Source organism: Salmo salar, chromosome ssa01 (genome assembly GCF_905237065.1).
Source record: "Salmo salar chromosome ssa01, Ssal_v3.1, whole genome shotgun sequence".
Classification (NCBI taxonomy): Eukaryota; Metazoa; Chordata; class Actinopteri; order Salmoniformes; family Salmonidae; genus Salmo; species Salmo salar.
In genome coordinates, this window is record NC_059442.1 from 149,461,748 (window position 1) to 149,533,836 (window position 72,089).

General features: G+C 43.6%; 2 protein-coding genes and 1 long non-coding RNA gene across 9 annotated transcripts in view; 2 read left to right on the forward strand and 1 right to left on the reverse strand.

The window, feature by feature from the left end:
* Window positions 1–564: 564 nt before the first annotated feature.
* On the forward strand, window positions 565–1,971 carry LOC106568148 (uncharacterized). Its single transcript, XR_001320236.2, has 2 exons — window positions 565–1,028; window positions 1,253–1,971. It is a non-coding gene; the product is annotated as an uncharacterized lncRNA (long non-coding RNA).
* Window positions 1,972–3,769: 1,798 nt separating this feature from the next.
* On the forward strand, window positions 3,770–27,788 carry LOC106568142 (secretory carrier-associated membrane protein 1). Its single transcript, XM_014138214.2, has 9 exons — window positions 3,770–4,025; window positions 10,940–11,017; window positions 11,514–11,627; window positions 14,318–14,429; window positions 14,562–14,690; window positions 23,998–24,157; window positions 24,381–24,482; window positions 24,632–24,749; window positions 25,006–27,788. Exons 1-9 carry the CDS (start codon window positions 3,969–3,971, stop codon window positions 25,153–25,155), a joined length of 1,020 nt encoding a protein of 339 aa, XP_013993689.1. The 5' UTR covers window positions 3,770–3,968; the 3' UTR covers window positions 25,156–27,788.
* A 36,257-nt stretch (window positions 27,789–64,045) lies between these two features.
* LOC106568131 (LHFPL tetraspan subfamily member 2) overlaps window positions 64,046–72,089 on the reverse strand; it is an 82,384-nt gene continuing 74,340 nt past the window's right edge. For all 7 annotated transcript variants that reach the window (XM_045692146.1, XM_014138166.2, XM_014138192.2 and 4 more), the window contains one exon: window positions 64,046–65,421. In XM_045692146.1, coding sequence (XP_045548102.1) covers window positions 65,165–65,421 — 257 coding nt within the window. In that variant the 3' untranslated portion in view covers window positions 64,046–65,164. The remainder of the gene's footprint in view (window positions 65,422–72,089) is intronic.

Consider the following 72,089-nt stretch of genomic DNA (forward strand, 5'->3'; position numbering starts at 1 on the left):
AATTACATGTATTACGTCAGAATACCCAATGTTTAAATGTTTCCAATCAAATGTATTTACTAAACTTTAGAACGTTTTCCTATCGATCTAATTTGCATTAATATTGTGATTGGATAATAGCTGTGTGGGTTATATTAGGATCAAATCTTCTGATCTCTTCGAGCTCATTAATGATAGAATGTTCATATTTGAAGATTGCTGAAAGGCACGTCTCTTTGGCATTGACAATGAGTGGCAAGAAGTGGGACGTTCGCTAAAGAGACTGGTATCATTGTTAGCCATTTTGTTGCCGAGACTAAACAAGACCGCTGTGAAACAAGCAAGAATAACTAAGTACTTCCAGGTCACAGATTTTTGGAATCATTCAGAATAAAAGTCCCATCCTGTATACTTTGTAAATTAATAGTTAGGGCGTAAATGATGGAAAATGTGCACAATTATCAATATTTTATAGTAGTTATCATACAAAGAATAATTACAAGTATTTCTATAAGATTTGTCATTCTAGCTCCAAATCCACAGAGGTTACACCCAGAGGAGCGTCGCGGCCCTTATTCGCCTTATTATGTAACGTCACAGTGATTGTGGCGATTTAGTTGCTATTGTGCTAGAGGCGGAAGGCGAAAGCGGCACTTTTAGTTGAAAGTATAATAGTTTTACACTGACAGAACCGCACAAAATACTAAACTCGATCAACAGGAGAAGCTTTATATGTTCAGTACGAGGGTGTCACAATAATTGTATCTAGAGCCAGTTTTTACAACAAATATGTTTTTAACACCAACCTCTACGTCTATCTGAATGTACCTGTGGAACTCAATTCGACCTGCATCCGCATCCTAAAGAGACAGTCTTTGCGGCTCTGGCTCAAAGCGTTGTTCCTAAAGAAACCACCAAAACCTCCCTTTGTGTGCTCCTACCACTTATTTGACAAGAAGCCTACAGTGGAGCATCCTTACCCAGAAAAATGGTTTGGCCACGATGCTCCACTCGTGAAGAAGAGTCGGTCAGGCAGTCATCAGTGACAGGTAAGCCAAAGGCTTGAGCAGTATGCCTGCTCTCATTGTGTCTCCCTCTTGCATCTAAGCATAGTCTCATAATAGCACAATTTATTTCCTCTACAAATCAATAAAATTCAATTTTATATATATATATGATTATTAAATATTAAGAGCTTTCATGCAGTATGGTGTCTTATTGTACAGTTTTGTCAATTGACTTGTTTAACAAGCCATACTGATTTCTTAAACAGAAGACAGGCTCAAGTGTTCACCGAATTGAAAATGGGGATTGGCCAACAGAGAAGGAATGGATATGCCTTCAGAGAAGGATGCCCAAACCCAATGGGAAGACCCATCTCTAAGTGATCACAACTACAGCTCAGGTGATCATGTAAAGCGAACAGCACACCGACATGAAACAGATACAGAAACAATAACGCCTGGGGAAGGAACCAAAGGGCTGGTGGCCATTGCTCCTTGTTGTTTAGTGATGTACATCTCCTCAGCATATGGAGGTATATGTAGCGACAAATATATAACATTGGATTCTAGGTCCCTGGAGTACCTCTGTCCAGGTGATGAGGTCATGGCTTCACAATCCGTGATCTGCTACACGAGAGGAAGGTCAAATGAACAATTCCTGCCTTCACAAAAAGAGGTTCACAGCTGTCAGAGGAGGACACCACATGTACAAGACGGATAACTAACGTGAGGGTTCATGTGGAACGCGTAATTCAACGGCTCAAACGGTTTAGAATCATCACAAACAGTACCAATCAACCTCTCATCTAAAATGGACAAAATACTTTGAATCTGTGCTGCTCTGTGTAACATGCGTGGTGATATCCTTCATGAAGACGCTGAGTGAACTGACTAGTCAAATGCCATTTTCAATGTCGATTTCCCAATATGAATTAAAGTTGTCAAAAGTTACGTTAAATAAATGTCAATTCATTCTATAACAACTCAACTTAATTATTTGTTTTACATACTTATTAATAAAAAACAACTATAAAAACTATTTCCACAATACTGAGACTGTTGATGCATTAAGTCGGGCTTTTTAACTGAAAAACAATGTGTTAATAATAACTGCAAACAGGAGAGACACCTGACTACATACTTCTACAGAGCTGCATATATTTGTCACTCAGTGACAATCTGCCTGCCTGATGCTCCTCAACAATAAATGGCAGCATGCGTGTTAAGTAGAATGCCTTCAACCTCAGGACAGCCTGAGGGCTCCCGAGTGGCGCAGCGGTTTATGGGACTGCATCTCAGTGCAAGAGGAGTCACTGCAGTCTCTGGTTTGAATCCATGCAGAATCACATCCGGCCATGATTGGGAGACCCATAGGGCGGCGCACAATTGGCCCAGTGTCATCTGGGTTTGTCCAGGGTAGGCCGTCATTGTAAATAGGAATTTGTTCTTAACTGACTTGCCTAAAAATGTTAAGCCTGACTATTTTATCATTATGTGTCTAGATAAGGCAGTATTACGCACTTTCATCTATACAAGGAACGAAGAAAATAGGCTATAAACATCCATTACAAGACCAAATGTCCGAACTGAATTTGGTTAAAGGGCTTTTATGTACTCTGCGCCATCGGCTTGGAACGCCTTACAAAATACTTTTAAACTGGAAGAACTTGTCCCGATTGGTGTTTTTAAATCACTGATGAAGGATTTTGAGGCTGATTCCCTGACCTGTCAATGTTTTTCATTTGCTTTTTTACGATTTTGTTATACTCTTGTGAATTCTATGGTTTTTACTAGATTACTTGTAGTTTTTCATGTTGTCTGTCTGTAATTGTGTAATGACTTGGTGCTGCCTATCTTGGCCAGGACGCTCTTGAAAAAGTGATTTCAAATCTCAATGAGCGCTTCCTGGTTAAATAAAGGTTAAATAAAAAAGTAATGCGGAGATTGGTCATATCATCTAAGAACTCTATCATAATGTTAGCCTATGGATTATAGTAACTGTCACCACAACACATGTAGGCTGCTTGTATGCGGTAATCGCTTATGTTAAGCAATGTTAGACTTAGAAATGCAAGTGGCTTTGCTTATTAGCCTACCTTCCACAAAATTGAGGCTGCATGACTTTCCAAGGCCAGCGATGCAAGCGCATCCAGTCGTCTCTACTGATCCGTTGTTGGATACAAGAACACAAGCAGGTAAGAGCTGGTAAACTGAGCTGCTTGATTGGCTGAGCTGAACATCGGCCTTCAAAAATACCAATCCCTTTCCCTCCTGGTGAAGTCGTTTGTGTGATCCCAAATGTGAGCCATGTTTTGTTTTTGTTTATTTGTAAGTACTCCTGAGTAGAATGGAACCCCCTTTTACTGCGACACAATGTAAAGGGAATTGTGTACGCTGGTGTAGTATGTTAAATATGAAAAACGTACTGAACATTGTGCGATACCAACAATGGGCTAATTAACAATGGGGATTTAAAAGTGTTTTCTAAAGTTGATTATTATAATATTACTATTGTTATTATTAGTATTAATAGTAGCATTATAACATTTTTTGTATTTTATTTGTATTACTGTTACAGTGATAACTATCTGGTAATCATTACTTTTAATGTTAACATTGTCAATGATATAATGTTATTTGTGCTATAAAGGCGATTCACTTTATAACTTTTTTTATATTGGTAATTAAACAACATTATACGTCTGCTAACATTTCCTCATAAAATGTTAAGATTTTCGGCCATTTGAATTATTTTTCACAATCTTCATTGCGGAACTTTTATTTTGAAGGAAAATCGCCGAGGTCACGGCCTTATTCTGGCTAGGTCTTGCTTAGTCTTGCTAGGTCTTGCTTATTCTTGCTGGTGGAACGGAGGTCAAAGCAATCCGCGACAAGACTAGCTGCAGCCGTTGTTTTGAAGTACAGCTGTTTATTTTTTTTACTACCGCTTCGGTTTTTAATAATTGAAGACATCATCGAAGTACGATGTCAGATTTCGACCACAACCCGTTCGCGGACCCTGAATTCAATAATCCCTTTCAGGTAGGTGTAATACTCACCGGTCTGTCATTTGGCTATGCTAATTGGTTAGTCTGATTATTATAACTAGCAAACTATGTCATCTCTGTTGAATTCATTTTAGTTTACTAAGCTAACGTTAGCTAACTAGCTTTCTAGCGATAGCAGTGTCAGGTCGTTTCTCCTGGCATGACTGACAGCATAGCAGCAGTAACGTCAGCTAGCTAGCTTGCAATACTTTCTAGCAGACGTTTAACATTAGCCTAGGTCGAAAATGTATTGTCATCTTCAACCTAGACTTTAACAGTACAGTAACTAGCAATTCGTTATTTGGAACAAAGATAAAGTTGTACTATATCAGGCAATTATTTACAAACGATATTAGCTAGTACAGTAAACTAGCTAGCTAGATGATTTAGCGTATTCTTGTCATGTGTGATGTTATCAGTGTCAGTATGCTAGCTGCTACATCTAGCTAGCTAACGTTAACTTGCTTATGATTTGCCACCCATCTGTTGTGGTGCGTCTTCTCCTGAACTGTTTATCTCTGCTAGACCGGCAGCGTATATGGTCTAACACACACACACACACACACACACACACACACGTATGTGGCCTCATGTTGATTCATTAAGCACTTGTGAGTTATTAATTTAGGACAAATCATTGGAATTGATGTTGGTCGGCAGTTAGTGCCTGGCGTTACACATGACAGCAGTGTTACAGACATGGTGGACATGACAGCAGTGTTACAGACATGGTGGACATGACAACAGTGTTATAGACATGGTGGACATGCCAACAGTGTTATTAACTTCATCAGGCAAAAGTGTTGCTTGTATCGGACTGTGTGTAGCATTGACCATTTTTTATGTTATGGGAAACAACATACCTTTATATGTCCAAAACACGCCCTTTCACAACTGACACAATGTAGGTTAATCCTCAATGGCCACACGCTGATGCTTACTAATGTAAAGTCTGCAGAGTAGAAGTCTGAGCACAACCCGCATGCTATGAAAATGTGTGATGTATTTGGAATAAATAATCCAGGGGATTTGAAGAGGGGGTGAATGGGAGCACTGTGGGGGCACCTTTTGTTGTCAGTGATTCTGGGAATGATAATCCCAGTCTTTGGGGTTGTCCATCGGCTCAGATCGCTTTGGACACAACATAGGTAGTTTGTGAATTGGTTGGACTCCCTGAGATGGTCATCGTTCTGGTGTTTGGTGACGGAAAATAACAATACCACAATATAACTGACATCATCAAAAAAACTGTTCCTTGCAACAAAAGCACATGTATAATTTCTAGGAACTGTACTTACCAGACATAAAGTGAAATGTCTTTCGCTATCAAATAAACATCCTGAATCCAACTTTGTCCAAACTGCACCATATTCCTGCTGTGTAAACAGTGGTAGATTTCGTGGTAGGAAGACTCGCATGAAGTGCATGGTCTGATGGTAGCCCGCTGTCTCAACTGTTGTCTTGGAATTCAATCACCACATTGTGATTGACAGGCAGAATACTCTATTCAAGCCAATAGTTTAAGTCGTTTCATTCAAACAACATGATATTATGGATGCCTACAGTCATTTGATGTGCTGCTGTGATGTCCTGAGTGGCGCAGCGGTCTAAGGCACTGCATCTCAGTGCAAGAGGCATCACTACAGTCACTGGTTCAAATCCAGGCTGAATCACAACTGGTCGTGATTGGGAGTCCCATAGGGCGGCGCACATTTGGCCCTGCGCCGTCCGGGTTTGGCCGGGGTAGGCCATCATTCTAAATAAGAATTTGTTCTTAACTGACTTGCCTAGGAAAATTTAAAGGTAAAAAAAAAATGGAATTCTGTGACCCCCCCCCCACACCACGTTTGCTTTCCATGAATACTGCGTTGATACCTGCTACTGTGGTGGTTGTAAGATGTTGCATTGCTTTCATTATGATAATGGAAGCCTATTACTTAGATCTGTAGACTGTCAATGTAGAAGTGTCTCACCAGGGAGAAACTGTGTATTTGATCCTCACAGCACATTTTACCCTGTTTGCTTGGTAAACAGGTCCTGCTTTGTATTGTTTGCCTAGGCTGCTTCCTAGCTAAGTAAAACGCAACTCGATGTAGCCAACTTCATATCAACAGAGTTGAGCGGTGACTAGTGTGGGCGAACTGGAGCTCGCAACATCACATGGACATTTACCCGTGTAATTGCGGACTATTCTTTGGGTGCTGAAATCTGTAGTTTTTGATAACTTAATTTTATCGGCGCCCACACTAGGCGCCGATCAACTCCGTTGATGAGAAGTAGGCCTGCATCGCAGAGTTGAGTTTTACTTGGTTAGGTTCCTTCCCAGGCTAGTTGTTCCTTGTTTTAGACACAAACCTCTTTCTTCCTTTCTTTATCGGATTCTTTATCGGTTTCTCTCTCGCCCTTTCTCTCTCTGTTTCAATTAAATTACAGTTTACTCACTGACACGGTTGCTTGCTAGCTCTCAACTCTGAGAGACACATACACATTCTTGTCCTTTAATCATTGCCTTGTCAATCCTGGAAGCAGCAGAGTTGCCCTCATTAAATTATGTCCCCTCCTTGCTGTTTGAATGATGTGGCTTGGTCTGTAGGTTGATGCTTAGGCCTATGTATAAGGATTATTGATAATTGATCGTAAGCATGGTTTTATTTTTAGAGAAGGAATGAATGGTGTACTTCCCACAGCTAACTGTGCTGTATAGACATGTATGTAATTTAACACGAGTTGTGGAGTGGTGTGCTGACCACAGCGCCACAAACAGTAATTTATTTATTGGGCTATACACGATTAGTCCCTCTCTGCATTTCTCTGCTCTCACGTATTGCTGCAGATTGTGTACCCCAGGAAGAGTAGCTGCTGCTATTGCAACAGCTAATGGGATTCAAAAAAAAATATATATATATATACGCACGCACGCACGCACAGTACCAGTCAAGTTTGGACACACCTACTCATTCCAGGGTTTTTCTTTATTTTTGATCTACATTGTAGATTAATAGTTAAAATATCAACTATGAAATTACACATATGGAATCATGTGGTAACCAAAAAAGTGTTAAAGAAATCTAAATATTTTAGCTTCAAAGTAGCCAGCCTTTGCCTTGATGACAGCTTTGCACATTCTTGGCATTCTCTCAACCAGCTTCATGAGGTAGTCACCTGGAATGCATTTCAACTAACAGGTGTCCCTTGTTAATTTGTGGAATTTCTTTCCTTAATGCGTTTGAGCCAATCAGTTGTCTTGTAACAAGGTAAAGGTGGCATACAGAAGAAAGCCCTATTTGGTAAAAGACCAAGTCCATATTATGACAAGAACAGCTCAAATAAGCAAAGAGAAACAACAGTCCATCATTACTTTAAGACAGGAAGGTCCGACAATCCGGAAAATTAAGTACTTTGAAACGTTCTTCAAGTGCAGTCGCAAAAACCATCAAGTGCTATGATGAAATTGACTCTCGTGAGGACTGCCACAGGAAAGGAAGACCCAGAGTTGCCTCTGCTGCAGAGGATAAGTTCATTAGAGTTACCAGCCTCAGAAATTGCATCCCAAATAAATGCTTCACAGAGTTCAAGTAACACACATCTCAACATCAACTGTTCAGAGGAGACTGTGTGAATCAGGCCTTCATGGTCGAATTGCTGCAAAGAAACCACTAAAGGCCCCCCAATAAGAAGAATAAAATATTTGCTTGGGCCAAGAAACACGAGCAATGGACATTAGATCGGTGGAAATCTGTCCTTTGGTCAAATTTGAGACTTTTGGTTCCAACTGCCGACGCAGAGTAGGTGAACGGATGATCTCCGCATGTGTGGTTCCCAACGTGAAGCATGGAGGAGGTGTGATGGTGCTTTGCTGGTGACACGGTTGGTGATTTATTTAGAATTCAAGGCACACTTAACCAGCATGGCTACCACAGCATTCTGCAGCGATACGCCAGCCCATCTGTTTTGCGCTTAGACTATCATTTGTTTTTCAACAGGACAATGACCCATAACACACCTCCAGGCTGTGTAAGAGCTCATTGACCAAGAAGGAGTGTGATGGAGGGCTGCATCAGATGACATGGCCTCCACAATTTAACCAACCTCAACCCAATTGAGATGGTTTGGGATGAGTTGGACCGCAGAGTGAAGGAAAAACAGCCAACAAGTTCTCAGCATATTTGGGAACTCCTTCAAGACTGTTGGAAAAGCATTCCAGGTGAAGCTGGTTGAAAGAATGCCAAGAGTGTGCGAAGCTGTCATCAAGGCAAAGGGTGGCTACTTTGAAGAATCTATAATATAAAATATTTTGATTTGTTTAACACTTTTTTTGGTTACTACATGATTCCATATGTGTTACTTCATAGTTTTGATGTCTTCACTATTATTCTACAATGTAGAAGTTTGTAAAAAAAATTAAGAGAAACCCTTGAATGAGTAGGTGTGTCAAACTTTTGACTGGTACTGTATATATAATCTCAGGAATCTGTGTGTGAACATACAGGATTGGTCAGATTTCAGAGCTGGAAGGCTGTAGTGATTCCATCTGAAGTGCTCACATTTGTCACCCAGTCACTTGAATTGGGACATGAGTGCCTGCCTTACCCCAGTCCTAGTGGGCCGCTGTCCTGTTTGGCTCCTCCCTGTCATGGATCAATAAATCACGTATTGCACAGAGTGCACAGCACACACCTAGTTACTCAAAGGGATTAAACGGCATGGCTGAAAAGCAGCAGGGACTACTGTCCTCAATGACCTAATCTGTGCACCCCAGAATTAGGCCTAGGCTAACCTAACAGAACACAGGATTTCTAAGACCACTGTCGGTAATGGCATTGTTAGTTCAATCAAATGTATTTATAAAGCCCTTTTTACATCATCAGATGTCACAGTGCTATACAGAAACTCAGCCTAAACCCCAAACAGCAAGCAATGCAGATGTAGATGCACGGTGGCTAGGAAAAACTAGCCACTTTTCATAGCCGCTTTTCATTGACTCCCCATTTCAGCCCGTTTTAGCCTTGAAGCCAGTAGCCTAGTGATTAATTCCCTGCAACTCCGGGCTCTCTTCAATAGTTCATGAAATCATATGGTGCTGTCATGGCGACAGCTGGTGCTTAGGGTATTTTTGGCTGCTTTCCCCTGACTTGCTTCCTGCTCTTTCATGGTAGTTTCTCTTATCAAAGCATTTGCCTTCCTAAAACCCATCTACCAAATAGCTGATGAAGAAGTCGTTGTTGCAGTGTCGCCGTGAGATTGATGTAGAGAGGCTACAAGTTATCCCTATCTAACACCTACACCCACGTGTTTGTGTGTTTGCATTGTGCGCGTCAGCATCGTTGTTGCTGTGGCAGTAGTGACTTCCTGTACGGCTGCTTTCTCTCTGTGAGATGCTCTCAGAAGGAGAGGAATACTTCACCTTCTAGTGGAGCTATGTTAATGGCCCCTCATTTCTAACATTAACTGATGTTTTTTGTGTTTCACATAACCTAGATCGGTCCAACCTGTTGAATCTGTTGTACTGTAGGCTAACAAAAGCAGTAGCTTATCTTGTAGTTTTGAAGTTCAATGGGGTGTGCTTGTACTTAAGCGCTGTGTGTTTGTGGCTGTGCGTCAGGACCGTATTACAGATTCATCACGATATACCCTGAAATATTGATGACTGGCCTGTCCTCGGGACAAGGAGCAGCCTGCTTCTGTTAAACACAGACATGAGACTCAGTCAGAACAGAGGAGGAGGGTTGGACTGGGACAGACTGACTGATACTGGACCGTACCGGCTGTAACTGGCTCCACTGCACTAGTCTGTAGCCAATAAATCCAGTATAGACTGCTATCTTGGACTGCACTGAACCTGAGTCTCATCTGAATTTATGCTGCATGAGTGAAACTTCTTGTCATTGTGAGCTGGCTACCTGAAATGCACCCTACACATCCGTGCATCCATGCACACACACAGTGATGATATAGCCTACACCAAAGCACACCTTATTCTCTGTTTCAGAGCTGACAGCAGCACACACCTGTAGACACAGTGATGATATAGCCTACACCAAAGCACACCTTATTCTCTGTTTCAGAGCTGACAGCAGCACACACCTGTAGACACAGTGGACACACAGTAGTTAAACAATGCATCAGTCCTGGGAGGTGCACCTCTAGGCCTACTTTTAGCACTTGGCAAATAGCCTACCTGTAGCCTCCTGGCTTTACAAGGAGACTGGAGAACAAAGTAGGCCAATGAAACTGAGGTTTTAACTGACTGATACCAACATTAAATCTGCATAGCCTAAAATAAAGGTTGATGAAATATAATGATTAGCCTAGACTGTATTTGTCTACACAGCACAGCATGCTAGCAGCAGTACCCAGTCTTTTTTCTTAGAGAAGAGAACGCCTTCCTCTGCTAACTTGTGGGCTCTGCCATATTTATAGCTGTCTGTGGTGGGGAAAATGATTGGAATCATCCTGTCTTTGCCAGTTTTGGATTATAGCCCTGGGTTGACAGTGAAGGGTAGCCTGCTGTTGGGGTCGGTCTGTCTGTCTACAGCCTTGTAATTGTGGAGGCATTCTCTTATTCAGATGAAAAGTATGTTCTGATTGTTCTTTTGAAAACCTGAGGCCAGGTTAGGTAGATGAGGCTGGTGGTGCTCTTGATTTGTAAGCAGACATCATAGATTGGGTTGAAGTAAGCTTAGGCTAGGCTAGCATCCACTACAGATGATCTGTTCACGTCACACTGGAGTGGCTTCAGAGTTCATTCATCACACCATGGCAATGCAGCAGATATAGGCTAGACAATTTGAGAGCCTGTTATTAAGGCCTGATTTACTACATGGGAGTGCAGCCTGTTGACTGCCTCACTGCTCCTGGTGATCTACTGTATGAACACTGACTTTGTTCTCTCTTTTCCTTTCCTCTCAGGATCCGTCAGTGACACAAGTAACACAAAATGCTCCTCCAGGTTTGGAAGAGTACAACCCCTTCACAGATGCCAAGCCGGTGAGAAGTGCACAGTACACTGCACACTGTTTGAAGTGTTGAGGAGAGGTGGGCTGTTGGATGTGAGGGAGCGACACCATTGATGAGAGAAATAGAAGAGCTGATATGGTACTGATGGTGACTGCAGATGATTAGTGTTCGTTATGGCATTATATTCAGCGCTAACTTCCAGGAGGAGTGGCTGAAGATTCTGATTCCTGAATGTCTGCTTCTCAGCTAACACCCTATTCCCTCGTTAGTGATATATTATGACATTTAGCAGACCCTTTTATCCAAAGCGACTTAGTCATATGTGCATACATTTTAAGTGGTCCCGGGAATTGAACCCACTATCCTGGGGTTGCAAGCACCATGTTCTACCAACAGAGGACCACTAGTACACTACCTTGTTTTGAGCTGAGCTACATGGGGTTCTTGTCAGAAGTAGTGTACTACATGGAGAATAGGGTGTGGGTTGACACTAAACCAGTGTGTGATGATTCTATTTTCCTGCCAGGTCCCTCCTGGCACGGCACCCAAAGTACCTGCCCCCACCACCACCAACACACAGCCAGCCATCATGAAGCCTACGGAAGAACCGCCTGCATACTCGCAGCCTCAACAGACACAGGTACCCCCCCCCACACACCTCACAACCTCTACTACCCTTTTACACCATGCAATTCCACCCCTCTGAAGAAAAGAGAGGAGAGCTCTACGGCTGTACCTTTTCGCGATGGAATGTATTTCCATATAAACACCATGCATGCCCCCCCGGGGTGGGTGTGACAGCTCCTGGCTACGAGGCAGCAGACTCCCTCAGCATGTGGAGTGTTCTAATAAAAGCTGTTTGTGACAGTGTGGAGATAGCCTAGCTCTACACCTTGCCTCCTGAGGGAAAAGTGTAACTTAGTGTTTGCAAAAAGAGTGTGATAGAGACACAAGCAGACAGATAACACAGGAAAAAGAAAACGCCCTAATCTAAAGTTTTAGGGACTATTTATACCTCTACTGACACAGTTTTGTCCTTCGTCATACACACAGAGATAGTTTCAGAATGCTGCACCAGGAAGTTGGCAATAAGGCATGTGACTAGTATCCTTTCTCTTCACTGTTTAAATACAAATCCTTCCTACTTTAAAGATGCATTGTTCAGCATTTTTTTTCAGTAGTTTGGCTAGGGACTACTAGCGATGGCTAATGATGTCAAATGCAGATATTGCTTCACCTGCAGTTGTAGCATGCACTACTAGAGATGGGGCACACACGTTAGCGAGGCAATTAGCATTTTGTAAAGTAAGCAGCAGGGCGTTAATTATTCTGACTTGCATGGAGAGAGAGCAGTTGGAGATGACGACTGGGACTGTGCTAACACCGTAGTCTCTGCCACACACACACACACACACACACACACACACACACACACACACACACACACACACACACACACACACACACACACACAGAGATACAGATGAAGTTGGAAGTTTACATACACCTTAGCCAAATACATTTAAACTCAGTTTTTCACAATTCCTGACATTTAATCCTAGTAAAGATTCCCTGTCTTAGGTCAGTTAGGATCACCACTTTATTTTAAGAATATGAAATGTCAGAATAATAGTAGAGAGAATGATTTATTTATTTTATTTCTTCACATTCAGGTCGCAATTGTAAATGAGAACTTGTTCTCAACTTGCCTACCTGGTTAAATAAAGTTGAAATAAAATATTAAAATATTCCCAGTGGGCCAGAAGTTTACATACACTCAATTAGTATTTAGTAGCATTGCCTTTAAATTGTTTAACTTGGGTTAAACGTTTCGGGTAGCCTTCCACAAGCTTCCCACAATAAGTTGGGGGAATTTTGGCCCATTCCTCCTGACAGAGCTGGTGTAACCGAGTCAGGTTTGTAGGCCTCGTTGCTCGCACACGCTTTTTCAGTTATGCCCACACATTTTCTATGGGATTGAGGTCAGGGCTTTGTGATGACCACTCCAATACCTTGACTTTGTTGTCCTTAAACCATTTTGCCACAACATTGGAAGTATGCTTGGGGTCATTGTCCATTTGGAAGACCCATTTGCAGCCAAGCTTTAACTTCCTGACTGATGTTTTGAGATGTTGCTTCAATATATACGTAATTTTCCTTTCTCATGATGCCATCTATTTTGTGAAGTGCACCAGTCCCTCCTGCAGCAAAGCACCCCCACAACATGATGCTGCCACCCCTGTGCTTCACGGTTGGGATGGTGTTCTTCAGCTTGCAAGCCTCCCCCTTTTTCCTCCAAACATAACGATGGTCATTATGGCCAAACAGTTCTATTTTTGTTTCATCAGAGGACATTTCTCCAAAAAGTACGATCTTTGTCCCCATGTGCAGTTGCAAACTGTAGTCTGGCTTTTTTATGGCAGTTTTGGAGCAGTGGCTTCTTCCTTGCTGAGCGGCCTTTCAGGTTATGTCGATATAGGACTCGTTTTACTGTGGATATATACACTTGTACCTGTTTCCTCCAGCATCTTCACAAGGTCCTTCACAAGGTCCTTTGCTGTTCTGGGATTGATTTTCACTTTTCGCACCAAAGTACATTCATCTCTAGGAGACAGAACAAGGTATGCGTGGTTCCATACCATGTTTATACTTGTGTACTGTTGTTTGTACAGATGAACGTGGTACTTTCAGGCGTTTGGAAATTGCTCCCAAGGATGAACCAGACTTGTGGAGGTCTACAATCTTTTTTTCTGAGGTCTTGGCTGCTTTCTTTTGATTTTCCCATGATCTCAAGCAAAGAGGCACTGAGTTTGAAGGTAGGCCTTGAAATACATCCACAGGTACACCTCCAATTGACTCAAATGATGTCAATTAGCCTATCAGAAGATTCTAAAGCCATGACATCATTTTCTGGAATTTTCCAAGCCGTTTTAGGCACAGTCAACTTAGTGTATGTAAACTTCTGACCCACTGGAATTGTGATAAAGTGAAATAATCTGTCTTTAAACAATTGTTTTAAAAATTACTTGTCATGCACAAAGTAGATGTCCTAACCGACTTGCCAAAACTATAGTTCGTTAACAAGACATTTGTGGAGTGGTTGAAACACTTAGGTTGGAGTCATTGAAACTTGTTTATGTAAACCTCCGACTTCAACTGTACATTACAAAAACAAAGTCAGCTGCCTCAATTTCAAGTTGACTTGAAGTTAACTGTCAGAGATCAAATCAGACTTGTCAGCCATATGGAGCCTGATCTAGTTTGGATAACGTCCGCAACATCTCTGTGTACTGTAGAGTGTCAGTGCCCCCTGTTTGACTGTGTGTGTAGGAGCAAGTGCGTGCTGCAGCAGAGCTGCTGAGGAGACAGGAGGAGCTGGAGAGGAAGGCAGCAGAGCTAGACCGCCGGGAGAGAGAGATGCAGTCCCTCAACACATCAGGAGGTTGGCACCAACCTTCATATAACATTCAATGTTTCCACATTAAAACATTGTTAAGCTTTGTCAGACCCAAAAGTTCAAACAAGATCTTAGCAAAATCATTCAAGCATGTTTCTCCTCTCTCTCCTGTCTCAGGTAGGAAAAACAACTGGCCTCCTCTCCCAGAGAAGTTCCCTGTGGGTCCCTGTTTCTACCATGACATCACAGTGGACATCCCTGTAGATTTCCAGAAGACTGTCAAGATCATGTACTACATCTGGATGTGTGAGTGACTGTATATATGTTCCCTATACCTCATAACCACATTAACCTAGCTTCAGTCTCTACCCAAGATCATGTACTACATTTGGGTAAGTGTGACCTCATATGTTAACTGCTCAGCTCCCTTGTCAAGTCAGACTCTACTATGGAAAATATACACTTTTTAGAATTGTACTTTCAATATGCCTGAACTTTTGCCTGAGTTTTGTTGCAAGCTTAAAATAATTACTATTCTCCATATCTGTTAGAGCTGAAAAGGCTATTGAGAAGTGGTACAAAGGAACACATAAATGCAGCATGTATTCAATATGAGCCAATAGTACAGGGTGGAATTCCACTACCACATGATGCAGCTAGTCATGTGACCGGGTCAGGTGACTGGGGGAGGCTTTGGGAGTTCCAACCTGTCTAGGGCACTCCTCCTACCTCTCTCCTACCGTATCTCCCTTTCTGCATCTCTCTCTCACCACCTCTTTCCCCACACCTTATGTATTCTTTCCCGTCTCACCAGAGAGCATTTATAGAAGTGTAAGATTCCTCAGTATTGTTCAGAATCCTGCCGCTATAGTCATGACTGTACCATGCCAATGTAACTGTAGACTACAACACACCAGACTCTATACAATGCCCAGAGTCATGCCATTATTATAGCCCCAAGGTAGAGTTCTGCTCATTGTGATTTATTTTATTGACTGTGTGTGTGTGTGAACACTGTTTAGTTTATTAGGATCCCCATTAGCTACTGCACATGCAGAAGCTACTCTTCCTGGGGTCCACATAAAATGTACAAATGCATGACAAAGTAAAGATCAGTAATAGACAAGAACAACATAAGATATTACGTTGTGTATATAGGAAAGACAACAAAAATACTATTTACACAGTATTCATATTCTAATATACACTACAGTTAAATGAGTGCTATAGAAAGAGGAGGCGCTGTGATACAATATGTTTTTAAAGCTAAACTTGCTTTTTTTCCCACCTTTATTTAACCAGGTAGGCTAGTTGAGAACAAGTTCTCATTTGCATCTGCGACCTGGCCAAGATAAAGCAAAGCAGTTCGACACATACAACAACAGAGTTATACATGGAATAAACAAACACACAATCAATAATACAGTAGAAAAAGTCTATATACAGCATGTGCAAATGAGGTAGGATAAGGGAGGTAAGGCAATAAATAGGCCATGGTGGCGAAGTAATTACAATATAGCAATTAAACACTGGAATGGTAGGATATGCAGAAGATGAACGTGCAAGTTGAGATACTGGGGTGCAAAGGAGCAAGATAAATAAATACAGTATGGGGATGAGGTAGGTAGATAGATGGGCTGTTTACAGATGGGCTATGTGCAGTGATCTGTGAGTTGCTCTGACAGCTGGTGCTTAAAGCTAGTGAGGGAGATATGAGTCTCCAGCTTCAGAGATTTTTGCAGTTTATTTTGCGTAACATCTGGCTCTATACATAACTGAGCAGTGTATTGAATCTGTTTTGGGTTTGAGTACCATGAAGAAACCCATATTGGCGTGTCGGGTATGTACTGTGTATCTGTTTTGAAGTGTATACAAACAGATTATACAAGTGGTTAGGCATTTTCAACACAAATGTCTTAAAAAAAGACTAGAAGAGAAGTAGTAATTTTGTCCTCAACCATGAAAGACTGTCATGCATGTTGTTGATGTTAGTTCTATGTTTGTAGTTCAGGGTAAGGCGTGCTGCTTTGTTTTGAGACAGCTGCAGCTTTGCTAGGTCTCTCTTTGCTACACCTGACTATATTACTAGACAGTAATCAAGATGGGACAAGATCAAAGCCTGAACAACTAGTACAGTTGATCTTTGTGTCAAAAACGCAGAAAGCAGAACAATGCAGACATACAGTGGGGGAAAAAGGTATTTGATCCCCTGCTGATTTTGTACGTTTGCCCACTGACAAAGAAAGGATCAGTCTATAATTTTAATGGTAGGTTTATTTCAACAGTGAGAGACAGAATAACAACAAAAATACCCAGAAAAACGCATGTCAAAAATGTTATAAATTGATTTGCATTTTAATGAGGGAAATAAGTATTTGACCCCCTCTCAATCAGAAAGATTTCTGGCTCCCAGGTGTCTTTTATACAGGGAAAGAGCTGAGATTAAGAGCACACTCTTAAAGGGAGTGCTCCTAACTGCAGCTTGTTACCTGTAAAAAAAGACACCTGTCCACAGAAGCAATCAATCAGATTCCAAACTCTCCACAATGGCCAAGACCAAAGAGCTCTCCAAGGATGTCAGGGACAAGATTGTAGACCTACACAAGGCTGGAATGGGCTACAAGACCATCGCCAAGCAGCTTGGTGAGAAGGTGACAACATTTGGTGCGATTATTCGCAAATGGAAGAAACACAAAAGAACTGTCAATATCCCTCGGCCTGGGGCTCCATGCAAGATCTCACCTCGTGGAATTGCAATGATCATGAGAACGGTGAGGAATCAGCCCAGAACTACACAGGAGGATCTTGTCAATGATCTCAAGGCAGCTGGGACCATAGTCACCAAGAAAACAATTGGTAACACACTACGCCGTGAAGGACTAAAATCCTGCAGCGCCCGCAAGGTCCCCCTGCTCAAGAAAGCACATATACATGCCCGTCTGAAGTTTGCCAATGAACATCTGAATGATTCAGAGGACAACTGGGTGAAAGTGTTGTGGTCAGATGAGACCGAAATGGAGCTCTTTGACATCAACTCAACTCGCCGTGTTTGGAGGAGGAGGAATGCTGCCTATGACCCCAAGAACACCATCTCCACCGTCAAACATGGAGGTGGAAACATTATGCTTTGGGGGTGTTTTTCTGCTAAGGGGACAGGACAACTTCACCGCGTCAAAGGGACGATGGACGGGGCCATGTACCGTCAAATCTTGGGTGAGAACCTCCTTCCCTCAGCCAGGGCATTGAAAATGGGTCGTGGATGGCTATTCCAGCATGACAATGACCCAAAACACACGGCCAAGGCAACAAAGGAGTGGCTCAAGAAGAAGCACATTAAGGTCCTGGAGTGGCCTAGCCAGTCTCCAGACCTTAATCCCATAGAAAATCTGTGGAGGGAGCTGAAGGTTCGAGTTGCCAAACGTCAGCCTCAACCTTAATGACTTGGAGAAGATCTGCAAAGAGCAGTGGGACAAAATCCCTCCTGAGATGTGTGCAAATCTGGTGGCCAACTACAAGAAACGTCTGACCTCTGATTGCCAACAAGGGTTTTGCCACCAATTACTAAGTCATGTTTTGCAGAAGGGTCAAATACTTATTTCCCTCATTAAAATGCAAATCATTTTATAACATTTTTGACATGTGTTTTTCTGGATATTTTTGTTATTCTGTCTCTCACTATTCAAAAAAACCTACTATTAAAATGATAGACTGATCATTTCTTTGTAAGTGGGCAAACGTACAAAATCAGCAGGGGATCAAATACTTTTTCCCTCCACTGTACCTCTCATCTTCACAAAAACTTTGTCAATATGACTTGACCATGATAACTGACCATCCAATGTTACTCCTAGAAGTGCACCTTGTGCTGGGGAGAATAAAAGGCCACTCTAAAATGTGCAGTTTTGTCACACGACACAATGCTACAGATGTCTCAAGTTTTGAGGGAACGTTCATTTGGCATGCTGACTACAGGAATGTCCACCAGAGCTGTTGCCAGATAATTGAATGTTAATTTCTCTCCCATAAGCCTCATACAACGTCATTTGAAAGAATTTGGCAGTACTTCCAACTGGACTAAAAAATGCAGACCAGGCCTGCCCATGGTGGTGCCCCTGCCCAGTCATGTGAAATCCATAGATTAGGGCCTAACGAATTTATTTCAATTTACTGATTTCCTTATATGAACTGTAATGGCATTCAGTATATAATTACCCATTCTGACACTGACTGTAACTCCTTGTTAAGAGTTTCAGTGAGCTTACTGGCTGTAGGTGCTGATGTGTGTAGTCATCAGCATACATAAACTGTGTTCGAATACCCATACCAACAAACTGTATACTACATACTTAATGAGTATATACTAATTAGTACATTTTATTATACTGTAAACGGAACAGTATCCTTTCAGTTGTGCATTCTAGCTCTTCGCCAGTCTACCGGAAGTTGATGCTACTGCTGTGCAACCTCTTGCTAGCTAGTTGGCATAACAAATGACTAGTTAGACATTTTACAACTTCGGCTGTGTTCTTAAATTCAATCTGGAGTGTGCTCGTAAATTCAGAGCGTTGTCAGATTGTCCGTTTGAAATCAGAACGTTTCGCTCTCGGAGTTTGCTCTGGCCGAGGAGTTGGGTTGATTTTGAACATTCTGACCTTACAACGGCAGTCAAGCACCCAAGTTAACGTTGGCTAGCTTGCTAGCTACTTCCAGATACAAAAGAGTGACCACTCTGACCATTTTATTCCCCCTAGCGGAGCTGGTTAGGCCGTTTTCATGTTATCCAGTGCGTTGGTGACCAACTGTTGTTGGCAGCAATTTAATTATGCTTTTTTTGCCGACGTTAACTGACACCGACCATATTCAACCGGTGTTGAGTGCTAGTAAATTAATTATTCTGCTCTCTGGTACACTCAGATGAGAGTGCTCTGAAATCGGAGTAGCTAGCCAGAGCGAATTTACGAAAGCACCCGAATGTCCATTGAGAACGCACAACGACTATACCATTTAGCTAAGCTAAAAATGACTGGAATAATCAAGTCAAACTTTGAGCAGTTAGCCTATAGTTAAGATACTGGCAAATAGGGTTGCACATTTTGGGGAATATTCAGAGGTGGTAATTAAAGAAAATGTATGCAAATTAATATTAATAACATTTAAATGTAGATGTTTTTTGCATTGTATATATTTACTGTATCATATGGAGACAAACAAACCTTTTACCTCCAATAGAAATAAAAATGTAAAATATTTAGTTATAAATTCAACTTTAATTAAAGGAGTTGACTCTTCATATGGGATGATTTCACTGAACAACAAAAGGGAATATTGAATGATCCCCAATAATCCATTGCATCTCCCAAAAATGTTTTCAACAAACATCTGTGAAATGATAGTCTAGAAACAAAAGCATTGGTTGTCTTCCTCTCAGGCTCCCTGGACGTCCTCAATGTCCACCTCTTGAACATCAGACTGAGGCCTCATCTTCACTATCACTTTCCAACCTTGTTGAGGATGGCTTGTCATCAGGCTAAAAAAGCCAGAAATGTGCCTGGATGGCCAACAATTTTTCAACCCTTGTATTGGTCAGCCTGTTGCGTGCTTTGGTGCGTGTGTTCCCAAACAAGGACCAGTTGTGCTCTGAGGCGGCTGATGTTGGTGGGATTTGGAGGATGATGGAGGCAACAGGGGAAAGAGCCTCAGATCCACAAAGTCCCTTCCACCAGGTGGCTGATGCAATATGGCAGTCGTGCCAACATATCTCATCTCCATCCCAAAGCCCTTGCTTGGAAGTGTACCTCATCCAGGCCAAGGTGGCGAGACACGGTAGTGATGACACCGTAGGACTTGTTGATCTCTGCAAAAAAAATAAAGGAGAGCCACACATTCTAGGAGCTCAGATGCAAAAAATGTATGTCCAACGTTTCGACAGACAAGCGGTCTTCATCAGGGTATAATGACAAACACTGCGGGGTGACTCATTTTTATTGTCAAAAGACACACACAGGTGTCTGTAATCATGGCCGGGTGTGGCCTGATATCATTGGTTAATTCTCATATATTAAAATAGCATACAAATAACACAAATGGATAGTGTACGATCATATATACAATTTGGCTACATAAGCCTACAAACCATTTACAATACACAATCACAAGAATGGCTTCAGATCAAAGTCTACGTTGAGACCGAAGGGAGCATGGGTCTTTTAAATCTCGTTTTAACAATTAATTGTCGAGGTCACCCCCTCTCCTAGGGAGGGTGACCTGTTTGATGCCAATATAACGTAGAGACGAAATCGAGTGGTTTGCTTCCAAAAGGTGGGCCGCAACTGGGTAAGTCTGGTTTTGCACCTAATGGTGCTATGATGCTCTGAGATACGTACTTTTAATTCACACCTTGTTTTACCCACATCATTTTTACCACAAGGACAAGTTATAATATAAATAACTGCCTTTAGTGGAGCACGTGATAACACCTTTGATTGGGATCTGTTTCCCTGTTTGGGGGTGTTTGAAGGATCTACATTTATAAGTGCCATTGCATTGAGCACAGCCATTACACTTGTACAACAAATACCCATTGTGCAGGGATATCTTTCGGTAGTAAATCAGTTTACCAATTGATCTGAGGTTTCTGCCCCGCGAGAATACGACCAAGGGATAGTATCGGTAATGTATTTTCGGACCATCATCGCATCTTAGAATGTGCCAATGTTTGAATGATTCCCTTAATTTGTTCAGAGCACTTTGAGTAGCGGCTAATTAGAATGCGAGACTGACCTTGAAAAAGGTAATGTTTAGAATTTTCTCAATGGCAGTATTAATCTGACCATTTTTGTACCCCCCTCTCCTTGAATTTTCTTTGCGTCTCAGCCATATTTCTGTCAAAATCTGTTTTTTTACAAATTCTTTTGATTTGACAGAATTAGCTGTAGGAATCTCTGCACCAGACCGGATGCTCTTTCCAGCATAGTTGGGGTCCAACATGTACGCTGCGGCGTGTATGGGCTTCAGGCAGAAGTCTTCACCCTTTGATGTGTTTCAGAACTGCAGTTTCCTCTGCTTGGAGCAACAGTGAAGTGGACAGGGCAGAACGGATTTCTTCTCTTACATCTGCAAGCTGAGTCTGAACATCAGACAGGAGGGCATTGTCTCCCTCAATCCATGCAATGGCTACTGCTATAGGTTTCAGGAGTTTGTCTGCTTACCACTCTCTCCCAAAATACATCATCCAGGAGGATCCTCTTGATGGGGCTGTCCATATCGGCAGACTGTGATATGGACATTTCTTGGAGAGACTCCTTCCCCTCCAGGAGACTGTCAACCATGATGACAACACCACCCCAACAGGTGTTGCTGGGCAGCTTCAATGTGGTGCTCTTATTCTTCTCACTTTGCTTGGTGAGGTAGATTTTCTGCTGTAACTTGATGACCCTTCACATACCTAACCATTTCCTTGGCTCTCTTGTAGAGTGTATCCATTGTTTTCAGTGCCATGATGTCCTTGAGGAGCAGATTCAATGCATGAGCAGCACAGCCAATGGGTGTGATGTGAGGGCAGGACTCCTCCACTTTAGACCAAGCAGCCTTCATGTTTGCAGCATTGTCTGTCACCAGTGCAAATACCTTCTGTGGTCCAAGGTTATTGATGACTGCCTTCAGCTCATCTGTTGTGAGTCTGTTGTTCCTGTGCTCTTGAAGAATACTGGTTGAGGGGTGGAGATGACGTTGTTCGACCACCCACCAGAGATGATTGCCAAAGTCAGTTTTTTCTATTTGCTTGATCTTCACTTGAACTCTGTTGAACTCTGCATCCAGCAAATGAGTAGATAAAGGGGTGTATGCTGGGCGAAGAACGTTCAGAAATCTCTTCCAATACACATTGCCTGTGAGCATCAGAGGTGAACCAGTTGCATACACAGCTCGAGCAAGACATTCATCAGCATTTCTCTGACTACGTTCCTCCATTAAGTCAAAAAAACATATTCTGATTCCAGGAGAACCATGAGCTGTTGCTATCGATAAGGTGTTTGATTCATCATTTTCACCTCGAATAGAAGCAGAGGGACTTTTGTCAGAGGTTGCTTGTTGTGAGCGCTGAGGGAACTTTATGCACTTGGCCAGATGAATCTGCATCTTTGTTGCATTCTTCACATATGATTTGGCACAGTATTTTGAAATGTACACAGCTATTCTTTCTACATTAGCTGCAGTGAAATGTCTCCACACATCAGATAGTGCCAGTGGCATTTTCCTGTAAAGATTAGAAAAACAATGAGTAAAAAACAAACAAATACAATTCCATGTATAGATAAATAGTTAAGCAGTTAGATTAAACAACTCCTTTGTAAGATAAATGTTTTAAAATTAAATATGTATGGAAACCGGTGAATTAACACTCAGTTAGCAGGCTCAAGCAAGCTAAAACCCACATGGTAGCAAAAACTAACTAGCAGAAATTGTTAACAAGTTAGAAATGATTTAAACACACTTTTCTGTAGGCTACTATTTACTAGTTAACAAAAAATGATGTCATATAAAATATATTCACCCCACCCAGTATTGTAATCAAAACTTACCAGAAAGCATGTAGTCCTTGGCTCAGACAGTGTAGCAGTGTGGGCTCAGTAGCATCTCATTAGTGTGCAAGATCTTGAGAATCAGCTGCACATGTGATGGAAGAATGCACTGTGCATGCAGAGGGTTGCAATTTCATTGATAGTTTAACCAAAATATGCCACAAGACCTAGAATTGCCTTGTGTATCCCATAAAAAAGGTTTACTGTTATAAGCTAACTTTTTTTGATGAATTTAAGCAAAATTCCAGGGCTTAACTTCCCATGGAAAATTCCCGGAAAGTTTCCGACCCTTTGCAACCCTTTGATGTATAAGTGGCACACTAATTATATCCATACTATGACCAATAAGCTCACTATATACTCAATTCACGTCACCAATGGTATGGTTAGTGTGGGTAGTATGAGTATTCGAACACAGTGTTAGTCCTTTTAGCTTCTTGTAAGACAAGTGGCAAATCATTTGTAAAACTAGTATAAGAGTAACGGCCCAAGGAAACTGCCCTAAAGGATACTGCACTGTACATATCTGATGTTAAAGAAGCTTCCATTGAAGAATACTCTGAGTTCTATTGGATAAGTAACTCTCCAACCATGTGGTGGCAGGTGATGTAAAGCCATAACAAGTGAGGTTTTTCAATAACAAATTATAATCAATAACATCGAAGGCTGCTCTGAAATCCAACAAAACAGCTCCAACTATCATCTTATTATCCATTTCTTGTGTGTGTACACTGTGTGTGCTGGTTCACGCTCCACTTGGCACGGCACCACCAGGCTCCTCAGTGTGTTAAATGATTTAGTAGCCATCTTTCCTTATCCTCCTCCTGTTCCTCACATCCTGTTCTTCATTAGCATGACTTGGCAGGACAGTGAGGTAGCTTGAGGTCCTCTATCAGTCTTTCAGATAGAAATGTAATGTTTAGAGTTGTTTTCTCCACAACATAGATTTATATCAGCTCTATACGTTACATTTCTATCTGCAATGTATTTAATGTTAACTAACCAATGATATTGTGTGTGTGGTTCTGCTCCAGTCCACACGGGGACACTGTTTGCCAACATGTTTGGCTGTTTGGCCTGGTTCTGTGTGGATGCGTCCAGAGGAGTGGACTTCGGCCTGTCCATGCTCTGGTTCATGATCTTCACTCCCTGCTCCTTCGTCTGCTGGTATAGACCCCTCTACGGAGCCTTCAGGTCGCTACACACACACACACACACACACACATACACACACACAAACAAACATACATATACACACACACATACATACACACACAAACAAACATACACACACACATACACACACACACACACACATACACACACAAACAAACATACACACACACATACACACATACACACACAAACAAACATACACACACACACACATTAAACAGGAAACTTTCTCTCTCTCCAGGAGTGACAGCTCTTTCCGTTTCTTCGTCTTCTTCTTCGTCTACATCTGTCAGTTTGGTGTTCACGTGCTGCAGTCCATCGGCATCTCCGGCTGGGGTGCCAGGTAAGGACAGGAAGCGGTCACAGATATTGACAGGAAGTGACACGGTCACAATGTTCTCTGAACTTTGATTGCACATAGAAATACAAGTAATAAAGGTTACATGTTACTCACCCTTTAATCTTGTCTATGGTTGTCCTTTTTTCCTCCAGTGGGTGGATCTCCGCTCTGACTGGTCTGAATAAGAGCATCCCTGTTGGCATCATCATGATCCTCATCGCTGCTCTATTCACTGCCCTTGCTACCATGTCCCTCATCATGTTCAAAAAGGTACCACACACACACAATTCTTCATCATATTCATAAAGGTATGAATGAGACTCAGCCTTTCACTGTGTTAGAGACGATGAGACTTAATGGAACCAGAACACCCACACAGTCTCTGAGATGATGAACACGGGGTATTTATAGACATGCTCAAGTAGATAATAACCTTCTCACTGCTCTCTGTCTCCTTTCTCCCTCCCTTCCTCTTATTTTCCTCTCCCCCTCCCTCTCATCTCTCTACCCCCCCTAATTTCTTCAGGTACATGGTATGTACCGCACCACAGGGGCCAGCTTTGAGAAGGCCCAGGCAGAGTTCGCCACGGGCGTCATGGCCAACAAGACGGTCCAGACAGCCGCCGCTACTGCAGCCTCCAACGCTGCCAGCGGAGCATTCAAGCAACAGATCTGATTGGTCCACAGACCCCCCTAGAGCTCGCCCTCTTTCTTCTCTCCATCCAATCCAAGCTCCAGAGCGAGCTGGAGTTTCCCTGCCCTCCTAACTTAGCTCTACTGACATGACTAGCATGACACCTAGAAGGATGAGACCAATGATGTCATAGTAGATGGAAGTAGAAATGAGAGACTCGTTTGAATCGTTTCATTCAATTCAATTTGTCTCCCAGTGCAGATGTACTTCCTATAGAATCTTTGAGCTTTGACATCCCCGTCTGATCCCTCTCCTCTTTCTGCTCACATGGCGACACCCAGCTTCCACCAAGCCCCGCCTCTCACATGCCCTGAGGGCTGTAACTCCGCCCACCCCAGTGACTTTATTAATGCACTCTTGTCCTGTGTCTGTCTTACCCCATACCTCTTAGTCATGTCACTAAGTGTTTGCAAACTTTCCTTTGTGTCTGATTGTGCAGCTGTGTGTATGGGTGTACAGCTGTCTGTATGCGTGTGTATATGAATATTAGTCTCTCCATATGTTGTGAGTCCCAGCTATAGATTCTGTTCTTTCTCTCACTCCCTCTAAAGCATTGTACCAAGACTCTCTTAGCTGTAGCTATCCATTCACTTCCACGACTGTTTTATTAACTGGATTTAGCCAAGTACTGTTAAAATGTAACACTTAATAAAATCAACACTTGTTTACTTCTTTTGAACCCTGAGCCGGTCAGGCTGAGATGGTCACTAGTCAGTGAGGTCTGTCCTCTGGTGGTGATACTGGTTAGTGTTGATGATGAATGCTGTGCATTCCACAATGTTGTTTAATACCTCGGAATGATCACATCTAAATGGTTTAATCTCAAGAAGCAAGTGTAAACTGATCAGAACTCTAAATTAGGAAGGAAGGGTACTATTATGTCTGTACAGTTCGTACACTATGACAGTCACGCGACATGTTATTGTTCAGTTGATGTTATGATTAGAAGAGCAGTTAGCTCTGACACCAGTGGTTGCATCTATCCTCAATTTAACAGGTACGTGTCTCAGAAATCAGGATTCTGTCTTCTACTGTCTTGGTTATCCTTTTCATAACCGTGTTTCTCTCACAGCCTTGTAGTCTTGCCTTTGATAACGTTTGAACAAAATACCTTATAATATAAACAAAGAACCAGATGACATGAACCTAAATGTCATAGCCTCTATCCTCTAGCCTTGACCCTTGCTTTAGTGGTAAAGTTGCACTTCATGTAGACACTCCTTCACACACAGACACATCCACCCAATAGCTGGATTCTAGGCCTTGAGACCTGCACAGACACATGTATGCTAGCTAAGCTATATGCTAACAAATGACTCCACTGTGTGAGAGAGAGCTAGCTCGTCTCCAGCCTTGGTTTTCTGGTGGAGAAATACCTCAGTTACAGTTAGTACTATTCAGGATTATATCAAGATGTACTCTACGTGCATGACAAAGCTTGCAGATCAGCTGGATACTACTCTGGTCTAGGCATCTGTGTGTATAGAAGTCCACGGTTACACTCCAGTGAGTGGATGAACTGATGAAAAAGGAGGATTCTGTCTGTTTGAAGTTGATGCTGTGCATTAAAGTGAACCACTCCAGTAGTCCCTCTTTCTCCAAACACTCCTTCAGAACATGAGATATCATTGGTTATATCCCAGTTATATCATTGGTCTGTTCTGTATGGCTGTGTAGATGTTGATAGCCTGAGTATTCATTATTTTTATCTTCATGGTTGAGTGAAAGGAGAGATTCTTCTATTCCCAGAGAGGCTTGTTTATTGGTTTGTCTGTTCTGTCTTCCCCTCAGTTGGATTGTATTCATCATGTTAGAAAGTACTGAATAAGTTCTGATTCAATTTATTAACATGTCTTGTTTTGAGTGTTTATAACTGAACCTACCTGTGACTTTCAGCCTTTGAATGTGACATGAAGAGGGGTTGGGAATGTTTGAGGGGTGTGTGTGTGTCCATGTGTGCTGTAATATCATGGATGTGTGTGTTGTGGGGTGTCGGTCAAAGTGAAGTCTTAACAAGGATAACTGGTTGTTCAGTTGAACACTGATGTGGGCAGAGACAGGCTGACATCCTCATGAGTTTCCTCCTTTTTATACTTAATAGTCTAATAGTCATTCATCTCTCTGGTCTTGAGTATGAGTGAATGTGTGTGTGCTGAGCTACTTTAAGTTATTCTACATCTTTTGAAAATCTGAACGAATGGCACCTGAATGTTCCTGTTAAATATGTGTTGGCTTGAAAACAATAAAAAAAAAATGCATCAACTGGGAAATGTGAGAAAGTCAGTAGTTGAAACTAAGCGATGTTTGTGTTTTGAGATGGACTGTGGCTTTAACTTGTGCTTTTTAATCAATGGTATATAGTAAAATACTGAGAATGAATATGACATTTGTCTTGCTCAACTCTGACAATGGAATAAATTGAAGTTATTTAAAAAATTAAGCAAACTTTAAGGGATGTTTGTAGATTTTGTAAAGTTTGACAACTTGTCGGCTGGTATCCTGAATTTCATTGTACTGTACAGAAACTCTCCTCTCCTTTTTAGTCGCATGTTGAGTAGTTTAAGTTTTGTATATTTATTGTATTAACACAAAATAAAATTCAGAAGTCAACTCTACCTCCTTTTTTCACGATGGTATTTACTGATATGGTGTTAAAAGCTGCACTACTAGTTGATGCACAGCAGAGGTCAGTAGAAACCAACGGATCTGGAGTACTGAAAGGTGGTTGATCAGCTTGTCATGGATTGTGACACTACATTGATCCTTCAACTAAGATTCTAGACGTCCTTGTGATTGACTCATTATGGTGGGTAAATCTTTAATAAACAGATAACAGGGACAAAGCCTGGAAGATATAGAAAGGAACAAAAAGACGGGGACAAAGAGAAACAGATGGACAGAGAGGGGATCAGATTGCCTCATGCTAAACTTCATGCAGGATTCCTCTTCCTTCTTACAGTGATCATGTGCTCCATTTTTACCCAATGAGGGGATACGATTAAACTGTCCCGGGCACCTGGTAGGCGGTTTACACCAGTTGAAAAGTGATTACATTCGTTTTGGAAATGGGGTGCCTCCCGAACGTGAGTCCGGTGCCCCGTTCTGGCTAATGCCGAAGTAGGCTCAAAGCGAAAGTGAAGAACAAAAATATAAACGCAACATGCAATAAACATTTTACTGAGTTAGTTCATATGAGGAAATCTGTCAATTGAAATGCATTCATTAGGCCCTAATATATGGATTTCACATGACTGAGAATACAGATATGCATCAACCTTTTTTAAAAGGTAAATAAAATAAAATTGTATTTGTCACATGCGCTGAATACAACAGGTGTACAACAGTGAAATGCTTACTAACAAGCCCTTAAAACTCTTTAGGGATAAGGGGCAGCATTGGGAAGTTTGGATGAAAAGCGTGCCCAGAGTAAACTGCCTGTTACTTAGGCCCAGAAGCTAAAATATGCATATAATTAGTAGATTTGGATAGAAAACACTCTAAAGTTTCCAAAATTGTTAAAATAATGTCTGTGAGTATAACAGAACTGATATGGCAGGCAAAAACCTGAGAATAATCCAACCAGGAAGTGGGAATTCTGAGGTTTGTAGTTTTCAAGTGAATGCATATCGAATATCCAGTGTCTGTGGGGTCAGATTGCACTTCCTAAGGCATCCACTAGATGTCAACAGTCTTTAGAAGTTGTTTCAGGCTTCTATTGTGAAAGGGGAGCAAATAAGACCAGTCTAAGCAGGTGCTCAGCTGAAAGCCTTTAGTTTAGTCACGTGCGTGGCCGTGAGCGTGAGCTCCGTTCCCTTTCCTTTCCTTTCTAATGAAAACAGTATTGTCCGGTTGAAACATTATTGAATATTTATGATAAAAACACCCTAAGGATTGATTAGAAACATCGTTTGACATGTTTCTACGAACTCTAATGGAACTTTTTTGGCTTTTCGTCTAGACTTTGTGCCCGCGCTTTGTGCATTTGGATTACTGGACTAAACGCGCGAACAAAAAGGAGGTATTTGGACATAAAGATTAACTTTATCGAACAAAACTAACATTTATTGTATAACATGGAGACCTGGGAGTGCCATCAGATGAAGATCATCAAAGGTAAGTGATTCATTTTAACGCTATTTCTGACTTCTGTGACACCTCTCCTTGGTTGGAAAATGGCTGTATGGTTTTTGTGGCTAGGCGCTGACCTAACATAATCGCATGGTGTGCTTTAGCCGTAAAGCCTTTTTGAAATCGGACACTGTGGTTGGATTAACAAGAAGTTTATCTTTAAAATGGTGTGTAATACTTGAATGTTTGAGGAATTTTAATTATGAGATTTCTGTTGTTTGAATTTGCGCCCTGCAATTTCACTGGCTGTAGGCCAGGTGTTCCGCTAGCGGAACCCCCTTCCCAGAAAGGTTAACCAACCATGCTTAAAAAAAATACAATTTACTTTTTAATAAAAAATAGAAAATAAAGGTAACAAATAATTAAACAGCAGCAGTAAAATAACAAGCGAGGCTATATACAGGGGGTACCCGTACAGAGTCAATGTGCGGGGGCACCGGTTAGTTGAGGTAATTGAGGTAATATGTACATGTAGGTAGAACCCCTGATTAAAGCACGTACCCCTGAAGAGCCCCCGTGTTGAGGATCAGCGTGGCAGATGTGTTGTTCCTTACCCTTACCACCTGGGGGTGGCCCATCAGGAAGTCCAGGATCCAGTTGCAGAGGGAGGTGTTTAGTCCCAGGGTCCTTATCTTAGTGATGAGCTTTGAGGGCACTATGGTGTTGAAAGCTGAGCTGTAGTCAATGAATAGCATTCTCACATAAGTGTTCCTTTTGTCCAGGTGGGAAAGGGCAGTGTTGAGTACAATAGAGATTGCATCATCTATGGATCTGTTGGGGCTGTATGCAAATTGGAGTGGGTCTAGGGCTTCTGGGATAATGGTGTTGATGTGAGCCATGACCAGCCTTTCAAAGCACTTCATGGCTACAGACGTGAGTGCTATGGGTCTGTAGTCATTTAGGCAGGTTACCTTAGTGTTCTTGGGCACAGGGACTATGGTGGTCTGCTTGAAACATGTTGGTATTCCAGATTCAGTCAAAGACATGTTGAAAATGTCAGTGAAGACACTTGCCAGTTGGTCAGCGCATGCTCGCAGTACACATCCTGGTAATCCGTCTGAATGTTGACCTGTCTAAAGGTCTTACTCACATCGGCTACGGAGAACGTGATATCACAGTCTTCCGGAACAGCTGGTGCTCTCATGCATGTTTCATTGTTACTTGCCTCGAAAGCGACCATAGAAGTAATTTAGCTCGTCTAGTAGGTTCGTGTCACTGGACAGCTCGTGGCTGTGCTTCCCTTTGTAGTCTGTAATAGTTTGCAAGCTCTGCCACATCCGACTAGCGTCGGAGCCGGTGTAGTATGATTCAATCTTAGGCCTGTATTGACGCTTTTCCTGTTTGATGGTTCGTCTGAGGGCATAGCGGGATTTCTTATCGGCTTCCGGGTTACAGTCCCGCTCCTTGAAAGTGGCAGCTCTACCCTTCAGCTCAGTGCGGATGTTGCCTGTAATCCATGGCTTCTGGTTGGGGTATGTACGTACGGTCGCTGTGGGGACGACGTCATTGATGCACTTATTGATGAAGCCAGTGACTGTTGTGATGTACTCCTCAATGCCATCGGAAGAATGCCGGAACATATTCCAGTCTGTGCTAGAAAAACAGTCCTGTAGCTTAGCTTCTGCTTCATCTGACTACTTTTTTATAGACCGAGTCACTGGTGCTTCCTGCTTTAGTTTTTGCTTGTAAGCAGGAATCAGGAGGATAGAATTATGGTCAGATTTGCCAAATAGAGGGCGAGAGAGAACTTTGTATGCATCTCTGTGTGTCGAGTAAAGGTGGTCTAGAGTTTTTTTCTCTCTGGTTGCACATTTAACATGCTGATAGAAATAAGGTAAAACTGATTTGAGTTTCCCTGCATTAAAGTCCCCAGCTATTAGGAGCGCTGCCTCTGGATGAGCGTTTTCCTGTTTGCTTATGGCTGTATACAGCTCATTCAGTGCGGTCTTAGTGCCAGAATTGGTCTGTGGTGGTATATAGACAGCTACGAAAAATATAGATGTAAACTCTCTTGGCAAATAGTGAGGTCTACAGCTTATCATGAGATACTCTACCTCAGGCGAGCAAAACCTTGAGGCTTCCTTAGATTTCGTGCACCAGCTGTTGCACCAGCTGTTGCCCCTTCGTGCACCAGCTGTCGCGCCTTGTCTTACCAGAGGCTGCTGTTCTATCCTTAAAACCCGCCAGTTCGTCTATTTTATTATCGATTCATTGTAAGTTGGCTAATAGGACCGATGGTAAAGGTAGATTACCCTCTCAGTGACGAATCCTTATAAGACACCCGGACCGTCGTCCACAAAACCTCCGTCTTTTCCTCTTGCGAATGACGGGGATGAGGGCCTTGTCAGGTGTCTGGAGTAAATCCTTCCCGTCCGACTCATTGAAGGAGAAGATTTCCTCCAGTACGGGGTGAGTAATCGCTGTCCTGATGTCAAGAAGCTCTTTTCGGTCATAAGACACGATGGCAGAAACATTGTGTACAAAATAAGTTACAAATAACGTGAAAAAACATACACAGCGGCACAATTGGTTACGGGATCGTAAAACGGCGGCCATCTCCTTCGGCGTCATTATTCAGGGGCGTGGGTCGGAAAACCAGTCAGTATCTGGTGTGACCACCATTTGCCTCATGCAGCACGACACATCTCCTTCACATAGAGTTGATCAGGCTGTTGATTGGGGCCTGTGGAATGTTGTTCCATTCCTCTTCAATGGCAGTGCAAAGTTGCTGGATAATGCAGTAACTGGAACATGATGTCGTACACGCTGATCCAGAGCATCCAAACCATGCTCAAAGGGTGTCATGTCTGGTGAGTATGCAGGCCATGGAAGAACTGGGACAGCTTGCCCACAGAGCTTGCCCACATGCTTGCCACACACACATGACACCCAGTCTGCCATCTGCCCGGTACAGTTGAAACCAGGATTCATCCGTAAAGAGCACACTTCTGCAGCATGTCATTGGTCATCAAAGGTGAGCATTTGCCCACTGAAGTCAGTTACGACTCCAAACTGTAGTCAGGTCAAGACCCTGGTGAGGACTACGAGCATGCAGATGAGCTTCTCTGAGACGGTTTCTGACAGTTTGTGCAGAAATTCTTCAGTTGTGCAAACCCACAGTTTCATCAGCTGTCTGGGTGGCTGGTCTCACACGATCACCCAGGTGAAGAAGCAGGATGTGGAGGTCCCGGGCTGGTGTGATTACACGTGGTCTACGGTTTTGAGGCCGGTTGGACGTACTGCCAAATTCTCTGAAACAATGTTGGTAGAGAAATTAACATTCAATTCTCTGGCAACGGATCTGGTGGATATTCCTGCAGTTAGCATGCCAATTGCATGCTCCCTCAAAACTTGAGCCATCTGTGGCATTGTGTTGTGTGACAAAAATGCACATTTTAGAGTGGCCTTTTATTGTCCCCAGCACAAGGTGCACCTGTGTAATCATGCTGTTTAATCTGCTTCTTCATATGCCACACCTGGCAGGTGGATGGATTATCTTGGCAAAGAAGAAATCCTCACTAACAGGGATCTAAACAAATGTGTGCACAAAATTTGAGAGAAATACTATTTTTGTGGGAAATTTCTGGGATCTTTTGTTTCAGCTCATGAAACATGGAACCAACACTTTACATGTTGCGTTTATATTTTTGTTTAGTGTGTATTAAGCACGTGGAGTAATGAGTAGGATTCTTTGGAGTAACGAGCAGGATTATTTGGAGTAACGAGCAGGATTCTTTGGAGTAACGAGTAGGATTATGTGTTTTCACGTGCAAAAGTGATTGCTTTTGATAAAAATACTTGACCTGCCTTCCCAATGAAAACCAGTTCTGAAAATATATAGTTAGTTTGTAGATTATGGCATAATTTATTTTCATTAATAGGAACTAGTCTGTGGAATTGATAGAAGAATTTGTATGTTTAAAGTAATGACTAAGATATTTCACCCTGAAACTGTATCATTGTATGTGACATCCATTAGACACATAAGACTATAAGTTGATAATGTGCAGCGTAGGCAGGATAGAATTAGAACATTGTGTTCCTTACAGGACATTCTGTCCCCACCCGTGGAGTGGAGAAACTGTTAGGCTTGCAGAAAATTATGAAACATGTTGCAGAATATGATAAACAATGTATGTGTACAGTGGAACAATACAGCCCGCCTAAAGCGGGGTGGGGTTCCCGACTGATGTGTGTGTATAAAAGATGGGCTCTGAACTTGAGAGGGCAGAGCGCTCTCTGAATAAAGAACTGATCATTTGTATGCTGGAAACTTAGAGCCTTACAACCTCTAGGATACAGATGGAGTTATAAAATAGTTCAGTTAGAACATTGAGATAGAAATTCTCGTGACAGAAATTTATAGGTCTAGCCTACGTTTCACATGATTGGGGGGTATTAGTCGTGTTTGATGCAAGCGGCATCGATTTTAGCACCAGGGAACTGGACAGCTCCCCCGTCATGTGAAAAACCGAACATGCCCCCAACGACGCTCTTAGCTGTCGCTCTTGCAGTTCACTCTATGTGCTTGTTTGGGAAACACTATAAAAAATTGGATCGTAAATAATATATAGATATATCTGGTACTGCCATCATAATGCTTAAAGCGGCAATCAGCATTAGAAATAATAACAAAGCCGTCTCCCAACCCCTGGTTTGTTAAAAAGCTGAGGGATGGGGCTAGAGAATTGATAAGCTACCACTTTCAAATTCATAGACAGAGCTTTGGATGCAAGGACTGATCATCCATTATATCAAAATTATAACATGCTTATATTTTGCGTTCTGATGGGGTCTGAAAGTTGAACTGAGCTCATGATGCATATATAAGTTATATTTTTCAAGAATCAATGGGTACATATCATTATTATTATTCTTTTTTGTAGTTATCTTTTTATTAGACTGTCATTTTAATTGAACAGGGGTTGCATAGACAAGCAAACAAAGTGCACCACACAGACTAAGTACAATAAAAGGAACAAGGATACAGCAAAACATTATACAAAAAGGCAGTCATAAAATAAAAAAAATATAGACAAAAATACAAACATCACAATTATAACATGGGGCATTTATGGGAAGTTTTCTACATAGGACCACAATGGAGACCAGATTTTCCAAAATGTATCAGACTTCTGGTTTAAATCAAAGGTAAGTTTCTCTAGGGGTAGAATTGCAGAAGCTTGAGAAAGCCGAGGGCGAGGCGATCTGGAATAAGGGCAATCGGTGACCGGAGTGATATTTGGTCTGCGATCTGCAAGTACCTCCATGGATCTTTCCAAGCTATGAGTGTATTATGTACTGTAAAATTGTCAGACAAGGCCTGGATCTTTTGAAAGCTATTAATAAATGGTAAGGACGCTATTGCTCTTGGATGATATGCTATTGATTCCATCCCAACCCAAAGTGAGTGGCGTCTGTCTAGGCACCAACTAATCTGTGCTTGATCTGAGCAGACCAGTAATATTGTTGCAGATTTGGCAAAGAGACCCATTCTAAGTCCTTAGGCTTAATTCTTTTTGTAAATTTGGTTCTAGGTTTCTTATTGTTTTAGATATATTTAGAGAGATTTGCATTCATTTTCTGAAAAAAGGACTGAGATAGATGGCAGGGGATATTTCGGAATAAATCATTTAGCTGAGGAAAGATATTCATCCTGATGACATTAATCCTGCCAAAAAGAGAGTTTGGTAGGGTAGACCAGTTAACCAGGTGATGTTTAATCTTTGTGAGCAAAGGCAAATAATTTGAAGTGAACAGGTCTTTAAGATTTGGAGTAACATACACTGCTCAAAAAAATAAAGGGAACACTTAAACAACACATCCTAGATCTGAATGAAAGAAATAATCTTATTAAATACTTTTTTCTTTACATACTTGAATGTGCTGACAACAAAATCACACAAAAATAATCAATGGAAATCCAATTTATCAACCCATGGAGGTCTGGATTTGGAGTCACACTCAAAATTAAAGTGGAAAACCACACTACAGGCTGATCCAACTTTGATGTAATGTCCTTAAAACAAGTCAAAATGAGGCTCAGTAGTGTGTGTGGCCTCCACGTGCCTGTATGACCTCCCTACAACGCCTGGGCATGCTCCTGATGAGGTGGCGGATGGTCTCCTGAGGGATCTCCTCCCAGACCTGGACTAAAGCATCCGCCAACTCCTGGACAGTCTGTGGTGCAACGTGGCGTTGGTGGATGGAGTGAGACATGATGTCCCAGATGTGCTCAATTGGATTCAGGTCTGGGGAACGGGCGGGCCAGTCCATAGCATCAATGCCTTCCTCTTGCAGGAACTGCTGACACACTCCAGCCACATGAGGTCTAGCATTGTCTTGCATTAGGAGGAACCCAGGGCCAATATATGGTCTCACAAGGGGTCTGAGGATCTCATCTCGGTACCTAATTACAGTCAGGCTACCTCTGGCGAGCACATGGAGGCTGTGCGGCCCCCCAAAGAAATGCCACCCCACACCATGACTGACCCACCGCCAAACCGGTCATGCTGGAGGATGTTGCAGGCAGCAGAACGTTCTCCACGGCTTCTCCAGACTCTGTCACGTCTGTCACGTGCTCAGTGTGAACCTGCTTTCATCTGTGAAGAGCACAGGGCGCCAGTGGCGAATTTGCCAATCTTGGTGTTCTCTGGCAAATGCCAAACGCCCTGCACGGTGTTGGGCTGTAAGCACAACCCCCACCTGTGGACGTCGGGCCCTCATACCACCCTCATGGAGTCTGTTTCTGACCGTTTGAGCAGACACATGCACATTTGTGGCCTGCTGGAGGTCATTTTGCAGGGCTCTGGCAGTGCTCCTCCTTGCACAAAGGCGGAGGTAGCGGTCCTGATGCTGGGTTGTTGCCCTCCTACGGCCTCCTCCACGCCTCCTCCATGTCTCCTGATGTCCTGGCCTGTCTCCTGGTAGCGCCTCCATGCTCTGGACACTACGCTGACAGACACAGCAAACCTTCTTGCCTCAGCTCGCATTGATGTGCCATCCTGGATGAGCTGCACTACCTGAGCCACTTGTGTGGGTTGTAGACTCTGTCTCATGCTACCACTAGAGTGAAAGCACCGCCAGCATTCAAAAGTGACCAAAACACCAGCCAGGAAGCATAGGAACTGAGAAGTGGTCTGTGGTCTCCACCTGCAGAACCACTCCTTTATTGGGGGTGTCTTGCTAATTGCCTATAATTTCCACCTGTTGTCTATTCCATTTGCACAACAGCATGTGAAATGTATTGTCAATCAGTGTTGCTTCCTAAGTGGACAGTTTGATTTCACAGAAGTGTGATTGACTTGGAGTTACATTGTGTTGTATAAGTGTTCCCTTTATTTTTTTGAGCAGTATATATGCTCATGTATTTTAAGCCTGTTTCAGTCAATTGGAATGGAGATATTGTTTCTAAGTTGATTGTAGAGGGGATATTCAAAGGTAAAGCCATAGATTTATCCATGTTAATTTTGTACCCTGACAGGTTACCATATTCAGATATGATGTCAATTACTGCAGTGACAGATGTCTAAGGTTTAGATATGTATAAAATCACATCAGGGGCCCCTCAGGGGTGCATGCTTAGTCCCGTCCTGTACTCCCTGTTTACCCACAACTGCGTTGCCAAGCACAAGTCCAACACCATAATTTAGTTTTCTGATGACACAACTGTGGTAGGCATGATCACCGACAATGATGAGACAGCCTATAGGGAGGAGGTCAGAGACCTGGCAGTGTGGTACCAGGATAACAACCTCTCCCTCAATGTGAGCAAGACAAAGGAGCTGATTGTGGACTACAGGAAAAGGAGGGCCGAACATGCCCCCATTAACATGAAAGGGGCCACATCACCAACAAATGATCATGGTCCAAACACACCAAGACCGTCGTGACGGGGGCACGACAACGCCTTTTCCCCCACAGGAGACTGAAAAGATTTGGCATGGGTACCCAGATCCTCAAAAAGTTCTACAGCTGCACCATCGAGAGCATCCTGACCGGTTGCATCACCGCCTGGTATGGTAGCTGCTCGGCATCCAACCGCAAGCCGCTACAGAGGGTAGTGTGTACGGTCCAGTATATCACTGGGGCCAAGCTTCCTTCCTTCCTTCCAGGACCTATATACTAGGCGGTGTCAGAGGAAAGCCCAAGATTTTTTTTAAACATTTTTATTCAATGTTTTACTTTAGTTTATTTAGTAAATATTTTCTTAACTCTATTTCTTGAACTTTCTTGAACTTGGTTAAGGGCTTGCATTTCACGGTAAGGTCTACACCTGTTGTATTCGGAGCATGTGTCAAATAAAATTTGATTTGATTGATCATCAGCAAATAATGAAATTCTATGCTCTTTGTCACTCATAGAGATCCCCCAGATGCTATCACTAGACCTTATTGCCTCAGCCAGTGGTTTTATGACTAACGAGAACAGAGCAGGAGATAAAGGACAGCTTTTATGACAGCCCCTACTGATAGGCAATCTTTCTGATCATTTACCATTTGTGTTAACTGCTGCTGATGGGTCAGAATAAAGTCATTTTACTACATTAATAAAATGGTCACCCAGATTAACTTTTTCTAATACAGCAAACAGCAAACAAACATTTCCACTCAACTCTACCACTAGAGGTCTTTTCGGCATCGAGAGAGATAATGAGTGCAGGGTCTTTATTTCTGCCAAGATAGTTTATGATATTCAAAGCACATCTCACATTGTCTGTTCCAAATCTGGATTTGACAAAGCCAGTCTGATCAGGTTTAATGAGGTCTGGAAGTAGGAACTCCAACCTGCGAGCAAGTGTCTTAGCAACCTTTTTAACTTCAACTCCCCAGCAAACTGATAGGTCTAAAGGAAGAGCAGTTTGAGGGGTTTTTGTCCTTTTTTAGTATCAGGCTAATGGATGCAGTTTTCCAGGATTCTGGTATGATGTCTCTTTCGAACATATCATTTAGAGCAGGCATGAAGATAGGGCATATCTCAGGCCAGAACTTCTTGTAGAACTTTGCCAAGAAGCCTTCTAGGCCGGGTGCCTTGCCAGAAGGCGTTGCCTTAATAGTTTCCCAAACCCCTTCAGGAGTAAAGGGAGCTTTTAGTCTATTTCTATGCTCATCTGATATAGTGGGCAAGATGATCTTATTCAGGTATTTTGTAATTTCGTCGTTCGATCTTGTACATTGTAGCCTAGCCTATATAATAAAACAAAAATAAATAAAAGTAAGTTAACATAGCCTAGTAATTATGCCCCTTTGCCTACCTTGAGTCCCAACTAAAGGAGCAAATTAACAGCAACATCATTGTCCTTTGGCTTACTCATTCTTGAAAAAATGAAAGAACCTCAGTTCTGTAAATGAAAAGCTTAGTTACATTACACCATAACGCTTAATGATTCATTTGTATACCATGGCAAATTGGAATGGTAGACGGTTCCATCACGAGATAGTCAGCTTAAACCTGATCAGACTGGCTAATGGCGCCGGAAGAAATGGCAGCAGGTTTACGGGAGCCCAACCAATTGTGCTATTATGTGTGTTTTTTTTTTGTGTTATTTGTAACTTATTTTGTACATAATGTTTCTGCAACCGTATCTTACAGCAAAAAAGAGCTTCTGGATATCGGGACAGTGATCACTCACCTCGGATTAGACTAAGATTTTTTCTTCAACAAGCAAGATGCACAGGACATTCTCCAAACACCCAACAGGGCCAACATCCTACTTGCCTAGAGAGTTTTCAGCTTTACTTTTCATGGCTGTTTATTTACCACCACAGACAGATGCTGGCACTAAGACCGCACTCAGTCAGCTGTATAAGGAAATAAGCAAACATGAAACCACTCACGCAGAGGCGCCGCTCCTAGTGGCCAGAGACTTTAATGCAGGGAAACTCAAATCAGTTCTACCAAATTTCCATCAACATGTTAAATGTGCAACCAGAGGGAAAAACATTCTAGATCACCTGTACTCCACACACAGAGACGCGTACAAATCTCTCTCTCGCCCTCCATTTGGTAAATCCGACCACAACTCTATCCTCCTGATTCCTGATTACAAGCAAAAATTAAAGCAGGAGGCACCAGTGACTCGCTCTATAAAAAAGTGGTCAGATGAAGAAGATGCTAAACTACAGGACTGTTTTGCTATCACAGACTGGAACATGTTCCGGGATTCTTCCGATGGCATTGAGGAGTACACCACATCAGTCACTGGCTTTATCAATAAGTGCATCGTGGCCGTTGTCCCCACAGTGACTGTACGTACATACCCCAACAAGAAGCCATGGATTACAGGCAACATTCGCACTGAGCTAAAGGGTAGAGTTGCCGCTTTCAAGGTGCGGGACTGTAACCTGGAAGCTTGCAAGAAATCCTGCTATGCCCTGCGACGAACCATCAAACAGGCAAAGCGTCAATACAGGCCTAAGATTGAATCATACTACACCGGCTCCGACGCTCATCTTATATGGCAGGGTTTGCAAACGATTACAGACTACAAAGGGAAGCACAGCCGCGAGCTGCCCAGTGACACGAGCCTACCAGACGAGCTAAATCACTTCTATGCTCGCTTCGAGGCAAGCAACACTGAGGCATGCATGCATCAGCTGTTCCGGACGACTATGTGATCACGGTCTCCGTAGCCGACGTAAGTAAGTAAACAGATCAACATACACAAGGCTGCGGGGCCAGACGGATTACCAGGACGTGTGCTCCAGGCATGTGCTGACCAACTGGCAGGTGTCTTCACTGATTGAGTCTGTAATACCAACATGTTTCAAGCAGACCACCATAGTCCCTGTGCCCAAGAACACAAAGGCAACCTGCCTAAATGACTACAGACCTGTAACACTCACGTCTGTAGCAATGAAGTGCTTTGAAAGGTTGGTAATGGCTCACATCAACACCATTATCCCAGAAGCCCTAGATCCACTCCAATTTGCATACCACCCAAACAGATCCACAGATGATGCAATCTCTATTGCACTCCACACTGCCCTTTCCCACCTGGACAAAAGGAACACTTATGTGAGAATGCTATTCATTGACTACAGCTCAGCGTTCAACACCATAGTACCCTCAAAGCTCATCATTAAGCTAAGGATCCTGGTACTAAACACCTCCCTCTGCAACTGGATCCTGGACTTCTTGACAGTCCGCCCCCAGGTGGTGAGGGTAGGTAGCAACACATCTGTCACGCTGATCCTCAACACTGCAGCTCCCCAGTTCTCCCTGTTCACCCACGACTGCATTGCCAGGCACGACTCCAACACCATCATTACGTTTGCAGACGACACAACAGCGGTAGGCCTGATCACCGACAACGACGAGACAGCCTATAGGGAGGAGGTCAGAGACCTGGCCGAGTGGTTCCAGAATAACAACCTATCCCTCAATGTAACCAAGACTAAGGAGATGATTGTGGACTACAGGAAAAGGAGGACCGAGCACGCCCCCATTCTCATCGACGGCTGTAGTGGAGCAGGTTGAGAGCTTCAAGTTCCTTGGTGTCCACATCACCAACAAACTAGAATGGTCCAAACACACCAAGACAGTCGTGAAGAGGGCACAACAAAGCCTATTCCCCCTCAGGAAACTAAAAAGATTTGGCATGGGTCCTGAGATCCTCAAAAGGTTCTACAGCTGCAACATCGAGAGCATCCTGACTGGTTGCATCACTGCCTGGTACGGCAATTGCTTGTCCTCTGACCGCAAGGCACTACAGAGGGTAGTGCGTACGGCCCAGTACATCACTGGGGCTAAGCTGCCTGCCATCCAGGACCTCTACACCAGGCGGTGTCAGAGGAAGGCCCTAAAAATTGTCAAAGACTCCAGCCACCCCAGTCACAGACTGTTCTCTCTACTACCGCATGGCAAGCAGTACCGGAGTGCCAAGTCTAAGACAAAAAGGCTTCTCAATAGTTTTTACCCCCAAGCCATAAGACTCCTGAACAGGTAATCAAATGGCTACCCAGACTATTTGCATTGTGTGCCCCCCAACCCCTCTTTTTACGCTGCTGCTACTCTCTGTTTATCATATATGCATAGTCACTTTAACTATACATTCATGTATAGATACCTTCAGGCTCTGATCAGGCCCTACACCCAAACAAGGGCACTGCGTACATCCACCACTGGCCTGCTGGCCCCCCTACCTCTGAGGAAGCACAGTTCCCGCTCAGCCCAGTCAAAACTGTTCGCTGCTCTGGCACCCCAATGGTGGAACAAGCTCCCTCACGACGCCAGGACAGCGGAGTCAATCACCACCTTCCGGAGACACCTGAAACCCCACCTTTTTAAGGAATACCTAGGATAGGATAAAGTAATCCTTCTAACCCCCCCCCTTAAAAGATTTAGATGCACTATTGTAAAGTGGTTGTTCCACTGGATATCATAAGGTGAATGCACCATTTTGTAAGTCGCTCTGGATAAGAGCGTCTGCTAAATGACTTAAATGTAAATGTAAATGTAAATGTACATACTACCTCAATTGGCCGACCAACCAGTGCTCCTGCACATTGGCTAACCGTGCTATCTGCATTGTGTCGCACCCACCACCCGCCAACCGCTCTTTTACGCTACTGCTACTCTCTGTTCATCATATATGCATAGTCACTTTAGCCATATCTACATGTTCATACTACCTTAATCAGCCTGACTAACCAGTGTCTGTATGTAGCCTCGCTACTTTTATAGCCTCGCTACTGTATACAGCTTGTCTTTTTACTGTTGTTTTATTTCTTTACCTACAGTGAGGGAAAAAAGTATTTGATCCCCTGCTGATTTTGTACGTTTGCCCACGGACAAAGAAATGATCAGTCTATAATTTTAATGGTAGACTTTATTTGAACAGTGAGAGACAGAATAACAACAAAAAAATCCAGAAAAACGCTATTGATTAAGTAAGCATTTCACTGTAAGGTCTACAGCTGTTGTATTCGGCGCACATGACATATAAACTTTGATTTGATTTGATTCTCTATGTAGTGCATGGACTGCCCAAATAGGGCAAATAAAAGTTACTCACGTTCACATTCTTAAGCTGACAATGTGTGCAACCTAATAACATAACTAGCAGCCTTCACAGATCTGGGTTCTGTGCCGCTGTTGAGTGGATATTGTCCCTATAGAAGGTGAGCGCAGACTGGGGGTCGTCAAATGTGTGGCTAGCCCCCTGGAAAGTAATCCTCAGTTTAGCAGGGTGTATCAGGCCAAATCTGACTCCTGCCTTGTAAAGGTGGGCTTTCACTAGCAGGGTAATTGCTTCTTCACTTCTAACGGCACATTTTTACGAGTGCGAATTTGTATAAGCAGTAATATTTCTAGAGGCAGTATCATCTGCTTTGTCTGATAATGAAATAATTGTAATTCAAGAAAATGTATTTAACGTTTTAAATATATTAACATTTTTCATCCTAAATTTCAGATTGGTTGTGACCGCTGCCCACGATGGTTCCACCAGTCCTGTATGAAACCCATCCCATCATTGGAGGATTATGTCTGCGCTGCCTGTCAGGACTAGGTTAGGCTTGAGTTCCAGGCGACAGTATCACCTGGAAAACTTTCCATAAAACGTAGACTAAATGTTCAGTCGAGCTTTTGCAGCTTTCCAATATTTGTTTATGTTATTTATTGTATTTTTATATTTGATTTATTGTCATTTTATATCTTATTATGCAAAGATCGAAATTTGTATTTCTTTTTTAATGTTTGTTAACAAACTTAACTTTCTGTGATGCTTTTGTGTTATTGTGTGATAATATTTAGTGTATCTTTATTTTCTTAAACATTACAAAATGTTTCTAAAATAAATGTGTATGTTTCTTTATACTCTAATTGTGCTTTCTGTGGCACACACTACTGGTCAACATGAGCTACCAAAATGATTCTGAACGGTGCCAGGCCTTGCAGTCCCAAAATAGAATGGGGAGGGGGGAGTATTTCGGCAGGCAAGAAAATGTCCTTGCCGAACCCCCTCGTTCTAATTTCCTTAATTTTGAGGCTAGAGTCAAATACTTTCTGTGGCCCACACTACTGGTCAACACGAGCTACCAAAATTATTCTGAACTGTGCCAGGCCTTGCAGTCCCAAAATAGAATGGGGAGGGGGGAGTATTTCAGCAAGCAAGAAAATGGCCTTGCTGAAATTCTCCCGCCCTTCTAATTTCCTTAATTTGGTAGCTAGAGTCAAATACTTTCTATAGAACAAACTTCACGTCAGGATAGGCAACCGAAATGAATAATTCATGTATGTGTGTTATATTAAACATAGAGGATGGAGTAAAATGTAGGCAAGCAATAAACATACTACTATGTGAATTAAAAAGTGATGTTTGCATAGCCGCGGGGATAGTGGGGGGGTACTGCAATTAGCATCCCTACTTCCGGCGGCTATGGATGTTTGGAGGGAGAGGTCACTGTGGAGCAGTAGAGCTGTTTCTCACAGACACAAACTCAGCTACTCAACTCCTCATCTTCCAAACAATTCCAATGACATTTTTATTCAAAGAGAAATCTCAAACTCATTTCACTTTACATAATTGGTTTAGTACTTTTGTCAAAGATATATGTAAGAAAATCTAATAATTAATTATAGAACGGTGACTTACTATGAACTCTGGCCATTTACCTTGCAATAAAAAGAGAAAACATTTATCATTCTACCAGCTATTCATCAGATACTTTATTTATTTTTCTCAAGCACACATATACAAACTTTTTTTTCATTCCTAATAGTTTAAAAACAGGAGTGTTGTGTCTAGTTTGGAAAGTGAAATATACTGAGATCTCTAACCTTTTCTGGTCTTCACGTCATCCACTTCAGATTCAAAACATTTGATTTAAATCCATAACAATGCCCATATTCACAAAAGGTATTCTACAATACAAATGCATGTAATATACGTTTTTACACAATACTTGCACTTCGGGGCCTGTACCACACAGTGAAGAACACTTTCACTTTCTAATATGAATCTTGCAGTAACTTCCCTCTCCTTTCCTAATGTTCTTCTTTGCATCGTTCTCTCTGCTTGTTGGAAAATAGATGCTTTTAAAAAATGGTTGATTTAATTCCAAACAATGCCTCACTATTCATAAAAACATACTGTACAGTCCATGTATCGTGCGTTCAATGGTTATTCCATTCAAATGAGGAAATGAAACAACGGGAATTGGCTAATGTATTGTGTTTGGTTTCAAAATTGTTTGAGCAAAAATTTGATATCAACTCGTTTTCTTGTTTATTGTGTCCAAATTGTGCATTGAGTTATTCGACTAACAGAAAACAAATAATGACAAAATGTATCCCATTTTATTTCATTGTATTCTTTTTTCATACTTGGAAGTACACGGCCAATAATAGAACATTCAGTCTGGGTGGATTGATTGAGCTGCAGTGTCGGCAGCAGAGACTATACATTTGTGTGACAGGAAAAAAATTATAATGTTAGCTAAAATGCTTAATTTATCACGAAGTTAGCATGCCAATTGGACGAACTGAACAAAGTTGGCTTGTACTACCTGGCTAGCTAGCATTAGCCGGCTAACGTTACTGCTGGCCATCTAGCAAGCTGGCCAGCCCTACTGGCTATATTCATGCTAGCTAGGTTTTCGGCACAACACATGTTAGTCCTTCAACTGGGTACAAGATGAAGCTATCTTACTTCCACTAGCTACTACTTATACTAGCTAGCATGAATATAGCCAGTAGGGCTGGCCAGCTTGCTAGATGGCCAGCAGTAACGTTAGCCGGCTAATGCTAGCTAGCCAGGTAGTACAAGCCAACTTTGTTCTGTTCGTCCAATTGAAAGAACACTTTTACTTGTAGGTAGGAGTTCACAGTAGGAGTTACAGATGAATAGACTAGATTCATTTTGAATATGAACTACACTGAACACAAATATAAATGCAACATTTAAAGTGTTCGTCCCATGTTTCAGGAGTTTAAAAAAATAATCACAGAAATGTTCTCCTTTACCAAGATTATCCATCCACCTGACAGGTGTGGCATATTTAAGGAGATGATTAGGGGTTCTGTGTGGCTCAGTTGGTAGAGCATGGCACTTCCAATGCCAGGGTTGTGGGTTTCGATTCCAATGGAGGACCAGTACGAATGAAAATGTATGCACTCACAATGGTAAGTCGCTCTGGATAAGAGTGCCTGCTAAATGACTAAAATGTGTAAGTGTAAACAGCATGATCATTGCACAGGTGCATCTTGTGCTGTGGACAATACAAATCCACTTTAAAATGTGCAATTTTGTCACACAACACAATGCAACAGATGTCCCCGGCCATCCTACAATCTAAGCTAGATGCTCTCAATCTCACAACAAATGATCAAGGAACCTACCAGGTACAACCCTAAATCCATAAACACGGGCACCCTCATAGATATCATCCTGACCAACCTGCTCTCTAAATACACCTCAGCTGTCTTCAACTAGGATCTCAGCGATCACTGCCTCATTGCCTGTCTCTGTAACGGGTCCGCGGTCAAATGACCACCCCTCATCACAGTCAAACGCTCCCTAAAACACTTCAGCGAGTAGGCCTTTCTATTCGACCTGGCCCAGGTATCCAGGAAGGATATTGACCTCATTCCGTCAGTAGAGGATGGATGCCTGGTTATTCTTTAAAAGTGCTTTCCTCACCATCTTAAATAAGCATGCCCCATTCAAAAAATGCAGAACTACGAAAAGATATAGCCCTTGGTTCAATCCAGACCTGACTGCCCTTGACCAGCACAAAAACATCCTGTGGCGTATTGCATTAGCATCGAATAGCCCCCGTGATATGCAACTTTTTAGGGAAGTTAGTAACAATATACACAGGCAGTTAGGAAAGCAAAGGCTAGCTTTTTCAAACAGAAATGTGCATCCTGTAACACAAACTCAAAAAAGTTCTGGGACACTGTAAAGTCCATGGAGAATAAAAGCACCTCCTCCCAGCTGCCCACTGCACTGAGGCTAGGAAACACTGTCACCACCGATAAATCTACGATAATAGAGAATTTAAATAAGCATTTTTCTACGGGCTGGCCATGCTTTCCACCTGGCTACCCCTACCTCGACCAACAGTTATGCACCCTCCACAACAAGTTGCCCAAGCCTCCCCCATTTCTCCTTCACTCGAATCCAGATAGCTGATGTTCTGAAAGAGCTGCAAAATCTGGGCCCCTACAAATCAGCCAGGCTAGACAATCTGGACCCTCTCTTTCCAAAATTATCTGCCACAATTGTTGCAACCCCTATTACTAGCCTGTTCAACCTCTCAACCTATTATCTGAGATCCCTAAAGATTGGAAAGCTGCCGTGGTCATCCCCCTATTCAAAGGGGGAGACACTCTAGACCCAAACAGTTACAGACCTATATCTATCCAACACTGCCTTTCTAAAGTCTTCAAAAGTCAAGTTAACAAACAGATCACCGACCATTTCAAATCCCACCGTACCTTCTCCGCTATGCAATCTGGTTTCTGAGCTGGTCATGGGTGCACCTCAGCCACGCTTAAGGTCCTAAACGATATCATAACCGCCAACAATAAAAGATAGTACTGTGCATCTGTCTTCATTGACCTGGCCAAGGCTCTCGACTCTGTCAATCACCACATTCTTATCGGCAGACTCAACAGCCTTGGTTTCTCAAATGACTGCCTCGCCTGGTTCACCTGCTACTTCTCAGATAGAGTTCAGTGTGTCAAATCGGAGGGCCAGTTGTCCGGACCTCTGGCAGTCTCTATGGGGGTGCCACAGGGTTCAATTCTCGGGCTGACTCTTTTCTCTGTATATATCAATGATGTCGCTCTTGCTGCTGGTGATTCTCTGATCCCCCTCTATGCAGACGACACCATTCTGTATACTTCTGGCCCCTCTTTGGACACTGTGTTAACAAACCTCCAGACGGTTGCCATACAACGCTCCTTCCGTGGCCTCCAACTGCTCTTAAATGCAAGTAAAACTAAATACATGCTCTTCAACCGATCGCTGCCCGCAGCCGCCCGTCTAGCGTCACTACACTGCACGGTTCTGACTTAGAATATGTGGACAACTACAAATACCTAGGTGTCTGGTTAGACTGTAAACTCTCCTTCCAGACTCACATTAAGCATCTCCAATCCAAAATGAAATCTGGAATCGGCTTCCTATTTTACAACAAAGCCTCCTTCACTCATGCTGCCAAACATACCCTCGTGAAACTGACCATCCTACCGATCCTCGACTTCGGCGATGTCATTTACAAAATAGCCTCCAACACTCTACTCAGTAAATTGTGAGTGCCATCCGTTTTGTCACCAAAGCCCCGTATACTACCCACCACTGCGACCTGTATGCTCTCATTGGCTGGCCCTCGCTTTATATTCATCGCCAAACCCACTGGCTCCAGGTCATCTATAAGTCTTTGCTAGGTAAAGCCCCGCCTTGTCTCAGCTCACTGGTCACCATAGCAACACCCACCTTTAGCGCGCTTTCCAGCAGGTATATTTCACTGGTCATCCCCAAAGCCAACTCCTCATTTGGCCACCTTTCCTTACAGTTCTCTGCTGCCAATGACTGGAATGAATTGCAAAAATCACTGAAGCTGTAGACTTATGTCTCCCTCACTAGCTTTAAGCATCACCTGTCAGAACAGCTTACCGTTCACTGCACCTGCACACAGCCCATCTGTAAATAGCCCACCCAACTACCTCATCCCCATATTGTTATTCATTTTCTTTGCTCCTTTGCACCCCAGTATCTCTACTTGCACATCATCTTCTGCACATCTATCACTCCAGTGTTAATACTAAATTGTAATTATTTCGCCACTATGGCCTATTTATTGCCTCACCTCCCTAATCTTACTACATTTGCACACACTGTATATTGTTAGGGGTGTGTACGGAGGCGAAGTCAGGTGCAGGAGATCAGTGTAGTAAACAGAGTGTAGTAAACAGGCGCACTTTAATTCCGGTCCAAAAACGACAGCACATAAAAACATAAACGTGCCAAAAACACGGAACATAACAAAAGTATAGCGCCTGAACAATATCCACATAACAATAAACAATTACACACAAAGACATGGAGGGGAAACAGAGGACTAAATACATGCAGTTGATTATGGAATGAAAACCAGGTGTATATGGAACAAAACAAAACAAATGGATATATGAAAAATGGAGCGGCGATGGCTAGAAAGTCGGTGACGTCGATCGCCGCATGCCACCCGAACAAGGAGAGGAGCTGACTTCAGCTGAAGTCGTGACATATATAGATTTTTCTATTGTGTTATTGACTGTACGTTTGTTTATCCCATTTGTAACTATGTGTTGTTTGTGTCGCACTGCTTTGCTTTATCTTGGCCAGGTCGCAGTTGTAAATGAGGACTTGTTCTCAACTGGCCTACCTGGTTAAATACAGGTGAAATAAATAAATAAAATAAACAAAACGGTGCTTGCATGTCACACATGGCTAGTCGAATGCCAAACTCTTCATTGAGACAATGCTGCAACATCAATCCATGGGCGAGTCAGTGCCACATTTGTGCTAAAATCTTAATACTTATCGTTAATGCCTTCTTTGGTGTGCTTTTCCATGCACAAGCACCTTTTTTTCAACTCCTATCAATAAAAAATGTGTATTAAGTCCCACAAACGTTTTACTGTGCGTGAAGTTTCAAATGCATTTTATCTTTACTAAATGTGTATTGTCATAAGTATTTTAACAATTTTTAACACAAAACATTTGAGGGAATCTGATTTTGTTAGTACCCAACTCGCAGCTCAGACATTTCATTCAGGATAAATGGAGTTAGCCCTGAGTTAGCCTACCACAGAGCTGCTTAGTTCTGAAGGATTCGTTGCCATAGAAATTTTGGTGGCTAAAGGGTGAGCCACTTTCGTGGTGCCGGTTATGCCGAGTTGAACTCAAGAGTTGACCAAAGTTGATTTACCTCACTAAGTCCTCAAACCAGGTACATAGTATAGGGCTCATTACTTAGAAGGCCTGATTCGATGGTCAGGGCCGTTTCTAAACCTCCTAGTCCTAAACCACATCTACTGACCTATAGTATATATGGAGACCGTTACGTGCCAAAATGTCAGTGAAGACTTGCCAGCTGGTCAACGCATGCTCTGAGTACGTGTCCTGGAAATCCGTCTGGCCCCACGGCCTTGTGAATGTTAATCTGTTTTAAGGTCTTACATCGGCTATGGAGAACGTGATTATTGGTGTCGTAAAAACGTTAGCTAACGGGTTAGCAGCTTTTTGATTAGCGGTTTAGCTAAAAAATATGACTTGTATCATCGGCATACGGTCCCTAGTTATTGGCCACCTTACTATTTTGTTAAATTAAAATATATATCCTATTAATTTTGTTAAAAAAAGACAGCAACCTTGTCTCTAAGGTTTTACTAGATACTTGACTAACCTTTCGGTAAAAACTTTTTTTACTTGCCCTTTTTACTTGCCCGTCAACTTTCCATTTCTTAGCCCAGTACGCCTTACTGTGGACTCTTAAAATGGTTCTTCACCAACATCTTTTTCAGTGTTGCAACCAAATAATGTCTCATATTTTTTTTTACAGATTAATCTTGTTTTGAGAAAGTAGATAACAGTTTAATACTCAAATATAAATGAGTATGAATAATTTACATCAAATAAAACTTACATTTCAGTGATGTGCATTAACATAAACAAGTAAGGTATAAAAAGATGGCGCCAAAGAACATGGCCCCACTTCTTAAACCCTTCCACCACATAGCGCATGTCCTTGCAACGCTGGTACGGGTAGCTGAATATTCTGGCAAATTCTGATTTGTTTACCAGGAGTGGCCAAAATGGCTGAGGTCTCCAGCTACCTTGGAGAGGGCCTTTAAAGGGCCAAAGTATGCCACGACCAGTGGCTGCAGAACCTGCGTGCAATGTGGTGGAAGAGAAATATTAGACATCACGCACCAGCTGTTATTGACAAATAGACACACACCACCACCCCTCGTCTTACCAGACGTAAGCTGCTCTGTCCTGCCGATGCACTGAAAACCCAGCCAACTGTATATTATCCATGTCGCCGTTAAGCCACGACTCGGTGAAACATAAGATATTACAGTTTTTAATGTCACGTTGGTAGGATAGTCTCCAACGGAGATCATCCAGTCAATTCTCCAGTGATTGCATGTTGGCCAATAGAATAGATGGTAAAGGAGGGTTACCAACTCGCTGACAAATTCTCACAAGGCACCCCGATCTCCGCCCGTGTATTTCCGTCTTTTCTTCACGCAATTGACGGGGATTTGGGCCTGGTTCGTCCAGTTTGAGGTAATCACTGTTCTGATATCCAGACGATATTTTAGGTCATAAGAGACAGTAGAAGCAACATTATGGACAAAATAAGTTACGAACAATGCGAAGAAACACACAAAAAAACAGTTGGTTAGGAGCCTGTAAAACGGCAGCCATCCCCTCTGGCGCCATTATCCTTTTTACTCCAATAACCTATCTTAAACTACATTAATTGTAATGAAAATCGGTGGTCAGCTAGCCAGAAGGGTGTATTTAGTCACAAAAATTACTGTTGTTTTCCAGTCCATTTAAATGTTAAGCTTGAGGTGAATTAGTCTTCATTAGTTTTCCCCTTCTGCAGTTAGGGGAAAATTAGCTACAGCATTTATACTATAGAAAACTGTAAATACTATAGTCATTTTTACATTTACATTTACGTCATTTAGCAGACGCTCTTATCCAGAGCGACATACAAATTGGTACATTCACCTTATGATATCCAGTGGAACAACCACTTTACAATAGTACATCTATATATTTTTGGGGGGGAGGGGGGTTAGAAGGATTACTATATCCTATCCCAGGTATTCCTTAAAGAGGTGGGGTTTCAGGTGTCTACGGAAGGTGGTGATTGACTCCGCTGTCCTGGCGTCGTGAGGGAGCTTGTTCCACCATTGGGGTGCCAGAGCAGCGAACAGTTTTGACTGGGCTGAGCGGGAACTGTGCTTCCTCAGAGGTAGGGGGGGCCAGCAGGCCAGAGGTGGATGAACGCAGTGCCCTTGTTTGGGTGTAGGGCCTAATCAGAGCCTGAAGGTACGGAGGTGCCGTTCCTCTCACAGCTCCGTAGGCAAGCACCATGGTCTTGTAGCAGATGCGAGCTTCAACTGGAAGCCAGTGGAGTGTGTGGAGGAGCGGGGTGACGTGAAAGAACTTGGGAAGGTTGAACACCAGACGGGCTGCGGCGTTCTGGATGAGTTGTAGGGGTTTAATGGAACAGGCAGGGAGCCCCGCCAACAGGGAGTTGCAGTAATCCAGACGGGAGATGACAAGTGCCTGGATTAGGACCTGCGCCGCTTCCTGTGTAAGGCAGGGTCGTACTCTGCGAATGTTGTATAGCATGAACCTACAGGATCGGGTCACCGCCTTGATGTTAGCGGAGAACGACAGGGTGTTGTCCAGGGTCACGCTGAGGCTCTTAGCACTCTGGGAGGAGGACACAATGGAGTTGTCCACCGTGATGGCGAGATCATGGAAAGGGCAGTCCTTCCCCGGGAGGAAGAGCAGCTCCGTCTTGCCGAGGTTCAGCTTGAGGTGGTGATCCGTCATCCACACTGATATGTCTGCCAGACATGCAGATATGCGATTCGCCACCTGGTTATCAGAAGGGGGAAAGGAGAAGATTAATTGTGTGTCGTCTGCGTAGCAATGATAGGAGAGACCATGTGAGGATATGACAGAGCCAAGTGACTTGGTGTATAGCGAGAATAGGAGAGGGCCTAGAACTGAGCCCTGGGGGACACCAGTGGTGAGAGCACGTGGTGCGGAGATGGATTCTCGCCACGCCACCTGGTAGGAGCGACCTATCAGGTAGGACGCAATCCAAGAGTGAGCCGCGCCGGAGATAACCAACTCGGAGAGGGTGTGCGTTTTGTTGCCGATCTTACTTTGCTACCTGACGGTTTTTTACTTTTTCATTACCGTATATATTTTTACTTTTTCCCTCACTCAACTTTTTTCATTCAACTTTTTCACCCCGGAGGTTTTATCTGGACATGGTTCGTCAGGACTTCAAACAGCCGAAGCTAAGTAACATTAACATGATGCCTTCTAATTGCAGTCGTACTTATAATATACAGGAGAACGATCGCCTTACGGCAAGGATAGCTGTGCTGCAAGCCCAGCTTCAGACGCAATCGTTAGGCAAGGGTAATTTCAATGTAGGAAAGGATGAAACAGCGTCTGTGCCACCAGTAAGTACAGATAGTAACGTTAGTATAAACCCCCTCGCACGGTCCCCGCAGCCGGACAACTTTCTCATGGCTTCTGGAGGGAAACGCTGTAGGAATGCTCAACCGGTGTCGCTTATTCAGCCGACAGAAACTTTCAACCGGTTCTCCCCATTAAGCGAGTCGGAGTCGGAGGCCGAGACTTCTCTGGTCTCTACTCCTCCCGTTGTGGGGTCTGAGATGCCGACGGATCCCACCATTAGCTCTGACAAATTGAAAACCCTAGTCATTGGCGACTCCATTACCCGCAGTATTAGACTTAAAACTAATCATCCAGCGATCATACACTGTTTACCAGGGGGCAGGGCTACCGACGTTAAGGCTAATCTAAAGACGGTGCTGGCTAAAGCTAAAACTGGCGAGTGTAGAGAGTATAGAGATATTGTTATCCACGTCGGCACCAACGATGTTAGGATGAAACAGTCAGAGGTCACCAAGCGCAACATAGCTTCAGCGTGTAAATCAGCTAGAAAGATGTGTCGGCATCGATTAATTGTCTCTGGCCCCCTCCCAGTTAGGGGGAGTGATGAGCTCTACAGCAGAGTCTCACAACTCAATCGCTGGTTGAAAACTGTTTTCTGCACCTCCAAAAAGATAGAATTTGTAGATAATTGGCCCTCTTTCTGGGACTCACCCACAAACAGGACCAAGCCTGGCCTGTTGAGGAGTGACGGACTCCATCCTAGCTGGAGGGGTGCTCTCATCTTATCTACGAACATAGACAGGGCTCTAACTCCTCTAGCTCCACAATGAAATAGGGTGCAGGCCAGGCAGCAGGCTGTTAGCCAGCCTGCCAGCTTAGTGGAGTCTGCCACTAGCACAGTCAGCGTAGTCAGCTCAGCTTTCCCCATTGAGACCGTGTCTGTGCCTCGATCTAGGTTGGGCAAAATTAAAAATGGCGGTGTTCGCTTTAGCAATCTCACTAGTATAAAGACCTCCTCCATTCCTGCCATTTTTGAAAGAGATTGTGATACCTCACATCTCAAAATTGGGTTACTTAATGTTAGATCCCTCACTTCCAAGGCAGTTATAGTCAATGAACTAATCACTGATCATAATCTTGATGTGATTGGCCTGACTGAAACATGGCTTAAGCCTGATGAATTTACTGTGTTAAATGAGGCCTCACCCCCTGGTTACACTAGTGACCATACCCCCCGTGCATCCGGCAAAGGCGGAGGTGTTGCTAACATTTACGATAGCAAATTTCAATTTACAAAAAAAAAAACAATGACGTTTTCGTCTTTTGAGCTTCTAGTCATGAAATCTATGCAGCCTACTCACTCACTTTTTATAGCTACTGTTTACAGGCCTCCTGTGCCATATGCAGTGTTCCTCACTGAGTTCCCTGAATTCCTATCGGATCTTGTAGTCATAGCAGATAATATTCTAATTTTTGGTGACTTTAACATTCACATGCAAAAGTCCACAGACCCACTCCAAAAGGCTTTCGGAGGCATCATCGACTCAGTGGGTTTTGTCTAACATGTCTCTGGACCTACTCACTGCCACAGTCATACTCTGGACCTAGTTTTGTCCCATGGAATAAATGTTGTGGATCTTAATGTTTTTCCTCATAATCCTGGACTATCGGACCACCATTTTATTACGTTTGCAATCGCAACAAATAATCTGCTCAGACCCCAACCAAGGAGCATTAAAAGTCGTGCTATAAATTCTCAGACAACCCAAAGGACCCTTGATGCCCTTCCAGACTGCCTCTGCCTACCCAAGGACGTCAGAGGACAAAAATCAGTTAACCACCTAACCGAGGAACTCAATTTAACCTTGCGCAATACCCTAGATGCAGTTGCACCCCTAAAAACGAAAAACATCTGTCATAAGAAACTAGCTCCCTGGTATACAGAAAATACACGAGCTCTGAAGCAAGCTTCCAGAAAATTGGAACGGAAATGGCGCCACACCAAACTGGAAGTCTTCCGACTAGCTTGGAAAGACAGTACCGTGCAGTATCGAAGAGCCCTCACTGCTGCTCGATCATCCTATTTTTCCAACTTAATTGAGGAAAATAAGAACAATCCAAAATTTCTTTTTGATACTGTCGCAAAGCTAACTAAAAAGCAGCCTTCGCAAATGGAGGATGGCTTTCACTTCAGCAGTAATACATTTATGAACTTCTTTGAGGAAAAGATCATGATCATTAGAAAGCAAATTACAGACTCCTCTTTAAATCTGGGTATTCCTCCAAAGCTCCATTGTCCTGAGTCTACACAACTCTGCCAGGACCTAGGATCAAGGGAGATACTAAAGTGTTTTAGTACTATATCTCTTGACACAATGATGAAAATAATCATGGCCTCCAAACCCTCAAGCTGCATACTGGACCCTATTCCAACTAAACTACTGAAAGAGCTGCTTCCTGTGCTTGGCCCTCCTATGTTGAACATAATAAACGGCTCTCTATCCACCGGATGTGTACCAAGCTCACTAAAAGTGGCAGTAATAAAGCCTCTCTTGAAAAAGCCGAATCTTGATCCAGAAATTATAAAAAACTATCGGCCTATATCGAATCTTCCATTCCTCTCAAAAAAAATTGAAAAAGCTGTTGCACAGCAACTCACTGCCTTCCTGAAGACAAACAATGTATACGAAACGCTTCAGTCTGGTTTTAGACCCCATCATAGCACTGAGACTGCACTTGTGAAGGTGGTAAATGACCTTTTAATGACGTCAGACCGAGTCTCTGCATCTGTCCTCGTGCTCCTAGATCTTAGTGCCGCTTTTGATACCATCGATCACCACATACTTTTGGAGAGATTGGAAACCCAAATTGGTCTACATGGACAAGTTCTGGCCTGGTTTAGATCTTATCTGTCGGAAAGATATCAGTTTGTCTCTGTGAATGGTTTGTCCTCTGACAAATCAATTGTAAATTTCGGTGTTCCTCAAGGTTCCGTTTTAGGACCACTATTGTTTTCACTATATATTTTACCTCTTGGGGATGTCATTCGAAAACATAATGTTAAATGTCACTGCTATGCGGACGACACACAGCTGTACATTTCAATGAAACATGGTGAAGCCCCAAAATTGCCCTCGCTAGAAGCCTGTGTTTCAGACATAAAGAAGTGGATGGCTGCAAACTTTCTACTTTTAAACTCGGACAAAACAGAGATGCTTGTTCTAGGTCCCAAGAAACAAAGAGATCTTCTGTTGAATCTGACAATTAATCTGGATGGTTGTACAGTCGTCTCAAATAAAACTGTGAAGGACCTCGGCGTTACTCTGGACCCTGATCTCTCTTTTGAAGAACATATCAAGACTGTTTCAAGGACAGCTTTTTTCCATCTACGTAACATTGCAAAAATCAGAAACTTTCTGTCCAAAAATGACGCAGAAAAATTTATCCATGCTTTTGTTACTTCTAGGCTGGACTACTGCAATGCTCTACTTTCCGGCTACCCGGATAAAGCACTAAATAAACTTCAGTTAGTGCTAAATACGGCTGCTAGAATCCTGACTAGAACCAAAAAATTTGATCATATTACTCCAGTGCTAGCCTCCCCACACTGGCTTCCTGTTAAGGCAAGGGCTGATTTCAAGGTTTTACTGCTAACCTACAAAGCATTACATGGGCTTGCTCCTACCTATCTTTCCGATTTGGTCCTGCCGTACATACCTACACGTACGCTACGGTCACAAGACGCAGGCCTCCTAATTGTCCCTAGAATTTCTAAGCAAACGGCTGGAGGTAGGGCTTTCTCCTACAGAGCTCCATTTTTATGGAATGGTCTGCCTACCAATGTGAGAGACGCAGACTCAGTCTCAACCTTTAAGTCTTTACTGAAGACTTATCTCTTCAGTAGGTCCTATGATTAAGTATAGTCTGGCCCAGGAGTGTGAAGGTGAACGGAAAGGCTGGAGCAACGAACCGCCCTTGCTGTCTCTGCCTTGCCGGTTCCCCTCTTTCCACTGGGATTCTCTGCCTCTAACCCTTTTACAGGGGCTGAGTCACTGGCTTACTGGTGTTCTTCCATGCCGTCCATGGGAGGGGTGCGTCACTTGAGTGGGTTGAGTCACTGACGTGGTCTTCCTGTCTGGGTTGGCGCCCCCCCTTGGGTTGTGTCATGGCGGAGATCATTGTGGGCTATACTCGGCCTTGTCTTAGGACGGTAAGTTGGTGGTTGGAGACATCCCTCTAGTGGTGTGGGGGCTGTGCTTTGGCAAAGTGGGTGGGGTTATATCCTGCCTGTTTGGCCCTATCCGGGGGTATCATCGGATGGGGCCACAGTGTCTTCTGATCCCTCCTGTCTCAGCCTCCAGTATTTATGCTGCAGTAGTTTATGTGTCGGGTGGCTAGGGTCAGTCTGTTACATCTGGAGTATTTCTCTTGTCTTATCCGGTGTCCTGTGTGAATTTAAATATGCTCTCTCTAATTCTCTCTTTCTCTCTTTCTGTCTTTCTCTCGGAGGACCTGAGCCCTAGGACCATACCTCAGGACTACCTGGTATGATGACTCCTTGCTGTCCCCAGTCCACCTGGCCGTGCTGCTGCTCCAGTTTCAACTGTTCTGCCTGCGGCTATGGAACCCTGACCTGTTCACCGGACGTGCTTGTTGCACCCTCGACAACTACTATGATTATTATTATTTGACCATGCTGGTCATTTATGAACATTTTAACATTTTAACATCTTGACCATGTTCTGTTATAATATCCACCCTGCACAGCCAGAAGAGGACTGGCCACCCCTCATAGCCTGGTTCCTCTCTAGGGTTCTTCCTATGTTTTGGGCCTTTCTAGGAAGTTTTTCCTAGGGAGTTTTTCCTAGCCACCGTGCTTCTTTCACATGCTTTGCTTGCTGTTTGGGGTTTTAGGCTGGGTGTCTGTACAGCACTTTGAGATATCAGCTGATGTACGAAGGGCTATATAAATAAATTTGATTTGATTTGATTTGGAGAGGAGGATCTGATGGTTCACAGTATCAAAGGCAGCAGATAGGTCTAGAAGGATGAGAGCAGAGGAGAGAGAGTTAGCTTTAGCAGTGCGGAGAGCCTCCGTGACACAGAGAAGAGCAGTCTCAGTTGAATGACCAGCCTTGAAACCTGACTGATTTGGATCGAGAAGGTCATTCTGAGAGAGATAGCAGGAGAGCTGGCCAAGGACGGCACATTCAAGAGTTTTGGAGAGAAAAGAAAGAAGGGATACTGGTCTGTAGTTGTTGACATCGGAGGGATCGAGTGTAGGTTTTTTGAGAAGGGGTGCAACTCTCGCTCTCTTGAAGACGGAAGGGACGTAGCCAGCAGTCAAGGATGAGTTGATGAGCGAGGTGAGGTAAGGGAGAAGGTCTCCGGAAATGGTCTGGAGGGGATAGGGTCAAGCGGGCAGGTTGTTGGGCGGCCGGCCGTCACAAGATGCAAGATTTCATCTGGAGAGAGAGGGGAGAAAGATGTCAAAGCATAGGGTAGGGCAATGTGAGCAGGACCAGCGGTGTCGTTTGACTTAACAAACGAGGATCGGATGTCGTCGACCTTCTTTTCAAAATGGTTGACGAAGTCATCCGCAGAGAGGGAAGAGGGGGGGGAGGGGGAGGAGGATTCAGGAGGGAGGAGATGGTGGCAAAGAGCTTCCTAGGGTTAGAGGCAGATGCTTGGAAGTTAGAGTGGTAGAAAGTGGCTTTAGCAGCAGAAACAGAGGAGGAAAATGTAGAGAGGAGGGAGTGAAAAGATGCCAGGTCTGCAGGGAGGCTAGTTTTCCTCCATTTCCGCTCGGCTGCCCGGAGCCCTGTTCTGTGAGCTCGCAATGAGTTGTCAAGCCATGGAGCAGGAGGGGAGGACCGAGCCAGTCGGGAGGATAGGGGACATAGAGAGTCAAAGGATGCACAAAGGGAGGAGAGGAGGGTTGAGGAGGAAGAATCAGGAGATTGGTTGGAGAAGGATTGATCAGAGGGAAGAGATGATAGGATGGAAGAGGAGAGAGTAGCAGGAGAGAGAGCGAAGGTTGCGATGGCGCAATACCATCTGAGTAGGGGCAGAGTGAGTAGTGTTGGAGGAGAGCGAGAGGGAAAAGGATACAAGGTAGTGATCGGAGACTTGGAGGGGAGTTGCAGTGAGATTAGTAGAAGAACAGCATCTAGTAAAGATGAGGTCAAGCATATTGCCTGCCTTGTGAGTAGGGGGGGACGGTGAGAGGGTGAGGTCAAAAGAGGAGAGGAGTGGAAAGAAGGAGGCAGAGAGAAATGAGTCAACGTAGGGAGGTTAAAGTCACCCAGAACTGTGAGGGGTGAGCCATCCTCAGGAAAGGAACTTATCAAGGCGTCAAGCTCATTGATGAACTCTCCAAGGGAACCTGGAGGGCGATAAATGGTAAGGATGTTAAGCTTGAATGGGCTAGTGATTGTGCCAGCATGGAATTCAAAGGAGGAGATAGACAGATGGGTCAGGGGAGAAGGACAACAGTAAATACTACAGTATTCTTTGGTTCGCAAAAACACTGCAGTGAATGCTACAATAAAGTCTGCAAAAACACTACAGTGAATTCTATAGTATTTAAACCATAATATACTGTGGTATTTTTTCATGTGTGCAATTCAAAAAAAAGTATTTAATGACCTGACACTTGCACTTGTGTAACGGTTGTCATTTGTGGTTGAAGGAGAAGTGGACCAAAACGCAGCGTGGTAAGTGTTCATGATATTTATTACCAAGAAACACTCAAACAAGAAATAACCAAAAAAAAAAAAAAACGAAAGCGAACAGTTCCGTCAGGCACAGAATGCTAAACAGAAAATAACTACCCACAAAACACAGGTGGGAAAAGGCTGCCTAAGTATGATTCCCAATCAGAGACAACGATAGACAGCTGCCTCTGATTGGGAACCCTACTCGGTCAAAACAAAGAAATATACAATATAGAATGCCCACCCCACATCACACCCTAACCTAACCAAATAGAGGAATAAAACGTCTCTCGAAGGCCAGGGTGTGACAACTTGACTTTTTCCCTCATACTAGTTCGTGGCTGAGAGCTCATTTATTGAGGAAAAATGTACTTACTATGACTGTAATATCATCAATCAATCAAATGTATTTATAAACCCTTTTTACATCAGCCGATGTCACAAAGTGCTGTATAGAAACCCAGCCTAAAACCCCAAACAGCAAGCAATGCAGATGTAGAATCACGGTGGCTAGGGAAAACTCCCTAGAAAGCCCGGAACCTACAAGAAACCTAGAGGGGCACCAGGCTCTGAGGGATGGCCAGTCCTCTTCTGGTTGTGCCGGGTGGAGATAATAACAGTACATGGCCAAGATTTTCAAACGTTCATAGATGACCAGCAGGGTCAGATAATAATCACAGTGGTTGTAGAGGGTACAACAGGTCAGCACCTCAGGAGTAAATTTCAGTTGGCTTTTCATAGCTGATCATTCAGAGTTAGAGACAGCAGGTGCGGTAGAGAGAGAGTCCAAAACAGCAGGTACTGGACAAGGTAGCACGTCCAGTGAACAGGTCAGGGTTCCATAGCCACAGGCAGACCAGTTGAACCTGGAGCAGCAGCATGACCAGGTGGACTGGGTACAGCAAGTAGTCATCAGGCCAGGAAGTACTGAGGCATGATCCTAGGGCTTAGGTCCTCCGAAAGAAAGAGAGAGAGGAGAACGAGAAAAGAAGAGAGAGAATTTGAGGGAGCATACTTAAATTCACACAAGACACCGGATAAGACAGGAGAAATACTCCAGATATAACAGACTGACCCCGCGACACACAAACTATTGCAGCATAAATACTGGAGCTGAGACAGGAGGGGTCAGGAGACACTGTGGCAGGGCCAAACAGGCAGGATATAACCCCACCCACTTTGCCAAAGCACAGCCCCCACACTAGAGGGATATCTTCAACCACCAACTTACTAAACTGAGACAAGGCCGAGTATAGCCCACGAAGATCTCCCCAACGGCACGAACCCGAGGGGGGCGCCAACCCGGACAGGAAGATCACGACAGTGACTCAACCCACTTAAGTGATGCACCCCTCCTAGGGACGGCATGGAAGAGCACCAGTAAGCCAGTGATTCAGCCCCTGTAATAGGGTTAGAGGCAGAGAATCCCAGTGGAGAGAGGGGAACCGGCCAGGCAGAGACAGCAAGGGCGGTTCATCGCTCCAGTGCCTTTCCGTTCACCTTCACACCCCTGGGCCAGACTACAGTAAATTCATCATGCTTAAGCCATGTTTCAATCAGGCCAATCACATCATGATTATGATCAGTGATTAGTTCATTGACTATAACTGCCTTGGAAGTGAGGGATCTAACAATAAGTAGCCCTATTTTGAGATGTGAGATATCACAATCTCTTTCAATAATGACAGGAATGGAGGAGGTCTTCATTCCAGTGAGATTGCTAATGCGAACACCGCCATGTTAAGTTTTGCCCAACCTAGACACGGTCTCAATGGGGATTGCTAAACTGACTACACTGACTGTGCTAGTGGCAGACCCCACTAAGCTGGCAGGGTGGCTAACAGCCTTCTGCCTGGCCTGCACCCTACCGCATTGTGAAGCTAGAGGAGTTAGAGCCCTGTCTATGTTCATAGATAAGATGAGAGTACCCCTCCAGCTAGGGCTGTTAAGGCAAGGGCTGATTTCAAGGTTTTACTGCTAACCTACAAAGCATTACATGGGCTTGCTCCTACCTATCTTTCCGATTTGGTCCTGCCGTACATACCTACACGTACGCTACGGTCACAAGACGCAGGCCTCCTAATTGTCCCTAGAATTTCTAAGCAAACGGCTGGAGGTAGGGCTTTCTCCTATAGAGCTCCATTTTTATGGAATGGTCTGCCTACCAATGTGAGAGACGCAGACTCAGTCTCAACCTTTAAGTCTTTACTGAAGACTTATCTCTTCAGTAGGTCCTATGATTAAGTATAGTCTGGCCCAGGAGTGTGAAGGTGAACGGAAAGGCTGGAGCAACGAACCGCCCTTGCTGTCTCTGCCTTGCCGGTTCCCCTCTTTCCACTGGGATTCTCTGCCTCTAACCCTTTTACAGGGGCTGAGTCACTGGCCTACTGGTGTTCTTCGATGCCGTCCATGGGAGGGGTGCGTCACTTGAGTGGGTTGAGTCACTGACGTGGTCTTCCTGTCTGGGTTGGCGCCCCCCCTTGGGTTGTGCCATGGCGGAGATCGTTGTGGGCTATACTCGGCCTTGTCTTAGGACGGTAAGTTGGTGGTTGGAGACATCCCTCTAGTGGTGTGGGGGCTGTGCTTTGGCAAAGTGGGTGGGGTTATATCCTGCCTGTTTGGCCCTGTCCGGGGGTATCATCGGATGGGGCCACAGTGTCTTCTGATCCCTCCTGTCTCAGCCTCCAGTATTTATGCTGCAGTAGTTTATGTGTCGGGTGGCTAGGGTCAGTCTGTTACATCTGGAGTATTTCTCTTGTCTTATCCGGTGTCCTGTGTGAATTTAAATATGCTCTCTCTAATTCTCTCTTTCTCTCTTTCTGTCTTTCTCTCGGAGGACCTGAGCCCTAGGACCATGCCTCAGGACTACCTGGTATGATGACTCCTTGCTGTCCCCAGTCCACCTGGCCGTGCTGCTGCTCCAGTTTCAACTGTTCTGCCTGCGGCTATGGAACCCTGACCTGTTCACCGGACGTGCTTGTTGCACCCTCGACAACTACTACGATTATTATTATTTGACCATGCTGGTCATTTATGAACATTTTAACATTTTAACATTTTGACCATGTTCTGTTATAATATCCACCCTGCACAGCCAGAAGAGGACTGGCCACCCCTCATAGCCTGGTTCCTCTCTAGGTTTCTTCCTAGGTTTTTGGCCTTTCTAGGGAGTTTTTCCTAGGGAGTTTTTCCTAGCCACCGTGCTTCTTTCACATGCTTTGCTTGCTGTTTGGGGTTTTAGGCTGGGTTTCTGTACAGCACTTTGAGAATATCAGCTGATGTACGAAGGGCTATATAAAAATAAATTTGATTTGATTTGATGGAGTCTGTCACTCCTCAGCAGGCCAGGCTTGGTCCTGTTTGTGGGTGAGTTCCAGAAAGATGGCCAATTATCTACAAATTCTATATTTTGGGAGAGGCAGAAAACAGCGATTGAGTTGAGACTCTGAAGAGCTCATCACTCCTCTTAACTGGGAGGTAGCACTGCCCCCTGGTAAACAGTGTATGATCGCTGGATGATTCGTTTTAAGTCTAATACTGCGGGTAATGGAGTCGCCAATGACTAGGGTTTTCAATTTGTCAGAGCTAATGGTGGGAGGCTTCGGCGTCTCAGATCCCGTAACGGGAGGAGAGACCAGACAAGGCTCGGCCTCTGACTCCGACCCATTGCTTAATGGGGAGAACTGGTTGAACGATTATGTCGGCTGAATGAGCGACACTGGTTGAGCATTCCTACAGCATTTCCTTCCAGAAGCCATGAGAAAATTGTCCGGCTGCGGGGACTGTGCGAGGGGATTTATACTACTATCTGTACTTATTGGTGGCAGACGCTGTTTCATCCTTTCCTGTACTTAAATTACCCTTGCCTAACGATTGCGTCTGAAGCTGGGCTTGTAGCACAGCTATCCTCGCCATAAGGTGATCGCTTTCCTGTATATGAGTACAGCGACTGCAATTAGGAGGCATAATGTTAATGTTACTACTTAGCTTTGGCTGGTGGAGGTCGTGTAGAACCACGTCCAGATAAAGCGTCCGGGGTGAAAATGTTGAATGAAAAAAGTTGAGCGAGAGAAAAATATAAAACGGTAATTAAAAAGTAAAAAACGTAAAGTTGGCAGGTAGCAAAGAAACGTTCATCAATCAAAGTTCACAGACAGACATACAAGTTCTCACAAGAATAGTAAACCAACTAAAATTCACAGAAGTGAGGACATTTTGCCGGCCCTCACTTGTAAAATGTCTGTTTTAGGCTTAGGTGTAGGGTTAGGTTTATGAGTTGGTTTAAATATATTTTGAATGGGAATCAATTGTTTGTCCCCTAAAATTCCTATCTCTGTGATTCTCCAGGTCTTAGAATAACTGGCAAAGATGATGGATAAATAAGTTTACTCAGGCCGTTTACCAAAAAATGGTCAAGGTTCCTGGCTGTGTAAGTGGGCGTTTCCTCTCTCGCATGAGCACGCTTTTCCTGCATGAGCATGCTTTTCCTGCGTGAGCACACTTTTCCCGCGTGAGCACACGCTTCCTCCATAATATCTGGCATGCTCATGCGAGAGGGAACAGCTGGCTCTGGTCTACTTATTGTCCCCTCCCGCTCGCCCTGACCAGGGGTGCCAGCGGCAGGAGTTTTCACTGTGGTGGAAGGCAGACTCGCGCACATACACACACATGAAAACTGATCACACACTCACTGGCAACTTCACCACACAACACCCTCCACCACAAACCAAGGTCTCACACTTCTTTCCCTCCCTCCCCTCCTCACCCCCTCCCTCACCCATCCTCCCCCACATTACATAGAGCCCCAAAGAGATGAATGTTGCTGGAGAAAAACTCAGACCAGATATTCTTGTCTTTTTCTTTCTGTTTTTATTGGTTTGGCAGAGAGACAGACTGGGGAGCTGTGATAGTCAGATGATGACGCAACAACACAAGTCTCAACAGTTTCTCTCCAGCACTGTGGCTGGTGTTGTAGGAATAACTGACCTGCCTTGGTGTTGCAGGAATAGGAGTCTTTCCTGAAACAAGACACTAATAGGAATACACTAATACGAATACTTGTGTGTATCGTTGACCAAGTTGTCCAGGTCTTTCTTAGCTAGCTCATGCAGTCCGTGTGTAACCGTGGCTTGTGTAGGTGTCCGTCCCATCAATACATTTCAAGGGTCCAAGAAGACATACATTGGTCATTTCAATTGACAGTACATTCTGTAAGCTTTAAGGACATCATGATTCCATGCTAAACTAAGGCCATGTCTGTGAGTAGTTTACTTGACTGAGTCGTGGTTCCCTTGTAGAGTTACTCACACCTGGTTTAAGCTAGAGCTGGTAGAAGTTACCTCTAACTGCGGGTCCGGGATACGATACAATATTATTTGATCCTTCTCGTGTTTCAGGTTATGATTTGGAGTTGGGTAATGTGATACTAGATCTGTAGTTAGGAGCAACTTCTACCTGCCGTTTTATGGTACAACAGAAGATTAGCACCAGGAAGGCTGGTCTTTAGGTGTTGTCCTCATCACACCAGTATTCAAGGCAAGAGTGACACTAATTTAAAACACAGCCTGAACAGAGCTGAGAGGACCACCATTCTCAGATCATCATCATCATCATCATCATCATCATCATCACTATGTACAGTATATACACACCTATTTACAATACACACATACTGGTGTCAGGGTAGCTGGTACTGGCACACATTACAAATAATAACACACAGAACACAGACAGACAGCACCTCTGGTGGTGGAGAGAGGAAATACATTGAAACACAGGTTTGTGAAAAGCTTGGCACTGTAGATTTCTCCCACATGAACAATAACAACAATACAGGGTCAAAGGTCAGAGAGTCAGTCTTAGTGGTAAACAACATGGGGGGCTTCCGTTTGATTGACAGCTGGGACCCAGAGTGGAGAAGAGGGGGGTGGGACTTGACATTCCTCTTCTTCTCCCCTCCTGGTCCATCTCAGAGCAGGCAGATTAGGCTCTTGCCCTCCTCGATCTCCTCCTGCACCTTGTCTGAGGATGTGGCGATCTCGGCCTGGGCTGAGAACACAGCGCAGATGAAGGTGAGCACGGTGCCTCCCATGGCTGTGTAGAAGGCCCAGCCCATGGTACACAGCCCTGCCTGGTAGGGAGCTGCGTCCTGACCACAGTACAGCTGCACCTTGTCTGAACCCCAGCCTGCAGGGTACAGCATCAGACCCAGGATCAGAAACAGACCTGGACCAGAGAGCGGGGAGAGAAAGGCACTGTTAGTTCATAATGGACCTACATGCTGCAAACATATCAACAGTTATAATGTGTGACTGATTGAATTGTGTGTTTGAAAGGTAGCTTCAAAAAAGAGTGGAATAATGACAACAGCACATTGTCTAAAGTCAATCCACAGAACATTCTCTGGTATCAAAACATTTCCTGTTTCAAGAACACATTAGCGTTCTAATTTGGTCAAAAATATTATACTGGTTAAAAAATATTATGCTCTCTTTCCAAATGGGACTCTACTCTGCTCCATTCCAACAATACACCTGGCCAGAGTCAAATCTCTTGATGCCAAAAATTCTTGATATCTGTCTTTCCCCAAACATGTCCCCACGTAACGACCCTCAGGTTACAGCACAATGCAACCCTGGGGTTATAGCACAATACGACCCTGGGGTTATGGCACAATACGACCCTGGGGTTATGGCACAATACAACCCTGGGGTTATGGCACAATACAACCCTGCTGTCAGCTCTGAATCGCTGGGGGTATCGCACAATGTGTGACCTGGGGTTACAGCAGCTCAACAACAGGAAAGGGTAGCCAGAGGGGTTTCCCCAGTCACTGAACTAACCGACTAATCCTGTGTCTCAGCTTCCTGTGTCTCTCTCTGCTGAAGGATGGAGCCACTTCTGTGGTTCTGGGACCCACTTCCAATAGCCCTGCACTGTACAATATTCCACTTTAACATCACACTGATTATGTTCCAATAGCCCTGCACTGTACAATATTCCACTTTAACATCACACTGATTATGTTCCAACAGCCCTGCACTGTACAATATTCCACTTATAACATCACACTGATTATGTTCCAACAGCCCTGCACTGTACAATATTCCACTTTAACATCACACTGATTATATTCCAACGGCCCTGCACTGTACAATATTCCACTTCTAACATCACACTGATTATGTTCCAACAGCCCTGCACTGTACAATATTCCACTTATAACATCACACTGATTATGTTCCAACAGCCCTGCACTGTACAATATTCCACTTTAACATCACACTGATTATATTCCAACGGCCCTGCACTGTACAATATTCCACTTCTAACATCACACTGATTATGTTCCAACAGCCCTGCACTGTACAATATTCCACTTTAACATCACACTGATTATGTTCCAACAGCCCTGCACTGTACAATATTCCACTTCTAACATCACACTGATTATGTTCCAACAGCCCTGCACTGTACAATATTCCACTTCTAACATCACACTGATTATGTTCCAACAGCCCTGCACTGTACAATATTCCACTTCTAACAGCAAATGGATTCTGTTCCAACAGCCTTGTACAAGACCAGAACCTATAGGAGAGCCTAATAGAGGCCTGCTCAGGAGGAGCAAGAGAAACCTTCACCCAATACATCATATGACCTAGTAAAGTAGAGACAATGCATGTAGTCTGTGTTCAATATCACCGTATCCTTGTACAGGCCCAGGGTACTTCTTTCACCATCACTATACTCAAGAATGACCTTATAGGAAAAGGCAGTGAGCCTGTTTCTAGTTCAGGCTTTGACACACACCAGGAGACACTCTAGAACTACAATATTAGAAGTCTACTACTAGATGACTGGGAGCTCCGTTAGTGAAACTACAATAGTAATACTGGAAGTCCACTAGAGTCTAGACTGGGAGCTCTGGAACTACAATAGTAATACTGGAAGTCCACTAGAGTCTAGACTGGGAGCTCTGGAACTAAAATAGTAATACTGGAAGTCCACTAGAGTCTAGACTGAGAGCTCTGGAACTACAATAGTAATACTGGAAGTCCACTAGAGTCTAGACTGGGAGCTCTGGAACTACAATAGTAATACTGGAAGTCCACTAGAGTCTAGACTGGGAGCTCTGGAACTACAATAGTAATACTGAAAGTCCACTAGAGTCTAGACTGGGAGCTCTGGAACTACAATAGTAATACTGGAAGTCCACTAGAGTCTAGACTGGGAGCTCTGGAACTACAATAGTAATACTGAAAGTCCACTAGAGTCTAGACTGAGAGCTCTGGAACTACAATAGTAATACTGGAAGTCCACTAGAGTCTAGACTGAGAGCTCTGGAACTACAGTAGTAATACTGGAAGTCCACTAGAGTCTAGACTGGGAGCTCTGGAACTACAATATTTATACTGGAAGTCCACTAGAGTCTAGACTGAGAGCTCTGGAACTACAATAGTAATACTGGAAGTCCACTAGAGTCTAGACTGGGAGCTCTGGAACTACAATAGTAATACTGGAAGTCCACTAGAGTCTAGACTGGGAGCTCTGGAACTACAGTAGTAATACTGGAAGTCCACTAGAGTCTAGACTGAGAGCTCTGGAACTACAATAGTAATACTGGAAGTCCACTAGAGTCTAGACTGGGAGCTCTGGAACTACAATAGTAATACAGGAAGTCCACTAGAGTCTAGACTGGGAGCTCTGGAACTACAGTAGTAATACTGGAAGTCCACTAGAGTCTAGACTGGGAGCTCTGGAACTACAATAGTAATACTGGAAGTCCACTAGAGTCTAGACTGGGAGCTCTGGAACTACAATAGTAATACTGGAAGTCCACTAGAGTCTAGACTGGGAGCTCTGGAACTACAATAGTAATACTGGAAGTCCACTAGAGTCTAGACTGGGAGCTCTGGAACTACAGTAGTAATACTGGAAGTCCACTAGAGTCTAGACTGAGAGCTCTGGAACTACAGTAGTAATACTGGAAGTCCACTAGAGTCTAGACTGGGAGCTCTGGAACTACAATAGTAATACTGGAAGTCCACTAGAGTCTAGACTGGGAGCTCTGGAACTACAGTAGTAATACTGAAAGTCCACTAGAGTCTAGACTGGGAGCTCTGGAACTACAATAGTAATACTGGAAGTCCACTAGAGTCTAGACTGGGAGCTCTGGAACTACAATAGTAATACTGAAAGTCCACTAGAGTCTAGACTGGGAGCTCTGGAACTACAGTAGTAATACTGGAAGTCCACTAGAGTCTAGACTGGGAGCTCTGGAACTACAATAGTAATACTGGAAGTCCACTAGTCTAGACTGGGAGCTCTGGAACTACAATAGTAATACTGGAAGTCCACTAGAGTCTAGACTGAGAGCTCTGGAACTACAATAGTAATACTGGAAGTCCACTAGAGTCTAGACTGAGAGCTCTGGAACTACAATAGTAATACTGGAAGTCCACTAGAGTCTAGACTGGGAGCTCTGGAACTACAATAGTAATACTGAAAGTCCACTAGAGTCTAGACTGGGAGCTCTGGAACTACAATAGTAATACTGAAAGTCCACTAGAGTCTAGACTGGGAGCTCTGGAACTACAGTAGTAATACTGGAAGTCCACTAGAGTCTAGACTGGGAGCTCTGGAACTACAATAGTAATACTGGAAGTCCACTAGAGTCTAGACTGAGAGCTCTGGAACTACAATAGTAATACTGGAAGTCCACTAGAGTCTAGACTGGGAGCTCTGGAACTACAATAGTAATACTGGAAGTCCACTAGAGTCTAGACTGAGAGCTCTGGAACTACAATAGTAATACTGGAAGTCCACTAGAGTCTAGACTGGGAGCTCTGGAACTACAATAAGCCTATAGGCACATATTACGAGAGAGCGAGAGAGAGACAGACAGCGAGACAGAGAGAGAGAGAGACAGACAGACAGAGACAGACAGAGAGACAGAGAGAGAGAGAGATTGTTGTTTATTATTGTTTATTTCACTTTTGTTTATTATCTACTTCACTTGCTTTGGCAATGTTAACATATGTTTCCCATGCCAATAAAGCCCTTAAATTGAATTTGAAATTGAATTGAAATTGAATTGAAATTGAATTGAGAGAGAGAGAGGGAGATAGAGAAAGAGACAGAGCTCCTACACCTCTACACCAGACCAGCACACTAACCCTCCTTCCCTCCCTGCCTCCCTCCCTCCTTCCCTCCATCTGCCTCTGCCCTGCTCACTTGCTCCTTCAGGAGATGAAAAACAAAAGTGCAATGCCGACACCAGCTTTCTCCCTCTCAGAGCAGACCAATATTGTATTAAACACGGAAATGAAAAGTAGGTCATAAATTCTTTCCACATGTTGCTGCCAGAGCAGCTCTGGTGATGGACTGGAGGTATGGTTTCAATTCTACAACCCCCCCAATACACACACACACACATATACACACATATACACACATATACAGACACACACACACACACACACACACACACACACACACACACACACACACACACACACACACACACACACACACACACACACACACACACACACACACACACACACACACACACACACGCACACACACACACAACCCCCTCTAAAGACATCCCCCTGTCCAATGGACCCCTAACCTAATACCCCAGTCCACTTCAACTGAGTATCCTGCATCCTCTGTGAATATTAACTGCCTGCCTCCTTCTGCAACCTGGCCTGTATATTAACCATTCGCCTCCAACTGTCTCCGTAGTCTCCTCTCTTTCTGTACTCTCTTCCTCTACATTTGTAGGTGGGGTATCCCTGCATTCTCTCTCTACCCCGCCCGTACCCCTCCTCTCCCTGACCCTGGTCCCAGAACATCTGACTACCCACCTCCCCTCAGCTCCAGGAAATTGTGAAAACGTATCGCAACAGACTATGAGAGCCAGAGGTACAGAGAGAAAGAGATATGCAGGTTTTTTCGTTTTTTCTTTCTCATAATTCTTTCCTCTCCACACCTATGTGACCAGTTTCAGGAAGCCAGCCGTATGTCGCACGCCACTACTTCACAGTTTCTGGGCAGCAATGCCTTCTGGAGCATGTGAACTTGTATGTGCCTTAATAACAAACTTGTACTCCATGTGTAAATACAAATAAAATGGTTAAATTACAAGCCTGGCTGGTTTAGCCACGGAAAAAGACAGGAATCTTCCTGCAGCCTTAGACCGCTGTGCCATTCAGGAGGCCCTGATAAAGTGTACTTTTATCTGGAGTTTTTCCTTATTGTAGTCTACTACTTTTACCACTTTTAGTCTTGAAATCTTTGGTTGTTTACTACACTACTCACCCTGTTTAGCACACGACCTCACATGTGAATCCTTAAAGAGATGGCTGGGGCTAAGGCTTAAGAGGGTGTGAACGATGCTGAATGGGGGTCGATAAAGAAGAACTCTCCAGTAGGTGTACCAAAACATTAAAAGGCCATTTTCTCAAAAGTGGGATTACAAGTCTATCAACTTTCATAGCAGAATTACTTTCCCATTGTTCCACAACTGCAGCATTTCATTTTCTCATCTTTTATCCAATGTAAAAAACACAATTTCAAATGTAGCTAGATATGACCGAATCCAGGTGGTGGCTCACATATTAGAGTGTGATGGAAAAAGAGAGGAGGGAGAGAGAGGAGGAGGTCTCTCACTGGAAACATCCAGACTGATATGATTGTCAGGTAGGACCGTAAGCCAAGAGAGTCTTGGTCTGGGTCTCCTGGCTTCTAAAGACACTCTCATCAACAACTAAACTGACTTTACTCATCCGCTGCTCCTCTGAACCAATCAGGTGTGTTAGAGCAGGGCTGGAGCAAAAGTCTGCATACCCAGTATTTCTGCAGGAGGGTTGGCCACCTCTGCCCTATAGAGTTAAGAGAATGGTTTCAACAGTTAGAGAGTGGGTGAGACAGAGAGGACATGTTGTTTCTATGGGAAACCTGGGGGAGGTTTGTGTTTCTCTCTGTTTGGCTTCACTGTCCCACAGAGGACTGTAGTGTAAAACTGTAGTGTTCAGAGGACTGTAGTGTAAAACTGTAGTGTTCCTCTCTGTTTAGCTCCACTGTCCCACGGAGGACTGTAGTGTAAAACTGTAGTGTTCCTCTCTGTTTAGCTCCACTGTCCCACAGAGGACTGTAGTGTAAAACTGTAGTGTTCCTCTCTGTTTAGCTCCACTGTCCCACGGAGGACTGTAGTGTAAAACTGTAGTGTTCCTCTCTGTTTAGCTCCACTGTCCTACGGAGGACTGTAGTGTAAAACTGTAGTGTTCCTCTCTGTTTAGCTCCACTGTCCCACAGAGGACTGTAGTGTAAAACTGTAGTGTTCCTCTCTGTTTAGCTCCACTGTCCCACAGAGGACTGTAGTGTAAAACTGTAGTGTTCCTCTCTGTTTAGCTCCACTGTCCCACGGAGGACTGTAGTGTAAAACTGTAGTGTTCCTCTCTGTTTAGCTCCACTGTCCCACAGAGGACTGTAGTGTAAAACTGTAGTGTTCCTCTCTGTTTAGCTCCACTGTCCCACGGAGGACTGTAGTGTAAAACTGTAGTGTTCCTCTCTGTTTAGCTCCACTGTCCTACGGAGGACTGTAGTGTAAAACTGTAGTGTTCCTCTCTGTTTAGCTCCACTGTCCTACGGAGGACTGTAGTGTAAAACTGTAGTGTTCCTCTCTGTTTAGCTCCACTGTCCTACGGAGGACTGTAGTGTAAAACTGTAGTGTTCCTCTCTGTTTAGCTCCACTGTCCCATGGAGGACTGTAGTGTAAAACTGTAGTGTTCCTCTCTGTTTAGCTCCACTGTCCCACGGAGGACTGTAGTGTAAAACTGTAGTGTTCCTCTCTGTTTAGCTCCACTGTCCCACAGAGGACTGTA

What these genes read in the sequence shown, in the direction of transcription:
- LOC106568142 (XM_014138214.2), top strand. Translation starts at nt 3,969, where the DNA reads ATGTCAGATTTCGACCACAACCCGTTCGCGGACCCTGAATTCAATAAT. An exon ending in CCTTCACAGATGCCAAGCCG is followed by an intron (nt 11,018 to 11,513) that starts GTGAGAAGTGCA and finishes TTTTCCTGCCAG; the next exon opens with GTCCCTCCTGGCACGGCACC. An exon ending in CATGTACTACATCTGGATGT is followed by an intron (nt 14,691 to 23,997) that starts GTGAGTGACTGT and finishes GTTCTGCTCCAG; the next exon opens with TCCACACGGGGACACTGTTT.